We start from the raw sequence: 72,089 nt of genomic DNA, 5'->3' as shown, positions 1-72,089 counted from the left end.
TTTCTGATGAAAAACGATAACCCGTGACCTGTCGAAATTTCTCCAGATGGTCAGAAATGGTAATTTTTTAATGTTTTATTTTTTGACTGTAAATGACTATTGCAAGTGAATTATCACTTGTGGAACTAAAATAAGTGTGTTTAGAGTCATTTTAATGCCTGAAATTGGTCGAAATAGAAGCTTCTAGTAGGAGAAAAAGTCTGTAAAAATGGCAATTTTGGTCACATTGAGGTTTTAAAAAGTAGTTATTCAACATGAGGCACAATCCAAATGACATTTTGAATCAATTTTTTCTAAAGTCCAAAAAATCCATTTTCTGATGAAAAACGATGACCCGCGACTTGTCGAAATTTCTCCAGATGGTCAGAAATGGTAATTTTTTAATGTTTTATTTTTTGACTGTAAATGACTATTGCATATGAATTATAACTTTTGGAACTAAAAAAAGTGTGTTTAGAGTCATTTTAATGCCTGAAATTGGTCGAAATAGAAGCTTCTAGTAGGAGAAAAAGTCTGTAAAAATGGCAATTTTGGTCACATTGAGGCTTTAAAAAGTAGTTATTCAACATGAGGCACAATCCAAATGACATTTTGAATCAATTTTTCTAAAGTCCAAAAAATCCATTTTCTGATGAAAAACGATGACCCGCGACCTGTCGAAATTTCTCCAGATGGTCAGGAACTAAAATAAGTGTGTTTAGAGTCATTTAAATGCCTGAAATTGGTCGAAATAGAAGCTTCTAGTAGGAGAAAAAGTCTGTAAAAATGGCAATTTTGGTCACATTGAGGCTTTAAAAAGTAGTTATTCAACATGAGGCACAATCCAAATGATATTTTGAATCAATTTTTCTAAAGTCCAAAAAATCCATTTTCTGATGAAAAACGATAACCCGTGACCTGTCGAAATTTCTCCAGATGGTCAGAAATGGAAATTTTGTAATGTTTAATTTTTTGACTGTAAATGACTATTGCAAGTGAATTATCACTTGTGGAACTAAAATAAGTGTGTTTAGAGTCATTTTAATGCCTGAAGTTGGTCGAAATAGAAGCTTCTAGTAGGAGAAAAAGTCTGTAAAAATGGCAATTTTGGTCACATTGAGGCTTTAAAAAGTAGTTATTCAACATGAGGAACAATCCAAATGACATTTTGAATCAATTTTTCTAAAGTCCAAAAAATCCATTTTCTGATGAAAAACGATGACCCGCGACCTGTCGAAATTTCTCCAGATGGTCAGAAATGGTAATTTTTGAATGTTTTATTTTTTGACTGTAAATGACTATTGCATGTGAATTATCACTTTTGGAACTAAAATAAGTGTGTTTAGAGTCATTTTAATGCCTGAAATTGGTCGAAATAGAAGCTTCTAGTAGGAGAAAAAGTCTGTAAAAATGGCAATTTTGGTCACATTGAGGCTTTAAAAAGTAGTTATTCAACATGAGGCACAATCCAAATGACATTTTGAATCAATTTTTCTAAAGTCCAAAAAATCCATTTTCTGATGAAAAACGATGACCCGCGACCTGTCGAAATTTCTCCAGATGGTCAGAAATGGTAATTTTTGAATGTTTTATTTTTTGACTGCAAATGACTATTGCATGTGAATTATCACTTTTGGAACTAAAATAAGTGTGTTTAGAGTCATTTTAATGCCTGAAATTGTTCGAAATAGAAGCTTCTAGTAGGAGAAAAAGTCTGTAAAAATGGCAATTTTGGTTACATTGAGGCTTTAAAAAGTAGTTATTCAACATGAGGCACAATCCAAATGATATTTTGAATCAATTTTTCTAAAGTCCAAAAAAATCAATTTTCTGATGAAAAACGATGACCCGTGACCTGTCGAAATTTCTCCAGATGGTCAGAAATGGTAATTTTTTAATGTTTTATTTTTTGACTGTAAATGACTATTGCATGTGAATTATCACTTTTGGAACTAAAATAAGTGTGTTTAGGGTCATTTTAATGCCTGAAATTGTTCGAAATAGAAGCTTCTAGTAGGAGAAAAAGTCTGTACAAATGGCAATTTTGGTCACATTGAGGCTTTAAAAAGTAGTTATTCAACATGAGGCACAATCCAAATGATATTTTGAATCAATTTTTCTAAAGTCCAAAAAATCCATTTTCTGATGAAAAACGATGACCCGCGACCTGTCGAAATTTCTCCAGATGGTCAGAAATGGTAATTTTTGAATGTTTTATTTTTTGACTGTAAATGACTATTGCATGTGAATTATCACTTTTGGAACTAAAATAAGTGTGTTTAGAGTCATTTAAATGCCTGAAATTGTTCGAAATAGAAGCTTCTAGTAGGAGAAAAAGTCTGTAAAAATGGCAATTTTGGTCACATTGAGGCTTTAAAAAGTAGTTATTCAACATGAGGCACAATCCAAATGATATTTTGAATCAATTTTTCTAAAGTCCAAAAAATCAATTTTCTGATGAAAAACGATGACCCGTGCGTGACCTGTCGAAATTTCTCCAGATGGTCAGAAATGGTAATTTTTTAATGTTTTATTTTTTGACTGTAAATGACTATTGCATGTGAATTATCACTTTTGGAACTAAAATAAGTGTGTTTAGAGTCATTTTAATGCCTGAAGTTGGTCGAAATAGAAGCTTCTAGTAGGAGAAAAAGTCTGTAAAAATGGCAATTTTGGTCACATTGAGGCTTTAAAAAGTAGTTATTCAACATGAGGCACAATCCAAATGATATTTTGAATCAATTTTTCTAAAGTCCAAAAAATCCATTTTCTGATGAAAAACGATAACCCGTGACCTGTCGAAATTTCTCCAGATGGTCAGAAATGGAAATTTTGTAATGTTTAATTTTTTGACTGTAAATGACTATTGCAAGTGAATTATCACTTGTGGAACTAAAATAAGTGTGTTTAGAGTCATTTTAATGCCTGAAGTTGGTCGAAATAGAAGCTTCTAGTAGGAGAAAAAGTCTGTAAAAATGGCAATTTTGGTCACATTGAGGCTTTAAAAAGTAGTTATTCAACATGAGGAACAATCCAAATGACATTTTGAATCAATTTTTCTAAAGTCCAAAAAATCCATTTTCTGATGAAAAACGATGACCCGCGACCTGTCGAAATTTCTCCAGATGGTCAGAAATGGTAATTTTTGAATGTTTTATTTTTTGACTGTAAATGACTATTGCATGTGAATTATCACTTTTGGAACTAAAATAAGTGTGTTTAGAGTCATTTTAATGCCTGAAATTGGTCGAAATAGAAGCTTCTAGTAGGAGAAAAAGTCTGTAAAAATGGCAATTTTGGTCACATTGAGGCTTTAAAAAGTAGTTATTCAACATGAGGCACAATCCAAATGACATTTTGAATCAATTTTTCTAAAGTCCAAAAAATCCATTTTCTGATGAAAAACGATGACCCGCGACCTGTCGAAATTTCTCCAGATGGTCAGAAATGGTAATTTTTGAATGTTTTATTTTTTGACTGCAAATGACTATTGCATGTGAATTATCACTTTTGGAACTAAAATAAGTGTGTTTAGAGTCATTTTAATGCCTGAAATTGTTCGAAATAGAAGCTTCTAGTAGGAGAAAAAGTCTGTAAAAATGGCAATTTTGGTCACATTGAGGCTTTAAAAAGTAGTTATTCAACATGAGGCACAATCCAAATGATATTTTGAATCAATTTTTCTAAAGTCCAAAAAATCAATTTTCTGATGAAAAACGATGACCCGTGACCTGTCGAAATTTCTCCAGATGGTCAGAAATGGTAATTTTTTAATGTTTTATTTTTTGACTGTAAATGACTATTGCATGTGAATTATCACTTTTGGAACTAAAATAAGTGTGTTTAGGGTCATTTTAATGCCTGAAATTGTTCGAAATAGAAGCTTCTAGTAGGAGAAAAAGTCTGTACAAATGGCAATTTTGGTCACATTGAGGCTTTAAAAAGTAGTTATTCAACATGAGGCACAATCCAAATGATATTTTGAATCAATTTTTCTAAAGTCCAAAAAATCCATTTTCTGATGAAAAACGATGACCCGCGACCTGTCGAAATTTCTCCAGATGGTCAGAAATGGTAATTTTTGAATGTTTTATTTTTTGACTGTAAATGACTATTGCATGTGAATTATCACTTTTGGAACTAAAATAAGTGTGTTTAGAGTCATTTAAATGCCTGAAATTGTTCGAAATAGAAGCTTCTAGTAGGAGAAAAAGTCTGTAAAAATGGCAATTTTGGTCACATTGAGGCTTTAAAAAGTAGTTATTCAACATGAGGCACAATCCAAATGATATTTTGAATCAATTTTTCTAAAGTCCAAAAAATCAATTTTCTGATGAAAAACGATGACCCGTGCGTGACCTGTCAAAATTTCTCCAGATGGTCAGAAATGGTAATTTTTTAATGTTTTATTTTTTGACTGTAAATGACTATTGCATGTGAATTATCACTTTTGGAACTAAAATAAGTGTGTTTAGAGTCATTTTAATGCCTGAAGTTGGTCGAAATAGAAGCTTCTAGTAGGAGAAAAAGTCTGTAAAAATGGCAATTTTGGTCACATCGAGGCTTTAAAAAGTAGTTATTCAACATGAGGCACAATTCAAATGACATTTTGAATCAATTTTTCTAAAGTCCAAAAATCAATTTTCTGATGAAAAACGATGACCCGTGACCTGTTGAACTTTCTCCAGATGGTCAGAAATGGTATTTTTTTAATGTTTAATTTTTTTGACTGTAAATGACTATTGCATATGAATTATCACTTTTGGAACTAAAAGAAGTGTGTTTAGAGTCATTTTAATGCCTGAAATTGGTCAAGATAGAAGCTTCTAGTAGGAGAAAAAGTGTGTAAAAATGGCAATTTTGGTCACATTGAGGCTTTAAAAAGTAGTTATTCAACATGAGGAACAATCCAAATGACATTTTTAATCAATTTTTCTAAAGTCCAAAAAATCCATTTTCTGATGAAAAACGATGACCCGCGACCTGTCGAAATTTCTCCAGATGGTCAGAAATGGTAATTTTTTAATGTTTAATTTTTTGACTGTAAATGACTATCGCATGTGAATTATCACTTTTTGAACTAAAATAAGTGTGTTTAGAGTCATTTTAATGCCTGAAATTGGTCGAAATAGAAGCTTCTAGTAGGAGAAAAAGTCTGTAAAAATGGCAATTTTGTTCACATTGAGGCTTTAAAAAGTAGTTATTCAACATGAGGCACAATCCAAATGACATTTTGAACCAATTTTTCTAAAGTCCAAAAAATCCATTTTCTGATGAAAAACGATGACCCGCGACCTGTCGAAATTTCTCCAGATGGTCAGAAATGGAAATTTTTTAATGTTTAATTTTTTGACTGTAAATGACTATTGCAAGTGAATTATCACTTGTGGAACTAAAATAAGTGTGTTTAGAGTCATTTTAATGCCTGAAGTTGGTCGAAATAGAAGCTTCTAGTAGGAGAAAAAGTCTGTAAAAATGACAATTTTGGTCACATCGAGGCTTTAAAAAGTAGTTATTCAACATGAGGCACAATTCAAATGACATTTTGAATCAATTTTTCTAAAGTCCAAAAATCAATTTTCTGATGAAAAACGATGACCCGTGACCTGTCGAAATTTCTCCAGATGGTCAGAAATGGTAATTTTTTAATGTTTAATTTTTTGACTGTAAATGACTATTGCAAGTGAATTATCACTTGTGGAACTAAAATAAGTGTGTTTAGATTCATTTTAATGCCTGAAGTTGGTCGAAATAGAAGCTTCTAGTAGGAGAAAAAGTCTGTAAAAATGGCAATTTTGGTCACATCGAGGCTTTAAAAAGTAGTTATTCAACATGAGGCACAATTCAAATGACATTTTGAATCAATTTTTCTAAAGTCCAAAAATCAATTTTCTGATGAAAAACGATGACCCGTGACCTGTCGAAATTTCTCCAGATGGTCAGAAATGGTAATTTTTTAATGTTTTATTTTTTGACTGTAAATGACTATTGCATGTGAATTATCACTTCTGGAACTAAAATAAGTGTGTTTAGGGTCATTTTAATGCCTGCAATTGTTCGAAATAGAAGCTTCTAGTAGGAGAAAAAGTCTGTACAAATGGCAATTTTGGTCACATTGAGGCTTTAAAAAGTAGTTATTCAACATGAGGCACAATCCAAATGATATTTTGAATCAATTTTTCTAAAGACCAAAAAATCCATTTTCTGATGAAAAACGATGACCCGTGACCTGTCGAAATTTCTCCAGATCGTCAGAAATGGTAATTTTTGAATGTTTTATTTTTTGACTGTAAATGACTATTGCATGTGAATTATCACTTTTGGAACTAAAATAAGTGTGTTTAGAGTCATTTTAATGCCTGAAGTTGGTCGAAATAGAAGCTTCTAGTAGGAGAAAAAGTCTGTAAAAATGGCAATTTTGGTCACATCGAGGCTTTAAAAAGTAGTTATTCAACATGAGGAACAATCCAAATGTCATTTTTAATCAATTTTTCTAAAGTCCAAAAAATCAATTTTCTTATGAAAAACAATGACCCGCGACCTGTCGAAATTTCTCCAGATGGTCAGAAATGGTAATTTTTTAATGTTTAATTTTTTGACTGTAAATGACTATCGCATGTGAATTATCACTTTTGGAACTAAAATAAGTGTGTTTAGAGTCATTTTAATGCCTGAAATTGGTCGAAATAGAAGCTTCTAGTAGGAGAAAAAGTCTGTAAAAATGGCAATTTTGGTCACATTGAGGTTTTAAAAAGTAGTTATTCAACATGAGGCACAATCCAAATGACATTTTGAATCAATTTTTTCTAAAGTCCAAAAAATCCATTTTCTGATGAAAAACGATGACCCGCGACCTGTCGAAATTTCTCCAGATGGTCAGAAATGGTAATTTTTTAATGTTTTATTTTTTGACTGTAAATGACTATTGCATGTGAATTATCACTTTTGGAACTAAAATAAGTGTGTTTAGAGTCATTTTAATGCCTGAAATTGGTCGAAATAGAAGCTTCTAGTAGGAGAAAAAGTCTGTAAAAATGGCAATTTTGGTCACATTGAGGCTTTAAAAAGTAGTTATTCAACATGAGGCACAATCCAAATGACATTTTGAATCAATTTTTCTAAAGTCCAAAAAATCCATTTTCTGATGAAAAACGATGACCCGTGACCTGTCGAAATTTCTCCAGATGGTCAGAAATGGTAATTTTTTAATGTTTTATTTTTTGACTGTAAATGACTATTGCATGTGAATTATCACTTTTGGAACTAAAATAAGTGTGTTTAGAGTCATTTTAATGCCTGAAATTGGTCGAAATAGAAGCTTCTAGTAGGAGAAAAAGTCTGTAAAAATGGCAATTTTGGTCACATTGAGGTTTTAAAAAGTAGTTATTCAACATGAGGCACAATCCAAATGACATTTTGAATCAATTTTTTCTAAAGTCCAAAAAATCCATTTTCTGATGAAAAACGATGACCCGCGACCTGTCGAAATTTCTCCAGATGGTCAGAAATGGTAATTTTTTAATGTTTTATTTTTTGACTGTAAATGACTATTGCATGTGAATTATCACTTTTGGAACTAAAATAAGTGTGTTTAGAGTCATTTTAATGCCTGAAATTGGTCGAAATAGAAGCTTCTAGTAGGAGAAAAAGTCTGTAAAAATGGCAATTTTGGTCACATTGAGGCTTTAAAAAGTAGTTATTCAACATGAGGCACAATCCAAATGACATTTTGAATCAATTTTTCTAAAGTCCAAAAAATCCATTTTCTGATAAAAAACGATAACCCGTGACCTGTCGAAATTTCTCCAGATGGTCAGAAATGGAAATTTTTTAATGTTAAATTTTTTGACTGTAAATGACTATTGCAAGTGAATTATCACTTGTGGAACTAAAATAAGTGTGTTTAGAGTCATTTTAATGTCTGAAGTTGGTCGAAATAGAAGCTTCTAGTAGGAGAAAAAGTCTGTAAAAATGGCAATTTTGGTCACATCGAGGCTTTAAAAAGTAGTTATTCAACATGAGGCACAATTCAAATGACATTTTGAATCAATTTTTCTAAAGTCCAAAAATCAATTTTCTGATGAAAAACGATGACCCGTGACCTGTTGAACTTTCTCCAGATGGTCAGAAAAGGTAATTTTTGAATGTTTAATTTTTTTGACTGTAAATGACTATTGCATATGAATTATCACTTTTGGAACTAAAAGAAGTGTGTTTAGAGTCATTTTAATGCCTGAAATTGGTCGAAATAGAAGCTTCTAGTAGGAGAAAAAGTGTGTAAAAATGGCAATTTTGGTCACATTGAGGCTTTAAAAAGTAGTTATTCAACATGAGGAACAATCCAAATGATATTTTTAATCAATTTTTCTAAAGTCCAAAAATCAATTTTCTGATGAAAAACGATGACCCGTGACCTGTCGAAATTTCTCCAGATGGTCAGAAATGGTAATTTTTTAATGTTTTATTTTTTGACTGTAAATGACTATTGCATGTGAATTATCACTTTTGGAACTAAAATAAGTGTGTTTAGAGTCATTTTAATGCCTGAAATTGGTCGAAATAGAAGCTTCTAGTAGGAGAAAAAGTCTGTAAAAATGGCAATTTTGGTCACATTGAGGCTTTAAAAAGTAGTTATTCAACATGAGGCACAATCCAAATGACATTTTGAATCAATTTTTCTAAAGTCCAAAAAATCCATTTTCTGATGAAAAACGATAACCCGTGACCTGTCGAAATTTCTCCAGATGGTCAGAAATGGAAATTTTTTAATGTTTAATTTTTTGACTGTAAATGACTATTGCAAGTGAATTATCACTTGTGGAACTAAAAGAAGTGTGTTTAGAGTCATTTTAATGCCTGAAATTGGTCGAAATAGAAGCTTCTAGTAGGAGAAAAAGTGTGTAAAAATGGCAATTTTGGTCACATTGAGGCTTTAAAAAGTAGTTATTCAACATGAGGAACAATCCAAATGATATTTTTAACAATTTTTCTAAAGTCCAAAAATCAATTTTCTGATGAAAAACGATGACCCGTGACCTGTCGAAATTTCTCCAGATGGTCAGAAATGGTAATTTTTTAATGTTTTATTTTTTGACTGTAAATGACTATTGCATGTGAATTATCACTTTTGGAACTAAAATAAGTGTGTTTAGAGTCATTTTAATGCCTGAAATTGGTCGAAATAGAAGCTTCTAGTAGGAGAAAAAGTCTGTAAAAATGGCAATTTTGGTCACATTGAGGTTTTAAAAAGTAGTTATTCAACATGAGGCACAATCCAAATGACATTTTGAATCAATTTTTTCTAAAGTCCAAAAAATCCATTTTCTGATGAAAAACGATGACCCGCGACCTGTCGAAATTTCTCCAGATGGTCAGAAATGGTAATTTTTTAATGTTTTATTTTTTGACTGTAAATGACTATTGCATGTGAATTATCACTTTTGGAACTAAAATAAGTGTGTTTAGAGTCATTTTAATGCCTGAAATTGGTCGAAATAGAAGCTTCTAGTAGGAGAAAAAGTCTGTAAAAATGGCAATTTTGGTCACATTGAGGCTTTAAAAAGTAGTTATTCAACATGAGGCACAATCCAAATGACATTTTGAATCAATTTTTCTAAAGTCCAAAAAATCCATTTTCTGATAAAAAACGATAACCCGTGACCTGTCGAAATTTCTCCAGATGGTCAGAAATGGAAATTTTTTAATGTTAAATTTTTTGACTGTAAATGACTATTGCAAGTGAATTATCACTTGTGGAACTAAAATAAGTGTGTTTAGAGTCATTTTAATGTCTGAAGTTGGTCGAAATAGAAGCTTCTAGTAGGAGAAAAAGTCTGTAAAAATGGCAATTTTGGTCACATCGAGGCTTTAAAAAGTAGTTATTCAACATGAGGCACAATTCAAATGACATTTTGAATCAATTTTTCTAAAGTCCAAAAATCAATTTTCTGATGAAAAACGATGACCCGTGACCTGTTGAACTTTCTCCAGATGGTCAGAAAAGGTAATTTTTGAATGTTTAATTTTTTTGACTGTAAATGACTATTGCATATGAATTATCACTTTTGGAACTAAAAGAAGTGTGTTTAGAGTCATTTTAATGCCTGAAATTGGTCGAAATAGAAGCTTCTAGTAGGAGAAAAAGTGTGTAAAAATGGCAATTTTGGTCACATTGAGGCTTTAAAAAGTAGTTATTCAACATGAGGAACAATCCAAATGATATTTTTAATCAATTTTTCTAAAGTCCAAAAATCAATTTTCTGATGAAAAACGATGACCCGTGACCTGTCGAAATTTCTCCAGATGGTCAGAAATGGTAATTTTTTAATGTTTTATTTTTTGACTGTAAATGACTATTGCATGTGAATTATCACTTTTGGAACTAAAATAAGTGTGTTTAGAGTCATTTTAATGCCTGAAATTGGTCGAAATAGAAGCTTCTAGTAGGAGAAAAAGTCTGTAAAAATGGCAATTTTGGTCACATTGAGGCTTTAAAAAGTAGTTATTCAACATGAGGCACAATCCAAATGACATTTTGAATCAGTTTTTCTAAAGTCCAAAAAATCCATTTTCTGATGAAAAACGATGACCCGTGACCTGTCGAAATTTCTCCAGATGGTCAGAAATGGAAATTTTTTAATGTTTAATTTTTTGACTGTAAATGACTATTGCAAGTGAATTATCACTTGTGGAACTAAAATAAGTGTGTTTAGAGTCATTTTAATGCCTGAAGTTGGTCGAAATAGAAGCTTCTAGTAGGAGAAAAAGTCTGTAAAAATGGCAATTTTGGTCACATCGAGGCTTTAAAAAGTAGTTATTCAACATGAGGCACAATTCAAATGACATTTTGAATCAATTTTTCTAAAGTCCAAAAATCAATTTTCTGATGAAAAACGATGACCCGTGACCTGTTGAACTTTCTCCAGATGGTCAGAAAAGGTAATTTTTGAATGTTTAATTTTTTTGACTGTAAATGACTATTGCATATGAATTATCACTTTTGGAACTAAAAGAAGTGTGTTTAGAGTCATTTTAATGCCTGAAATTGGTCGAAATAGAAGCTTCTAGTAGGAGAAAAAGTGTGTAAAAATGGCAATTTTGGTCACATTGAGGCTTTAAAAAGTAGTTATTCAACATGAGGAACAATCCAAATGATATTTTTAATCAATTTTTCTAAAGTCCAAAAATCAATTTTCTGATGAAAAACGATGACCCGTGACCTGTCGAAATTTCTCCAGATGGTCAGAAATGGTAATTTTTTAATGTTTTATTTTTTGACTGTAAATGACTATTGCATGTGAATTATCACTTTTGGAAATAAAATAAGTGTGTTTAGAGTCATTTTAATGCCTGAAATTGGTCGAAATAGAAGCTTCTAGTAGGAGAAAAAGTCTGTAAAAATGGCAATTTTGGTCACATTGAGGCTTTAAAAAGTAGGTATTCAACATGAGGCACAATCCAAATGATATTTTGAATCAATTTTTCTAAAGTCCAAAAAATCAATTTTCTGATGAAAAACGATAACCCGTGACCTGTCGAAATTTCTCCAGATGGTCAGAAATGGAAATTTTTTAATGTTTAATTTTTTGACTGTAAATGACTATTGCAAGTGAATTATCACTTGTGGAACTAAAATAAGTGTGTTTAGAGTCATTTTAATGCCTGAAGTTGGTTGAAATAGAAGCTTCTAGTAGGAGAAAAAGTCTGTAAAAATGGCAATTTTGGTCACATTGAGGCTTTAAAAAGTAGTTATTCAACATGAGGAACAATCCAAATGACATTTTGAATCAATTTTTCTAAAGTCCAAAAAATCCATTTTCTGATGAAAAACGATGACCCGCGACCTGTCGAAATTTCTCCAGATGGTCAGAAATGGTAATTTTTGAATGTTTTATTTTTTGACTGTAAATGACTATTGCATGTGAATTATCACTTTTGGAACTAAAATAAGTGTGTTTAGAGTCATTTTAATGCCTGAAATTGGTCGAAATAGAAGCTTCTAGTAGGAGAAAAAGTCTGTAAAAATGGCAATTTTGGTCACATTGAGGCTTTAAAAAGTAGTTATTAAACATGAGGCACAACCCAAATGACATTTTGAATCAATTTTTCTAAAGTCCAAAAAATCCATTTTCTGATGAAAAACGATAACCCGTGACCTGTCGAAATTTCTCCAGATGGTCAGAAATGGAAATTTTTTAATGTTTAATTTTTTGACTGTAAATGACTATTGCAAGTGAATTATCACTTGTGGAACTAAAATAAGTGTGTTTAGAGTCATTTTAATGCCGGAAGTTGGTTGAAATAGAAGCTTCTAGTAGGAGAAAAAGTCTGTAAAAATGGCAATTTTGGTCACATTGAGGCTTTAAAAAGTAGTTATTCAACATGAGGAACAATCCAAATGACATTTTTAATCAATTTTTCTAAAGTCCAAAAAATCCATTTTCTGATGAAAAACGATGACCCGCGACCTGTCGAAATTTCTCCAGATGGTCAGAAATGGTAATTTTTTAATGTTTAATTTTTTGACTGTAAATGACTATCGCATGTGAATTATCACTTTTGGAACTAAAATAAGTGTGTTTACAGTCATTTTAATGCCTGAAATTGGTCGAAATAGAAGCTTCTAGTAGGGGAAAAAGTCTGTAAAAATGGCAATTTTGGTCACATTGAGGCTTTAAAAAGTAGTTATTCAACATGAGGCACAATCCAAATGACATTTTGAATCAATTTTTCTAAAGTCCAAAAAATCCATTTTCTGATGAAAAACGATGACCCGCGACCTGTCGAAATTTCTCCAGATGGTCAGAAATGGTAATTTTTGAATGTTTTATTTTTTGACTGTAAATGACTATTGCATGTGAATTATCACTTTTGGAACTAAAATAAGTGTGTTTAGAGTCATTTTAATGCCTGAAATTGGTCGAAATAGAAGCTTCTAGTAGGAGAAAAAGTCTGTAAAAATGGCAATTTTGGTCACATTGAGGCTTTAAAAAGTAGTTATTAAACATGAGGCACAACCCAAATGACATTTTGAATCAATTTTTCTAAAGTCCAAAAAATCCATTTTCTGATGAAAAACGATAACCCGTGACCTGTCGAAATTTCTCCAGATGGTCAGAAATGGAAATTTTTTAATGTTTAATTTTTTGACTGTAAATGACTATTGCAAGTGAATTATCACTTGTGGAACTAAAATAAGTGTGTTTAGAGTCATTTTAATGCCTGAAGTTGGTTGAAATAGAAGCTTCTAGTAGGAGAAAAAGTCTGTAAAAATGGCAATTTTGGTCACATTGAGGCTTTAAAAAGTAGTTATTCAACATGAGGAACAATCCAAATGACATTTTTAATCAATTTTTCTAAAGTCCAAAAAATCCATTTTCTGATGAAAAACGATGACCCGCGACCTGTCGAAATTTCTCCAGATGGTCAGAAATGGTAATTTTTTAATGTTTAATTTTTTGACTGTAAATGACTATCGCATGTGAATTATCACTTTTGGAACTAAAATAAGTGTGTTTACAGTCATTTTAATGCCTGAAATTGGTCGAAATAGAAGCTTCTAGTAGGAGAAAAAGTCTGTAAAAATGGCAATTTTGGTCACATTGAGGTTTTAAAAAGTAGTTATTCAACATGAGGCACAATCCAAATGACATTTTGAATCAATTTTTTCTAAAGTCCAAAAAATCCATTTTCTGATGAAAAACGATGACCCGCGACCTGTCGAAATTTCTCCAGATGGTCAGAAATGGTAATTTTTTCATGTTTTATTTTTTGACTGTAAATGACTATTGCATATGAATTATCACTTTTGGAACTAAAATAAGTGTGTTTAGAGTCATTTTAATGCCTGAAATTGGTCGAAATAGAAGCTTCTAGTAGGAAAAATGTCTGTAAAAATGGCAATTTTGGTCACATTGAGGCTTTAAAAAGTAGTTATTCAACATGAGGCACAATCCAAATGACATTTTGAATCAATTTTTCTAAAGTCCAAAAAATCCATTTTCTGATGAAAAACGATGACCCGCGACCTGTCGAAATTTCTCCAGATGGTCAGAAATGGTAATTTTTTAATGTTTTATTTTTTGACTGTAAATGACTATTGCATGTGAATTATCACTTTTGGAACTAAAATAAGTGTGTTTAGAGTCATTTTAATGCCTGAAATTGTTCGAAATAGAAGCTTCTAGTAGGAGAAAAAGTCTGTAAAAATGGCAATTTTGGTCACATTGAGGCTTTAAAAAGTAGTTATTCAACATGAGGCACAATCCAAATGACATTTTGAATCAATTTTTCTAAAGTCCAAAAAATCCATTTTCTGATGAAAAACGATGACCCGCGACCTGTCGAAATTTCTCCAGATGGTCAGAAATGGTAATTTTTGAATGTTTTATTTTTTGACTGTAAATGACTATTGCATGTGAATTATCACTTTTGGAACTAAAATAAGTGTGTTTAGAGTCATTTTAATGCCTGAAATTGGTCGAAATAGAAGCTTCTAGTAGGAGAAAAAGTCTGTAAAAATGGCAATTTTGGTCACATTGAGGCTTTAAAAAGTAGTTATTAAACATGAGGCACAACCCAAATGACATTTTGAATCAATTTTTCTAAAGTCCAAAAAATCCATTTTCTGATGAAAAACGATAACCCGTGACCTGTCGAAATTTCTCCAGATGGTCAGAAATGGAAATTTTTTAATGTTTAATTTTTTGACTGTAAATGACTATTGCAAGTGAATTATCACTTGTGGAACTAAAATAAGTGTGTTTAGAGTCATTTTAATGCCGGAAGTTGGTTGAAATAGAAGCTTCTAGTAGGAGAAAAAGTCTGTAAAAATGGCAATTTTGGTCACATTGAGGCTTTAAAAAGTAGTTATTCAACATGAGGAACAATCCAAATGACATTTTTAATCAATTTTTCTAAAGTCCAAAAAATCCATTTTCTGATGAAAAACGATGACCCGCGACCTGTCGAAATTTCTCCAGATGGTCAGAAATGGTAATTTTTTAATGTTTAATTTTTTGACTGTAAATGACTATCGCATGTGAATTATCACTTTTGGAACTAAAATAAGTGTGTTTACAGTCATTTTAATGCCTGAAATTGGTCGAAATAGAAGCTTCTAGTAGGAGAAAAAGTCTGTAAAAATTGCAATTTTGGTCACATTGAGGTTTTAAAAAGTAGTTATTCAACATGAGGCACAATCCAAATGACATTTTGAATCAATTTTTTCTAAAGTCCAAAAAATCCATTTTCTGATGAAAAACGATGACCCGCGACCTGTCGAAATTTCTCCAGATGGTCAGAAATGGTAATTTTTTAATGTTTTATTTTTTGACTGTAAATGACTATTGCATATGAATTATCACTTTTGGAACTAAAATAAGTGTGTTTAGAGTCATTTTAATGCCTGAAATTGGTCGAAATAGAAGCTTCTAGTAGGAAAAATGTCTGTAAAAATGGCAATTTTGGTCACATTGAGGCTTTAAAAAGTAGTTATTCAACATGAGGCACAATCCAAATGACATTTTGAATCAATTTTTCTAAAGTCCAAAAAAGCCATTTTCTGATGAAAAACGATGACCCGCGACCTGTCGAAATTTCTCCAGATGGTCAGAAATGGTAATTTTTGAATGTTTTATTTTTTGACTGTAAATGACTATTGCATGTGAATTATCACTTTTGGAACTAAAATAAGTGTGTTTAGAGTCATTTTAATGCCTGAAATTGGTCGAAATAGAAGCTTCTAGTAGGAGAAAAAGTCTGTAAAAATGGCAATTTTGGTCACATTGAGGCTTTAAAAAGTAGTTATTCAACATGAGGCACAATCCAAATGACATTTTGAATCAATTTTTCTAAAGTCCAAAAAATCCATTTTCTGATGAAAAACGATGACCCGCGACCTGTCGAAATTTCTCCAGATGGTCAGAAATGGTAATTTTTGAATGTTTTATTTTTTGACTGCAAATGACTATTGCATGTGAATTATCACTTTTGGAACTAAAATAAGTGTGTTTAGAGTCATTTTAATGCCTGAAATTGTTCGAAATAGAAGCTTCTAGTAGGAGAAAAAGTCTGTAAAAATGGCAATTTTGGTCACATTGAGGCTTTAAAAAGTAGTTATTCAACATGAGGCACAATCCAAATGATATTTTGAATCAATGTTTCTAAAGTCCAAAAAATCAATTTTCTGTTGAAAAACGATGACCCGTGACCTGTCGAAATTTCTCCAGATGGTCAGAAATGGTAATTTTTTAATATTTTATTTTTTGACTGTAAATGACTATTGCATGTGAATTATCACTTTTGGAACTAAAATAAGTGTGTTTAGGGTCATTTTAATGCCTGCAATTGTTCGAAATGGAAGCTTCTAGTAGGAGAAAAAGTCTGTACAAATGGCAATTTTGGTCACATTGAGGCTTTAAAAAGTAGTTATTCAACATGAGGCACAATCCAAATGATATTTTGAATCAATTTTTCTAAAGTCCAAAAAATCCATTTTCTGATGAAAAACGATGACCCGCGACCTGTCGAAATTTCTCCAGATGGTCAGAAATGGTAATTTTTTAATGTTTTAGTTTTTTGAATGTAAATGACTATTGCATGTGAATTATCACTTTTGGAACTAAAATAAGTGTGTTTAGAGTCATTTTAATGCCTGAAATTGTTCGAAATAGAAGCTTCTAGTAGGAGAAAAAGTCTGTACAAATGGCAATTTTGGTCACATTGAGGCTTTAAAAAGTAGTTATTCAACATGAGGCACAATCCAAATGATATTTTGAATCAATTTTTCTAAAGTCCAAAAATCAATTTTCTGATGAAAAACGATGACCCGTGACCTGTTGAACTTTCTCCAGATGGTCAGAAATGGTAATTTTTTAATGTTTAATTTTTTGACTGTAATTGACTATCGCATGTGAATTATCACTTTTGGAACTAAAATAAGTGTGTTTAGAGTCATTTTAATGCCTGAAATTGGTCGAAATAGAAGCTTCTAGTAGGAGAAAAAGTCTGTAAAAATGGCAATTTTGGTCACATTGAGGCTTTAAAAAGTAGTTATTCAACATGAGGCACAATCCAAATGACATTTTGAATCAGTTTTTCTAAAGTCCAAAAAATCCATTTTCTGATGAAAAACGATGACCCGTGACCTGTCGAAATTTCTCCAGATGGTCAGAAATGGAAATTTTTTAATGTTTAATTTTTTGACTGTAAATGACTATTGCAAGTGAATTATCACTTGTGGAACTAAAATAAGTGTGTTTAGAGTCATTTTAATGCCTGAAGTTGGTCGAAATAGAAGCTTCTAGTAGGAGAAAAAGTCTGTAAAAATGGCAATTTTGGTCACATCGAGGCTTTAAAAAGTAGTTATTCAACATGAGGCACAATTCAAATGACATTTTGAATCAATTTTTCTAAAGTCCAAAAATCAATTTTCTGATGAAAAACGATGACCCGTGACCTGTTGAACTTTCTCCAGATGGTCAGAAAAGGTAATTTTTGAATGTTTAATTTTTTTGACTGTAAATGACTATTGCATATGAATTATCACTTTTGGAACTAAAAGAAGTGTGTTTAGAGTCATTTTAATGCCTGAAATTGGTCGAAATAGAAGCTTCTAGTAGGAGAAAAAGTGTGTAAAAATGGCAATTTTGGTCACATTGAGGCTTTAAAAAGTAGTTATTCAACATGAGGAACAATCCAAATGATATTTTTAATCAATTTTTCTAAAGTCCAAAAATCAATTTTCTGATGAAAAACGATGACCCGTGACCTGTCGAAATTTCTCCAGATGGTCAGAAATGGTAATTTTTTAATGTTTTATTTTTTGACTGTAAATGACTATTGCATGTGAATTATCACTTTTGGAAATAAAATAAGTGTGTTTAGAGTCATTTTAATGCCTGAAATTGGTCGAAATAGAAGCTTCTAGTAGGAGAAAAAGTCTGTAAAAATGGCAATTTTGGTCACATTGAGGCTTTAAAAAGTAGTTATTCAACATGAGGCACAATCCAAATGATATTTTGAATCAATTTTTCTAAAGTCCAAAAAATCAATTTTCTGATGAAAAACGATAACCCGTGACCTGTCGAAATTTCTCCAGATGGTCAGAAATGGAAATTTTTTAATGTTTAATTTTTTGACTGTAAATGACTATTGCAAGTGAATTATCACTTGTGGAACTAAAATAAGTGTGTTTAGAGTCATTTTAATGCCTGAAGTTGGTTGAAATAGAAGCTTCTAGTAGGAGAAAAAGTCTGTAAAAATGGCAATTTTGGTCACATTGAGGCTTTAAAAAGTAGTTATTCAACATGAGGAACAATCCAAATGACATTTTGAATCAATTTTTCTAAAGTCCAAAAAATCCATTTTCTGATGAAAAACGATGACCCGCGACCTGTCGAAATTTCTCCAGATGGTCAGAAATGGTAATTTTTGAATGTTTTATTTTTTGACTGTAAATGACTATTGCATGTGAATTATCACTTTTGGAACTAAAATAAGTGTGTTTAGAGTCATTTAAATGCCTGAAATTGTTCGAAATAGAAGCTTCTAGTAGGAGAAAAAGTCTGTAAAAATGGCAATTTTGGTCACATTGAGGCTTTAAAAAGTAGTTATTCAACATGAGGCACAATCCAAATGATATTTTGAATCAGTTTTTCTAAAGTCCAAAAAATCCATTTTCTGATGAAAAACGATGACCCGTGACCTGTCGAAATTTCTCCAGATGGTCAGAAATGGAAATTTTTTAATGTTTAATTTTTTGACTGTAAATGACTATTGCAAGTGAATTATCACTTGTGGAACTAAAATAAGTGTGTTTAGAGTCATTTTAATGCCTGAAGTTGGTCGAAATAGAAGCTTCTAGTAGGAGAAAAAGTCTGTAAAAATGGCAATTTTGGTCACATCGAGGCTTTAAAAAGTAGTTATTCAACATGAGGCACAATTCAAATGACATTTTGAATCAATTTTTCTAAAGTCCAAAAATCAATTTTCTGATGAAAAACGATGACCCGTGACCTGTCGAAATTTCTCCAGATGGTCAGAAATGGTAATTTTTTAATGTTTAATTTTTTGACTGTAAATGACTATCGCATGTGAATTATCACTTTTGGAACTAAAATAAGTGTGTTTAGAGTCATTTTAATGCCTGAAATTGGTCGAAATAGAAGCTTCTAGTAGGAGAAAAAGTCTGTAAAAATGGCAATTTTGGTCACATTGAGGTTTTAAAAAGTAGTTATTCAACATGAGGCACAATCCAAATGACATTTTGAATCAATTTTTTCTAAAGTCCAAAAAATCCATTTTCTGATGAAAAACGATGACCCGCGACCTGTCGAAATTTCTCCAGATGGTCAGAAATGGTAATTTTTTAATGTTTTATTTTTTGACTGTAAATGACTATTGCATATGAATTATCACTTTTGGAACTAAAATAAGTGTGTTTAGAGTCATTTTAATGCCTGAAATTGGTCGAAATAGAAGCTTCTAGTAGGAGAAAAAGTCTGTAAAAATGGCAATTTTGGTCACATTGAGGCTTTAAAAAGTAGTTATTCAACATGAGGCACAATCCAAATGACATTTTGAATCAATTTTTCTAAAGTCCAAAAAATCCATTTTCTGATGAAAAACGATGACCCGCGACCTGTCGAAATTTCTCCAGATGGTCAGAAATGGTAATTTTTGAATGTTTTATTTTTTGACTGTAAATGACTATTGCATGTGAATTATCACTTTTGGAACTAAAATAAGTGTGTTTAGAGTCATTTTAATGCCTGAAATTGGTCGAAATAGAAGCTTCTAGTAGGAGAAAAAGTCTGTAAAAATGGCAATTTTGGTCACATTGAGGCTTTAAAAAGTAGTTATTCAACATGAGGCACAATCCAAATGACATTTTGAATCAATTTTTCTAAAGTCCAAAAAATCCATTTTCTGATGAAAAACGATGACCCGCGACCTGTCGAAATTTCTCCAGATGGTCAGAAATGGTAATTTTTGAATGTTTTATTTTTTGACTGCAAATGACTATTGCATGTGAATTATCACTTTTGGAACTAAAATAAGTGTGTTTAGAGTCATTTTAATGCCTGAAATTGTTCGAAATAGAAGCTTCTAGTAGGAGAAAAAGTCTGTAAAAATGGCAATTTTGGTCACATTGAGGCTTTAAAAAGTAGTTATTCAACATGAGGCACAATCCAAATGATATTTTGAATCAATGTTTCTAAAGTCCAAAAAATCAATTTTCTGTTGAAAAACGATGACCCGTGACCTGTCGAAATTTCTCCAGATGGTCAGAAATGGTAATTTTTTAATGTTTTATTTTTTGACTGTAAATGACTATTGCATGTGAATTATCACTTTTGGAACTAAAATAAGTGTGTTTAGGGTCATTTTAATGCCTGCAATTGTTCGAAATGGAAGCTTCTAGTAGGAGAAAAAGTCTGTACAAATGGCAATTTTGGTCACATTGAGGCTTTAAAAAGTAGTTATTCAACATGAGGCACAATCCAAATGATATTTTGAATCAATTTTTCTAAAGTCCAAAAAATCCATTTTCTGATGAAAAACGATGACCCGCGACCTGTCGAAATTTCTCCAGATGGTCAGAAATGGTAATTTTTTAATGTTTTATTTTTTGACTGTAAATGACTATTGCATGTGAATTATCACTTTTGGAACTAAAATAAGTGTGTTTAGAGTCATTTTAATGCCTGAAATTGTTCGAAATAGAAGCTTCTAGTAGGAGAAAAAGTCTGTACAAATGGCAATTTTGGTCACATTGAGGCTTTAAAAAGTAGTTATTCAACATGAGGCACAATCCAAATGATATTTTGAATCAATTTTTCTAAAGTCCAAAAATCAATTTTCTGATGAAAAACGATGACCCGTGACCTGTTGAACTTTCTCCAGATGGTCAGAAATGGTATTTTTTTAATGTTTAATTTTTTTGACTGTAAATGACTATTGCATATGAATTATCACTTTTGGAACTAAAAGAAGTGTGTTTAGAGTCATTTTAATGCCTGAAATTGGTCAAGATAGAAGCTTCTAGTAGGAGAAAAAGTGTGTAAAAATGGCAATTTTGGTCACATTGAGGCTTTAAAAAGTAGTTATTCAACATGAGGAACAATCCAAATGACATTTTTAATCAATTTTTCTAAAGTCCAAAAAATCAATTTTCTGATGAAAAACGATGACCCGCGACCTGTCAAAATTTCTCCAGATGGTCAGAAATGGTAATTTTTTAATGTTTAATTTTTTGACTGTAAATGACTATCGCATGTGAATTATCACTTTTTGAACTAAAATAAGTGTGTTTAGAGTCATTTTAATGCCTGAAATTGGTCGAAATAGAAGCTTCTAGTAGGAGAAAAAGTCTGTAAAAATGGCAATTTTGGTCACATTGAGGCTTTAAAAAGTAGTTATTCAACATGAGGCACAATCCAAATGACATTTTGAACCAATTTTTCTAAAGTCCAAAAAATCCATTTTCTGATGAAAAACGATGACCCGCGACCTGTCGAAATATCTCCAGATGGTCAGAAATGGTAATTTTTGAATGTTTTATTTTTTGACTGTAAATGACTATTGCATGTGAATTATCACTTTTGGAACTAAAATAAGTGTGTTTAGAGTCATTTAAATGCCTGAAATTGGTCGAAATAGAAGCTTCTAGTAGGAGAAAAAGTCTGTAAAAATGGCAATTTTGGTCACATTGAGGCTTTAAAAAGTAGTTATTCAACATGAGGCACAATCCAAATGACATTTTGAACCAATTTTTCTAAAGTCCAAAAAATCCATTTTCTGATGAAAAACGATGACCCGCGACCTGTCGAAATATCTCCAGATGGTCAGAAATGGTAATTTTTGAATGTTTTATTTTTTGACTGTAAATGACTATTGCATGTGAATTATCACTTTTGGAACTAAAATAAGTGTGTTTAGAGTCATTTAAATGCCTGAAATTGTTCAAAATAGAAGCTTCTAGTAGGAGAAAAAGTCTGTAAAAATGGCAATTTTGGTCACATCGAGGCTTTAAAAAGTAGTTATTCAACATGAGGCACAATTCAAATGACATTTTGAATCAATTTTTCTAAAGTCCAAAAATCAATTTTCTGATGAAAAACGATGACCCGTGACCTGTCGAAATTTCTCCAGATGGTCAGAAATGGTAATTTTTTAATGTTTAATTTTTTGACTGTAAATGACTATCGCATGTGAATTATCACTTTTGGAACTAAAATAAGTGTGTTTAGAGTCATTTTAATGCCTGAAATTGGTCGAAATAGAAGCTTCTAGTAGGAGAAAAAGTCTGTAAAAATGGCAAGTTTGGTCACATTGAGGTTTTAAAAAATAGTTATTCAACATGAGGCACAATCCAAATGACATTTTGAATCAATTTTTTCTAAAGTCCAAAAAATCCATTTTCTGATGAAAAACGATGACCCGCGACCTGTCGAAATATCTCCAGATGGTCAGAAATGGTAATTTTTGAATGTTTTATTTTTTGACTGTAAATGACTATTGCATGTGAATTATCACTTTTGGAACTAAAATAAGTGTGTTTAGAGTCATTTAAATGCCTGAAATTGTTCGAAATAGAAGCTTCTAGTAGGAGAAAAAGTCTGTAAAAATGGCAATTTTGGTCACATTGAGGCTTTAAAAAGTAGTTATTCAACATGAGGCACAATCCAAATGATATTTTGAATCAATTTTTCTAAAGTCCAAAAAATCCATTTTCTGATGAAAAACAATGACCCGCGACCTGTCGAAATTTCTCCAGATGGTCAGAAATGGTAATTTTTGAATGTTTTATTTTTTGACTGTAAATGACTATTGCATGTGAATTATCACTTTTGGAACTAAAATAAGTGTGTTTAGAGTCATTTAAATGCCTGAAATTGTTCGAAATAGAAGCTTCTAGTAGGAGAAAAAGTCTGTAAAAATGGCAATTTTGGACACATCGAGGCTTTAAAAAGTAGTTATTCAACATGAGGCACAATTCAAATGACATTTTGAATCAATTTTTCTAAAGTCCAAAAATCAATTTTCTGATGAAAAACGATGACCCGTGACCTGTCGAAATTTCTCCAGATGGTCAGAAATGGTAATTTTTTAATGTTTAATTTTTTGACTGTAAAAGACTATTGCAAGTGAATTATCACTTGTGGAACTAAAATAAGTGTGTTTAGAGTCATTTTAATGCCTGAAGTTGGTCGAAATAGAAGCTTCTAGTAGGAGAAAAAGTCTGTAAAAATGGCAATTTTGGTCACATCGAGGCTTTAAAAAGTAGTTATTCAACATGAGGCACAATTCAAATGACATTTTGAATCAATTTTTCTAAAGTCCAAAAATCAATTTTCTGATGAAAAACGATGACCCGTGACCTGTCGAAATTTCTCCAGATGGTCAGAAATGGTAATTTTTTAATGTTTAATTTTTTGACTGTAAATGACTATCGCATGTGAATTATCACTTTTGGAACTAAAATAAGTGTGTTTAGAGTCATTTTAATGCCTGAAATTGGTCGAAATAGAAGCTTCTAGTAGGAGAAAAAGTCTGTAAAAATGGCAATTTTGGTCACATTGAGGTTTTAAAAAGTAGTTATTCAACATGAGGCACAATCCAAATGACATTTTGAATCAATTTTTTCTAAAGTCCAAAAAATCCATTTTCTGATGAAAAACGATGACCCGAAATTTTCCATTTTCTGATGAAAAACGATGTCGAAATTTCTCCAGATGGTCAGAAATGGTAATTTTTTAATGTTTTATTTTTTGACTGTAAATGACTATTGCATATGAATTATCACTTTTGGAACTAAAATAAGTGTGTTTAGAGTCATTTTAATGCCTGAAATTGGTCGAAATAGAAGCTTCTAGTAGGAGAAAAAGTCTGTAAAAATGGCAATTTTGGTCTCATTGAGGCTTTAAAAAGTAGTTATTCAACATGAGGCACAATCCAAATGACATTTTGAATCAATTTTTCTAAAGTCCAAAAAATCCATTTTCTGATGAAAAACGATGACCCGCGACCTGTCGAAATTTCTCCAGAAGGTCAGAAATGGTAATTTTTGAATGTTTTATTTTTTGACTGTAAATGACTATTGCATGTGAATTATCACTTTTGGAACTAAAATAAGTGTGTTTAGAGTCATTTTAATGCCTGAAATTGGTCGAAATAGAAGCTTCTAGTAGGAGAAAAAGTCTGTAAAAATGGCAATTTTGGTCACATTGAGGCTTTAAAAAGTAGTTATTCAACATGAGGCACAATCCAAATGATATTTTGAATCAATTTTTCTAAAGTCCAAAAAATCAATTTTCTGATGAAAAACGATGACCCGTGACCTGTCGAAATTTCTCCAGATGGTCAGAAATGGTAATTTTTTAATGTTTTTTTTTTTGACTGTAAATGACTATTGCATGTGAATTATCACTTTTGGAACTAAAATAAGTGTGTTTAGGGTCATTTTAATGCCTGCAATTGTTCGAAATAGAAGCTTCTAGTAGGAGAAAAAGTCTGTACAAATGGCAATTTTGGTCACATTGAGGCTTTAAAAAGTAGTTATTCAACATGAGGCACAATCCAAATGATATTTTGAATCAATTTTTCTAAAGACCAAAAAATCCATTTTCTGATGAAAAACAATGACCCGCGACCTGTCGAAATTTCTCCAGATGGTCAGAAATGGTAATTTTTGAATGTTTTATTTTTTGACTGTAAATGACTATTGCATGTGAATTATCACTTTTGGAACTAAAATAAGTGTGTTTAGAGTTATTTAAATGCCTGAAATTGTTCGAAATAGAAGCTTCTAGTAGGAGAAAAAGTCTGTAAAAATGGCAATTTTGGACACATCGAGGCTTTAAAAAGTAGTTATTCAACATGAGGCACAATTCAAATGACATTTTGAATCAATTTTTCTAAAGTCCAAAAATCAATTTTCTGATGAAAAACGATGACCCGTGACCTGTCGAAATTTCTCCAGATGGTCAGAAATGGTAATTTTTTAATGTTTAATTTTTTGACTGTAAATGACTATCGCATGTGAATTATCACTTTTGGAACTAAAATAAGTGTGTTTAGAGTCATTTTAATGCCTGAAATTGGTCGAAATAGAAGCTTCTAGTAGGAGAAAAAGTCTGTAAAAATGGCAATTTTGGACACATCGAGGCTTTAAAAAGTAGTTATTCAACATGAGGCACAATTCAAATGACATTTTGAATCAATTTTTCTAAAGTCCAAAAATCAATTTTCTGATGAAAAACGATGACCCGTGACCTGTCGAAATTTCTCCAGATGGTCAGAAATGGTAATTTTTTAATGTTTAATTTTTTGACTGTAAATGACTATCGCATGTGAATTATCACTTTTGGAACTAAAATAAGTGTGTTTAGAGTCATTTTAATGCCTGAAATTGGTCGAAATAGAAGCTTCTAGTAGGAGAAAAAGTCTGTAAAAATGGCAATTTTGGTCACATTGAGGTTTTAAAAAGTAGTTATTCAACATGAGGCACAATCCAAATGACATTTTGAATCAATTTTTTCTAAAGTCCAAAAAATCCATTTTCTGATGAAAAACGATGACCCGCGACCTGTCGAAATTTCTCCAGATGGTCAGAAATGGTAATTTTTTAATGTTTTATTTTTTGACTGTAAATGACTATTGCATATGAATTATCACTTTTGGAACTAAATTAAGTGTGTTTAGAGTCATTTTAATGCCTGAAATTGGTCGAAATAGAAGCTTCTAGTAGGAGAAAAAGTCTGTAAAAATGGCAATTTTGGTCACATTGAGGCTTTAAAACGTAGTTATTCAACATGAGGCACAATCCAAATGACATTTTGAATCAATTTTTCTAAAGTCCAAAAAATCCATTTTCTGATGAAAAACGATGACCCGCGACCTGTCGAAATTTCTCCAGATGGTCAGAAATGGTAATTTTTGAATGTTTTATTTTTTGACTGTAAATGACTATTGCATGTGAATTATCACTTTTGGAACTAAAATAAGTGTGTTTAGAGTCATTTTAATGCCTGAAATTGGTCGAAATAGAAGCTTCTAGTAGGAGAAAAAGTCTGCAAAAATGGCAATTTTGGTCACATTGAGGCTTTAAAAAGTAGTTATTCAACATGAGGCACAATCCAAATGACATTTTGAATCAATTTTTCTAAAGTCCAAAAAATCCATTTTCTGATGAAAAACGATGACCCGTGACCTGTCGAAATTTCTCCAGATGGTCAGAAATGGTAATTTTTTAATGTTTAATTTTTTGACTGTAAATGACTATCGCATGTGAATTATCACTTTTGGAACTAAAATAAGTGTGTTTAGAGTCATTTTAATGCCTGAAATTGGTCGAAATAGAAGCTTCTAGTAGGAGAAAAAGTCTGTAAAAATGGCAAGTTTGGTCACATTGAGGTTTTAAAAAATAGTTATTCAACATGAGGCACAATCCAAATGACATTTTGAATCAATTTTTTCTAAAGTCCAAAAAATCCATTTTCTGATGAAAAACGATGACCCGCGACCTGTCGAAATTTCTCCAGATGGTCAGAAATGGTAATTTTTTAATGTTTTATTTTTTGACTGTAAATGACTATTGCATATGAATTATCACTTTTGGAACTAAAATAAGTGTGTTTAGAGTCATTTTAATGCCTGAAATTGGTCCAAATAGAAGCTTCTAGTAGGAGAAAAAGTCTGTAAAAATGGCAATTTTGGTCACATTGAGGCTTTAAAAAGTAGTTATTCAACATGAGGCACAATCCAAATGACATTTTGAATCAATTTTTCTAAAGTCCAAAAAATCCATTTTCTGATGAAAAACGATGACCCGCGACCTGTCGAAATTTCTCCAGATGGTCAGAAATGGTAATTTTTCAATGTTTTATTTTTTGACTGTAAATGACTATTGCATGTGAATTATCACTTTTGGAACTAAAATAAGTGTGTTTAGAGTCATTTTAATGCCTGAAATTGGTCGAAATAGAAGCTTCTAGTAGGAGAAAAAGTCTGTAAAAATGGCAAGTTTGGTCACATTGAGGTTTTAAAAAATAGTTATTCAACATGAGGCACAATCCAAATGACATTTTGAATCAATTTTTTCTAAAGTCCAAAAAATCCATTTTCTGATGAAAAACGATGACCCGCGACCTGTCGAAATTTCTCCAGATGGTCAGAAATGGTAATTTTTCAATGTTTTATTTTTTGACTGTAAATGACTATTGCATGTGAATTATCACTTTTGGAACTAAAATAAGTGTGTTTAGAGTCATTTTAATGCCTGAAATTGGTCGAAATAGAAGCTTCTAGTAGGAGAAAAAGTCTGTAAAAATGGCAATTTTGGTCACATTGAGGCTTTAAAAAGTAGTTATTCAACATGAGGCACAATCCAAATGACATTTTGAATCAATTTTTCTAAAGTCCAAAAAATCCATTTTCTGATGAAAAACGATGACCCGCGACCTGTCGAAATTTCTCCAGATGGTCAGAAATGGTAATTTTTGAATGTTTTATTTTTTGACTGTAAATGACTATTGCATGTGAATTATCACTTTTGGAACTAAAATAAGTGTGTTTAGAGTCATTTTAATGCCTGAAATTGTTCGAAATAGAAGCTTCTAGTAGGAGAAAAAGTCTGTAAAAATGGCAATTTTGGTCACATTGAGGCTTTAAAAAGTAGTTATTCAACATGAGGCACAATCCAAATGATATTTTGAATCAATTTTTCTAAAGTCCAAAAAATCAATTTTCTGATGAAAAACGATGACCCGTGACCTGTCGAAATTTCTCCAGATGGTCAGAAATGGTAATTTTTTAATGTTTTATTTTTTGACTGTAAATGACTATTGCATGTGAATTATCACTTTTGGAACTAAAATAAGTGTGTTTAGGGTCATTTTAATGCCTGCAATTGTTCGAAATAGAAGCTTCTAGTAGGAGAAAAAGTCTGTACAAATGGCAATTTTGGTCACATTGAGGCTTTAAAAAGTAGTTATTCAACATGAGGCACAATCCAAATGATATTTTGAATCAATTTTTCTAAAGACCAAAAAATCCATTTTCTGATGAAAAACGATGACCCGCACCCTGTCGAAATTTCTCCAGATGGTCAGAAATGGTAATTTTTTAATGTTTTATTTTTTGACTGTAAATGACTATTGCATGTGAATTATCACTTTTGGAACTAAAATAAGTGTGTTTAGAGTCATTTAAATGCCTGAAATTGTTCGAAATAGAAGCTTCTAGTAGGAGAAAAAGTCTGTAAAAATGGCAATTTTGGTCACATCGAGGCTTTAAAAAGTAGTTATTCAACATGAGGCACAATTCAAATGACATTTTGAATCAATTTTTCTAAAGTCCAAAAATCAATTTTCTGATGAAAAACGATGACCCGTGACCTGTCGAAATTTCTCCAGATGGTCAGAAATGGTAATTTTTTAATGTTTAATTTTTTGACTGTAAATGACTATCGCATGTGAATTATCACTTTTGGAACTAAAATAAGTGTGTTTAGAGTCATTTTAATGCCTGAAATTGGTCGAAATAGAAGCTTCTAGTAGGAGAAAAAGTCTGTAAAAATGGCAATTTTGGTCACATTGAGGTTTTAAAAAGTAGTTATTCAACATGAGGCACAATCCAAATGACATTTTGAATCAATTTTTTCAAAGTCCAAAAAATCCATTTTCTGATGAAAAACGATGACCCGCGACCTGTCGAAATTTCTCCAGATGGTCAGAAATGGTAATTTTTGAATGTTTTATTTTTTGACTGTAAATGACTATTGCATGTGAATTATCACTTTTGGAACTAAAATAAGTGTGTTTAGAGTCATTTTAATGCCTGAAATTGGTCGAAATAGAAGCTTCTAGTAGGAGAAAAAGTCTGTAAAAATGGCAATTTTGGTCACATTGAGGCTTTAAAAAGTAGTTATTCAACATGAGGCACAATCCAAATGACATTTTGAATCAATTTTTCTAAAGTCCAAAAAATCCATTTTCTGATGAAAAACGATGACCCGCGACCTGTCGAAATTTCTCCAGATGGTCAGAAATGGTAATTTTTGAATGTTTTATTTTTTGACTGCAAATGACTATTGCATGTGAATTATCACTTTTGGAACTAAAATAAGTGTGTTTAGAGTCATTTTAATGCCTGAAATTGTTCGAAATAGAAGCTTCTAGTAGGAGAAAAAGTCTGTAAAAATGGCAATTTTGGTCACATTGAGGCTTTAAAAAGTAGTTATTCAACATGAGGCACAATCCAAATGATATTTTGAATCAATGTTTCTAAAGTCCAAAAAATCAATTTTCTGTTGAAAAACGATGACCCGTGACCTGTCGAAATTTCTCCAGATGGTCAGAAATGGTAATTTTTTAATGTTTTATTTTTTGACTGTAAATGACTATTGCATGTGAATTATCACTTTTGGAACTAAAATAAGTGTGTTTAGGGTCATTTTAATGCCTGCAATTGTTCGAAATGGAAGCTTCTAGTAGGAGAAAAAGTCTGTACAAATGGCAATTTTGGTCACATTGAGGCTTTAAAAAGTAGTTATTCAACATGAGGCACAATCCAAATGATATTTTGAATCAATTTTTCTAAAGTCCAAAAAATCCATTTTCTGATGAAAAACGATGACCCGTGACCTGTTGAACTTTCTCCAGATGGTCAGAAATGGTATTTTTTTAATGTTTAATTTTTTTGACTGTAAATGACTATTGCATATGAATTATCACTTTTGGAACTAAAAGAAGTGTGTTTAGAGTCATTTTAATGCCTGAAATTGGTCGAAATAGAAGCTTCTAGTAGGAGAAAAAGTCTGTAAAAATGGCAATTTTGGTCACATTGAGGCTTTAAAAAGTAGTTATTCAACATGAGGCACAATCCAAATGACATTTTGAACCAATTTTTCTAAAGTCCAAAAAATCCATTTTCTGATGAAAAACGATGACCCGCGACCTGTCGAAATATCTCCAGATGGTCAGAAATGGTAATTTTTGAATGTTTTATTTTTTGACTGTAAATGACTATTGCATGTGAATTATCACTTTTGGAACTAAAATAAGTGTGTTTAGAGTCATTTAAATGCCTGAAATTGTTCGAAATAGAAGCTTCTAGTAGGAGAAAAAGTCTGTAAAAATGGCAATTTTGGTCACATTGAGGCTTTAAAAAGTAGTTATTCAACATGAGGCACAATCCAAATGATATTTTGAATCAATTTTTCTAAAGTCCAAAAAATCCATTTTCTGATGAAAAACAATGACCCGCGACCTGTCGAAATTTCTCCAGATGGTCAGAAATGGTAATTTTTGAATGTTTTATTTTTTGACTGTAAATGACTATTGCATGTGAATTATCACTTTTGGAACTAAAATAAGTGTGTTTAGAGTCATTTAAATGCCTGAAATTGTTCGAAATAGAAGCTTCTAGTAGGAGAAAAAGTCTGTAAAAATGGCAATTTTGGACACATCGAGGCTTTAAAAAGTAGTTATTCAACATGAGGCACAATTCAAATGACATTTTGAATCAATTTTTCTAAAGTCCAAAAATCAATTTTCTGATGAAAAACGATGACCCGTGACCTGTCGAAATTTCTCCAGATGGTCAGAAATGGTAATTTTTTAATGTTTAATTTTTTGACTGTAAATGACTATCGCATGTGAATTATCACTTTTGGAACTAAAATAAGTGTGTTTAGAGTCATTTTAATGCCTGAAATTGGTCGAAATAGAAGCTTCTAGTAGGAGAAAAAGTCTGTAAAAATGGCAATTTTGGACACATCGAGGCTTTAAAAAGTAGTTATTCAACATGAGGCACAATTCAAATGACATTTTGAATCAATTTTTCTAAAGTCCAAAAATCAATTTTCTGATGAAAAACGATGACCCGTGACCTGTCGAAATTTCTCCAGATGGTCAGAAATGGTAATTTTTTAATGTTTAATTTTTTGACTGTAAATGACTATCGCATGTGAATTATCACTTTTGGAACTAAAATAAGTGTGTTTAGAGTCATTTTAATGCCTGAAATTGGTCGAAATAGAAGCTTCTAGTAGGAGAAAAAGTCTGTAAAAATGGCAATTTTGGTCACATTGAGGTTTTAAAAAGTAGTTATTCAACATGAGGCACAATCCAAATGACATTTTGAATCAATTTTTTCTAAAGTCCAAAAAATCCATTTTCTGATGAAAAACGATGACCCGCGACCTGTCGAAATTTCTCCAGATGGTCAGAAATGGTAATTTTTTAATGTTTTATTTTTTGACTGTAAATGACTATTGCATGTGAATTATCACTTTTGGAACTAAAATAAGTGTGTTTAGGGTCATTTTAATGCCTGCAATTGTTCGAAATGGAAGCTTCTACTAGGAGAAAAAGTCTGTACAAATGGCAATTTTGGTCACATTGAGGCTTTAAAAAGTAGTTATTCAACATGAGGCACAATCCAAATGATATTTTGAATCAATTTTTCTAAAGTCCAAAAAATCCATTTTCTGATGAAAAACGATGACCCGTGACCTGTTGAACTTTCTCCAGATGGTCAGAAATGTTATTTTTTTAATGTTTAATTTTTTTGACTGTAAATGACTATTGCATATGAATTATCACTTTTGGAACTAAAAGAAGTGTGTTTAGAGTCATTTTACTGCCTGAAATTGGTCGAAATAGAAGCTTCTAGTAGGAGAAAAAGTCTGTAAAAATGGCAATTTTGGTCACATTGAGGCTTTAAAAAGTAGTTATTCAACATGAGGCACAATCCAAATGACATTTTGAACCAATTTTTCTAAAGTCCAAAAAATCCATTTTCTGATGAAAAACGATGACCCGCGACCTGTCGAAATATCTCCAGATGGTCAGAAATGGTAATTTTTGAATGTTTTATTTTTTGACTGTAAATGACTATTGCATGTGAATTATCACTTTTGGAACTAAAATAAGTGTGTTTAGAGTCATTTAAATGCCTGAAATTGTTCGAAATAGAAGCTTCTAGTAGGAGAAAAAGTCTGTAAAAATGGCAATTTTGGTCACATTGAGGCTTTAAAAAGTAGTTATTCAACATGAGGCACAATCCAAATGATATTTTGAATCAATTTTTCTAAAGTCCAAAAAATCCATTTTCTGATGAAAAACGATAACCCGTGACCTGTCGAAATTTCTCCATATGGTCAGAAATGGAAATTTTTTAATGTTTAATTTTTTGACTGTAAATGACTATTGCAAGTGAATTATCACTTGTGGAACTAAAATAAGTGTGTTTAGAGTCATTTTAATGCCTGAAGTTGGTCGAAATAGAAGCTTCTAGTAGGAGAAAAAGTCTGTAAAAATGGCAATTTTGGTCACATCGAGGCTTTAAAAAGTAGTTATTCAACATGAGGCACAATTCAAATGACATTTTGAATCAATTTTTCTAAAGTCCAAAAATCAATTTTCTGATGAAAAACGATGACCCGTGACCTGTCGAAATTTCTCCAGATGGTCAGAAATGGTAATTTTTTAATGTTTAATTTTTTGACTGTAAAAGACTATTGCAAGTGAATTATCACTTGTGGAACTAAAATAAGTGTGTTTAGAGTCATTTTAATGCCTGAAGTTGGTCGAAATAGAAGCTTCTAGTAGGAGAAAAAGTCTGTAAAAATGGCAATTTTGGTCACATCGAGGCTTTAAAAAGTAGTTATTCAACATGAGGCACAATTCAAATGACATTTTGAATCAATTTTTCTAAAGTCCAAAAATCAATTTTCTGATGAAAAACGATGACCCGTGACCTGTCGAAATTTCTCCAGATGGTCAGAAATGGTAATTTTTTAATGTTTAATTTTTTGACTGTAAATGACTATCGCATGTGAATTATCACTTTTGGAACTAAAATAAGTGTGTTTAGAGTCATTTTAATGCCTGAAATTGGTCGAAATAGAAGCTTCTAGTAGGAGAAAAAGTCTGTAAAAATGGCAATTTTGGTCACATTGAGGTTTTAAAAAGTAGTTATTCAACATGAGGCACAATCCAAATGACATTTTGAATCAATTTTTTCTAAAGTCCAAAAAATCCATTTTCTGATGAAAAACGATGACCCGAAATTTTCCATTTTCTGATGAAAAACGATGTCGAAATTTCTCCAGATGGTCAGAAATGGTAATTTTTTAATGTTTTATTTTTTGACTGTAAATGACTATTGCATATGAATTATCACTTTTGGAACTAAAATAAGTGTGTTTAGAGTCATTTTAATGCCTGAAATTGGTCCAAATAGAAGCTTCTAGTAGGAGAAAAAGTCTGTAAAAATGGCAATTTTGGTCACATTGAGGCTTTAAAAAGTAGTTATTCAACATGAGGCACAATCCAAATGACATTTTGAATCAATTTTTCTAAAGTCCAAAAAATCCATTTTCTGATGAAAAACGATGACCCGCGACCTGTCGAAATTTCTCCAGATGGTCAGAAATGGTAATTTTTCAATGTTTTATTTTTTGACTGTAAATGACTATTGCATGTGAATTATCACTTTTGGAACTAAAATAAGTGTGTTTAGAGTCATTTTAATGCCTGAAATTGGTCGAAATAGAAGCTTCTAGTAGGAGAAAAAGTCTGTAAAAATGGCAATTTTGGTCACATTGAGGCTTTAAAAAGTAGTTATTCAACATGAGGCACAATCCAAATGATATTTTGAATCAATTTTTCTAAAGTCCAAAAAATCAATTTTCTGATGAAAAACGATGACCCGTGACCTGTCGAAATTTCTCCAGATGGTCAGAAATGGTAATTTTTTAATGTTTTTTTTTTTGACTGTAAATGACTATTGCATGTGAATTATCACTTTTGGAACTAAAATAAGTGTGTTTAGGGTCATTTTAATGCCTGCAATTGTTCGAAATAGAAGCTTCTAGTAGGAGAAAAAGTCTGTACAAATGGCAATTTTGGTCACATTGAGGCTTTAAAAAGGAGTTATTCAACATGAGGCACAATCCAAATGATATTTTGAATCAATTTTTCTAAAGACCAAAAAATCCATTTTCTGATGAAAAACAATGACCCGCGACCTGTCGAAATTTCTCCAGATGGTCAGAAATGGTAATTTTTGAATGTTTTATTTTTTGACTGTAAATGACTATTGCATGTGAATTATCACTTTTGGAACTAAAATAAGTGTGTTTAGAGTCATTTAAATGCCTGAAATTGTTCGAAATAGAAGCTTCTAGTAGGAGAAAAAGTCTGTAAAAATGGCAATTTTGGACACATCGAGGCTTTAAAAAGTAGTTATTCAACATGAGGCACAATTCAAATGACATTTTGAATCAATTTTTCTAAAGTCCAAAAATCAATTTTCTGATGAAAAACGATGACCCGTGACCTGTCGAAATTTCTCCAGATGGTCAGAAATGGTAATTTTTTAATGTTTAATTTTTTGACTGTAAATGACTATCGCATGTGAATTATCACTTTTGGAACTAAAATAAGTGTGTTTAGAGTCATTTTAATGCCTGAAATTGGTCGAAATAGAAGCTTCTAGTAGGAGAAAAAGTCTGAAAAAATGGCAATTTTGGACACATCGAGGCTTTAAAAAGTAGTTATTCAACATGAGGCACAATTCAAATGACATTTTGAATCAATTTTTCTAAAGTCCAAAAATCAATTTTCTGATGAAAAACGATGACCCGTGACCTGTCGAAATTTCTCCAGATGGTCAGAAATGGTAATTTTTTAATGTTTAATTTTTTGACTGTAAATGACTATCGCATGTGAATTATCACTTTTGGAACTAAAATAAGTGTGTTTAGAGTCATTTTAATGCCTGAAATTGGTCGAAATAGAAGCTTCTAGTAGGAGAAAAAGTCTGTAAAAATGGCAATTTTGGTCACATTGAGGTTTTAAAAAGTAGTTATTCAACATGAGGCACAATCCAAATGACATTTTGAATCAATTTTTTCTAAAGTCCAAAAAATCCATTTTCTGATGAAAAACGATGACCCGCGACCTGTCGAAATTTCTCCAGATGGTCAGAAATGGTAATTTTTTAATGTTTTATTTTTTGACTGTAAATGACTATTGCATATGAATTATCACTTTTGGAACTAAATTAAGTGTGTTTAGAGTCATTTTAATGCCTGAAATTGGTCGAAATAGAAGCTTCTAGTAGGAGAAAAAGTCTGTAAAAATGGCAATTTTGGTCACATTGAGGCTTTAAAACGTAGTTATTCAACATGAGGCACAATCCAAATGACATTTTGAATCAATTTTTCTAAAGTCCAAAAAATCCATTTTCTGATGAAAAACGATGACCCGCGACCTGTCGAAATTTCTCCAGATGGTCAGAAATGGTAATTTTTGAATGTTTTATTTTTTGACTGTAAATGACTATTGCATGTGAATTATCACTTTTGGAACTAAAATAAGTGTGTTTAGAGTCATTTTAATGCCTGAAATTGGTCGAAATAGAAGCTTCTAGTAGGAGAAAAAGTCTGTAAAAATGGCAATTTTGGTCACATTGAGGCTTTAAAAAGTAGTTATTCAACATGAGGCACAATCCAAATGACATTTTGAATCAATTTTTCTAAAGTCCAAAAAATCCATTTTCTGATGAAAAACGATGACCCGCGACCTGTCGAAATTTCTCCAGATGGTCAGAAATGGTAATTTTTGAATGTTTTATTTTTTGACTGTAAATGACTATTGCATGTGAATTATCACTTTTGGAACTAAAATAAGTGTGTTTAGAGTCATTTTAATGCCTGAAATTGTTCGAAATAGAAGCTTCTAGTAGGAGAAAAAGTCTGTAAAAATGGCAATTTTGGTCACATTGAGGCTTTAAAAAGTAGTTATTCAACATGAGGCACAATCCAAATGATATTTTGAATCAATTTTTCTAAAGTCCAAAAAATCAATTTTCTGATGAAAAACGATGACCCGTGACCTGTCGAAATTTCTCCAGATGGTCAGAAATGGTAATTTTTTAATGTTTTATTTTTTGACTGTAAATGACTATTGCATGTGAATTATCACTTTTGGAACTAAAATAAGTGTGTTTAGGGTCATTTTAATGCCTGCAATTGTTCGAAATAGAAGCTTCTAGTAGGAGAAAAAGTCTGTACAAATGGCGATTTTGGTCACATTGAGGCTTTAAAAAGTAGTTATTCAACATGAGGCACAATCCAAATGATATTTTGAATCAATTTTTCTAAAGACCAAAAAATCCATTTTCTGATGAAAAACGATGACCCGCACCCTGTCGAAATTTCTCCAGATGGTCAGAAATGGTAATTTTTTAATGTTTTATTTTTTGACTGTAAATGACTATTGCATGTGAATTATCACTTTTGGAACTAAAATAAGTGTGTTTAGAGTCATTTAAATGCCTGAAATTGTTCGAAATAGAAGCTTCTAGTAGGAGAAAAAGTCTGTAAAAATGGCAATTTTGGTCACATCGAGGCTTTAAAAAGTAGTTATTCAACATGAGGCACAATTCAAATGACATTTTGAATCAATTTTTCTAAAGTCCAAAAATCAATTTTCTGATGAAAAACGATGACCCGTGACCTGTCGAAATTTCTCCAGATGGTCAGAAATGGTAATTTTTTAATGTTTAATTTTTTGACTGTAAATGACTATCGCATGTGAATTATCACTTTTGGAACTAAAATAAGTGTGTTTAGAGTCATTTTAATGCCTGAAATTGGTCGAAATAGAAGCTTCTAGTAGGAGAAAAAGTCTGTAAAAATGGCAATTTTGGTCACATTGAGGTTTTAAAAAGTAGTTATTCAACATGAGGCACAATCCAAATGACATTTTGAATCAATTTTTTCAAAGTCCAAAAAATCCATTTTCTGATGAAAAACGATGACCCGCGACCTGTCGAAATTTCTCCAGATGGTCAGAAATGGTAATTTTTGAATGTTTTATTTTTTGACTGTAAATGACTATTGCATGTGAATTATCACTTTTGGAACTAAAATAAGTGTGTTTAGAGTCATTTTAATGCCTGAAATTGGTCGAAATAGAAGCTTCTAGTAGGAGAAAAAGTCTGTAAAAATGGCAATTTTGGTCACATTGAGGCTTTAAAAAGTAGTTATTCAACATGAGGCACAATCCAAATGACATTTTGAATCAATTTTTCTAAAGTCCAAAAAATCCATTTTCTGATGAAAAACGATGACCCGCGACCTGTCGAAATTTCTCCAGATGGTCAGAAATGGTAATTTTTGAATGTTTTATTTTTTGACTGCAAATGACTATTGCATGTGAATTATCACTTTTGGAACTAAAATAAGTGTGTTTAGAGTCATTTTAATGCCTGAAATTGTTCGAAATAGAAGCTTCTAGTAGGAGAAAAAGTCTGTAAAAATGGCAATTTTGGTCACATTGAGGCTTTAAAAAGTAGTTATTCAACATGAGGCACAATCCAAATGATATTTTGAATCAATGTTTCTAAAGTCCAAAAAATCAATTTTCTGTTGAAAAACGATGACCCGTGACCTGTCGAAATTTCTCCAGATGGTCAGAAATGGTAATTTTTTAATGTTTTATTTTTTGACTGTAAATGACTATTGCATGTGAATTATCACTTTTGGAACTAAAATAAGTGTGTTTAGGGTCATTTTAATGCCTGCAATTGTTCGAAATGGAAGCTTCTAGTAGGAGAAAAAGTCTGTACAAATGGCAATTTTGGTCACATTGAGGCTTTAAAAAGTAGTTATTCAACATGAGGCACAATCCAAATGATATTTTGAATCAATTTTTCTAAAGTCCAAAAAATCCATTTTCTGATGAAAAACGATGACCCGTGACCTGTTGAACTTTCTCCAGATGGTCAGAAATGGTATTTTTTTAATGTTTAATTTTTTTGACTGTAAATGACTATTGCATATGAATTATCACTTTTGGAACTAAAAGAAGTGTGTTTAGAGTCATTTTAATGCCTGAAATTGGTCGAAATAGAAGCTTCTAGTAGGAGAAAAAGTCTGTAAAAATGGCAATTTTGGTCACATTGAGGCTTTAAAAAGTAGTTATTCAACATGAGGCACAATCCAAATGACATTTTGAACCAATTTTTCTAAAGTCCAAAAAATCCATTTTCTGATGAAAAACGATGACCCGCGACCTGTCGAAATATCTCCAGATGGTCAGAAATGGTAATTTTTGAATGTTTTATTTTTTGACTGTAAATGACTATTGCATGTGAATTATCACTTTTGGAACTAAAATAAGTGTGTTTAGAGTCATTTAAATGCCTGAAATTGTTCGAAATAGAAGCTTCTAGTAGGAGAAAAAGTCTGTAAAAATGGCAATTTTGGTCACATTGAGGCTTTAAAAAGTAGTTATTCAACATGAGGCACAATCCAAATGATATTTTGAATCAATTTTTCTAAAGTCCAAAAAATCCATTTTCTGATGAAAAACAATGACCCGCGACCTGTCGAAATTTCTCCAGATGGTCAGAAATGGTAATTTTTGAATGTTTTATTTTTTGACTGTAAATGACTATTGCATGTGAATTATCACTTTTGGAACTAAAATAAGTGTGTTTAGAGTCATTTAAATGCCTGAAATTGTTCGAAATAGAAGCTTCTAGTAGGAGAAAAAGTCTGTAAAAATGGCAATTTTGGACACATCGAGGCTTTAAAAAGTAGTTATTCAACATGAGGCACAATTCAAATGACATTTTGAATCAATTTTTCTAAAGTCCAAAAATCAATTTTCTGATGAAAAACGATGACCCGTGACCTGTCGAAATTTCTCCAGATGGTCAGAAATGGTAATTTTTTAATGTTTAATTTTTTGACTGTAAATGACTATCGCATGTGAATTATCACTTTTGGAACTAAAATAAGTGTGTTTAGAGTCATTTTAATGCCTGAAATTGGTCGAAATAGAAGCTTCTAGTAGGAGAAAAAGTCTGTAAAAATGGCAATTTTGGACACATCGAGGCTTTAAAAAGTAGTTATTCAACATGAGGCACAATTCAAATGACATTTTGAATCAATTTTTCTAAAGTCCAAAAATCAATTTTCTGATGAAAAACGATGACCCGTGACCTGTCGAAATTTCTCCAGATGGTCAGAAATGGTAATTTTTTAATGTTTAATTTTTTGACTGTAAATGACTATCGCATGTGAATTATCACTTTTGGAACTAAAATAAGTGTGTTTAGAGTCATTTTAATGCCTGAAATTGGTCGAAATAGAAGCTTCTAGTAGGAGAAAAAGTCTGTAAAAATGGCAATTTTGGTCACATTGAGGTTTTAAAAAGTAGTTATTCAACATGAGGCACAATCCAAATGACATTTTGAATCAATTTTTTCTAAAGTCCAAAAAATCCATTTTCTGATGAAAAACGATGACCCGCGACCTGTCGAAATTTCTCCAGATGGTCAGAAATGGTAATTTTTTAATGTTTTATTTTTTGACTGTAAATGACTATTGCATGTGAATTATCACTTTTGGAACTAAAATAAGTGTGTTTAGGGTCATTTTAATGCCTGCAATTGTTCGAAATGGAAGCTTCTAGTAGGAGAAAAAGTCTGTACAAATGGCAATTTTGGTCACATTGAGGCTTTAAAAAGTAGTTATTCAACATGAGGCACAATCCAAATGATATTTTGAATCAATTTTTCTAAAGTCCAAAAAATCCATTTTCTGATGAAAAACGATGACCCGTGACCTGTTGAACTTTCTCCAGATGGTCAGAAATGGTATTTTTTTAATGTTTAATTTTTTTGACTGTAAATGACTATTGCATATGAATTATCACTTTTGGAACTAAAAGAAGTGTGTTTAGAGTCATTTTACTGCCTGAAATTGGTCGAAATAGAAGCTTCTAGTAGGAGAAAAAGTCTGTAAAAATGGCAATTTTGGTCACATTGAGGCTTTAAAAAGTAGTTATTCAACATGAGGCACAATCCAAATGACATTTTGAACCAATTTTTCTAAAGTCCAAAAAATCCATTTTCTGATGAAAAACGATGACCCGCGACCTGTCGAAATATCTCCAGATGGTCAGAAATGGTAATTTTTGAATGTTTTATTTTTTGACTGTAAATGACTATTGCATGTGAATTATCACTTTTGGAACTAAAATAAGTGTGTTTAGAGTCATTTAAATGCCTGAAATTGTTCGAAATAGAAGCTTCTAGTAGGAGAAAAAGTCTGTAAAAATGGCAATTTTGGTCACATTGAGGCTTTAAAAAGTAGTTATTCAACATGAGGCACAATCCAAATGATATTTTGAATCAATTTTTCTAAAGTCCAAAAAATCCATTTTCTGATGAAAAACGATAACCCGTGACCTGTCGAAATTTCTCCATATGGTCAGAAATGGAAATTTTTTAATGTTTAATTTTTTGACTGTAAATGACTATTGCAAGTGAATTATCACTTGTGGAACTAAAATAAGTGTGTTTAGAGTCATTTTAATGCCTGAAGTTGGTCGAAATAGAAGCTTCTAGTAGGAGAAAAAGTCTGTAAAAATGGCAATTTTGGTCACATCGAGGCTTTAAAAAGTAGTTATTCAACATGAGGCACAATTCAAATGACATTTTGAATCAATTTTTCTAAAGTCCAAAAATCAATTTTCTGATGAAAAACGATGACCCGTGACCTGTCGAAATTTCTCCAGATGGTCAGAAATGGTAATTTTTTAATGTTTAATTTTTTGACTGTAAAAGACTATTGCAAGTGAATTATCACTTGTGGAACTAAAATAAGTGTGTTTAGAGTCATTTTAATGCCTGAAGTTGGTCGAAATAGAAGCTTCTAGTAGGAGAAAAAGTCTGTAAAAATGGCAATTTTGGTCACATCGAGGCTTTAAAAAGTAGTTATTCAACATGAGGCACAATTCAAATGACATTTTGAATCAATTTTTCTAAAGTCCAAAAATCAATTTTCTGATGAAAAACGATGACCCGTGACCTGTCGAAATTTCTCCAGATGGTCAGAAATGGTAATTTTTTAATGTTTAATTTTTTGACTGTAAATGACTATCGCATGTGAATTATCACTTTTGGAACTAAAATAAGTGTGTTTAGAGTCATTTTAATGCCTGAAATTGGTCGAAATAGAAGCTTCTAGTAGGAGAAAAAGTCTGTAAAAATGGCAATTTTGGTCACATTGAGGTTTTAAAAAGTAGTTATTCAACATGAGGCACAATCCAAATGACATTTTGAATCAATTTTTTCTAAAGTCCAAAAAATCCATTTTCTGATGAAAAACGATGACCCGAAATTTTCCATTTTCTGATGAAAAACGATGTCGAAATTTCTCCAGATGGTCAGAAATGGTAATTTTTTAATGTTTTATTTTTTGACTGTAAATGACTATTGCATATGAATTATCACTTTTGGAACTAAAATAAGTGTGTTTAGAGTCATTTTAATGCCTGAAATTGGTCCAAATAGAAGCTTCTAGTAGGAGAAAAAGTCTGTAAAAATGGCAATTTTGGTCACATTGAGGCTTTAAAAAGTAGTTATTCAACATGAGGCACAATCCAAATGACATTTTGAATCAATTTTTCTAAAGTCCAAAAAATCCATTTTCTGATGAAAAACGATGACCCGCGACCTGTCGAAATTTCTCCAGATGGTCAGAAATGGTAATTTTTCAATGTTTTATTTTTTGACTGTAAATGACTATTGCATGTGAATTATCACTTTTGGAACTAAAATAAGTGTGTTTAGAGTCATTTTAATGCCTGAAATTGGTCGAAATAGAAGCTTCTAGTAGGAGAAAAAGTCTGTAAAAATGGCAATTTTGGTCACATTGAGGCTTTAAAAAGTAGTTATTCAACATGAGGCACAATCCAAATGATATTTTGAATCAATTTTTCTAAAGTCCAAAAAATCAATTTTCTGATGAAAAACGATGACCCGTGACCTGTCGAAATTTCTCCAGATGGTCAGAAATGGTAATTTTTTAATGTTTTTTTTTTTGACTGTAAATGACTATTGCATGTGAATTATCACTTTTGGAACTAAAATAAGTGTGTTTAGGGTCATTTTAATGCCTGCAATTGTTCGAAATAGAAGCTTCTAGTAGGAGAAAAAGTCTGTACAAATGGCAATTTTGGTCACATTGAGGCTTTAAAAAGTAGTTATTCAACATGAGGCACAATCCAAATGATATTTTGAATCAATTTTTCTAAAGACCAAAAAATCCATTTTCTGATGAAAAACAATGACCCGCGACCTGTCGAAATTTCTCCAGATGGTCAGAAATGGTAATTTTTGAATGTTTTATTTTTTGACTGTAAATGACTATTGCATGTGAATTATCACTTTTGGAACTAAAATAAGTGTGTTTAGAGTCATTTAAATGCCTGAAATTGTTCGAAATAGAAGCTTCTAGTAGGAGAAAAAGTCTGTAAAAATGGCAATTTTGGACACATCGAGGCTTTAAAAAGTAGTTATTCAACATGAGGCACAATTCAAATGACATTTTGAATCAATTTTTCTAAAGTCCAAAAATCAATTTTCTGATGAAAAACGATGACCCGTGACCTGTCGAAATTTCTCCAGATGGTCAGAAATGGTAATTTTTTAATGTTTAATTTTTTGACTGTAAATGACTATCGCATGTGAATTATCACTTTTGGAACTAAAATAAGTGTGTTTAGAGTCATTTTAATGCCTGAAATTGGTCGAAATAGAAGCTTCTAGTAGGAGAAAAAGTCTGAAAAAATGGCAATTTTGGACACATCGAGGCTTTAAAAAGTAGTTATTCAACATGAGGCACAATTCAAATGACATTTTGAATCAATTTTTCTAAAGTCCAAAAATCAATTTTCTGATGAAAAACGATGACCCGTGACCTGTCGAAATTTCTCCAGATGGTCAGAAATGGTAATTTTTTAATGTTTAATTTTTTGACTGTAAATGACTATCGCATGTGAATTATCACTTTTGGAACTAAAATAAGTGTGTTTAGAGTCATTTTAATGCCTGAAATTGGTCGAAATAGAAGCTTCTAGTAGGAGAAAAAGTCTGTAAAAATGGCAATTTTGGTCACATTGAGGTTTTAAAAAGTAGTTATTCAACATGAGGCACAATCCAAATGACATTTTGAATCAATTTTTTCTAAAGTCCAAAAAATCCATTTTCTGATGAAAAACGATGACCCGCGACCTGTCGAAATTTCTCCAGATGGTCAGAAATGGTAATTTTTTAATGTTTTATTTTTTGACTGTAAATGACTATTGCATATGAATTATCACTTTTGGAACTAAATTAAGTGTGTTTAGAGTCATTTTAATGCCTGAAATTGGTCGAAATAGAAGCTTCTAGTAGGAGAAAAAGTCTGTAAAAATGGCAATTTTGGTCACATTGAGGCTTTAAAACGTAGTTATTCAACATGAGGCACAATCCAAATGACATTTTGAATCAATTTTTCTAAAGTCCAAAAAATCCATTTTCTGATGAAAAACGATGACCCGCGACCTGTCGAAATTTCTCCAGATGGTCAGAAATGGTAATTTTTGAATGTTTTATTTTTTGACTGTAAATGACTATTGCATGTGAATTATCACTTTTGGAACTAAAATAAGTGTGTTTAGAGTCATTTTAATGCCTGAAATTGGTCGAAATAGAAGCTTCTAGTAGGAGAAAAAGTCTGTAAAAATGGCAATTTTGGTCACATTGAGGCTTTAAAAAGTAGTTATTCAACATGAGGCACAATCCAAATGACATTTTGAATCAATTTTTCTAAAGTCCAAAAAATCCATTTTCTGATGAAAAACGATGACCCGCGACCTGTCGAAATTTCTCCAGATGGTCAGAAATGGTAATTTTTGAATGTTTTATTTTTTGACTGTAAATGACTATTGCATGTGAATTATCACTTTTGGAACTAAAATAAGTGTGTTTAGAGTCATTTTAATGCCTGAAATTGTTCGAAATATAAGCTTCTAGTAGGAGAAAAAGTCTGTACAAATGGCAATTTTGGTCACATTGAGGCTTTAAAAAGTAGTTATTCAACATGAGGCACAATCCAAATGATATTTTGAATCAATTTTTCTAAAGTCCAAAAATCAATTTTCTGATGAAAAACGATGACCCGTGACCTGTTGAACTTTCTCCAGATGGTCAGAAATGGTATTTTTTTAATGTTTAATTTTTGTGACTGTAAATGACTATTGCATATGAATTATCACTTTTGGAACTAAAAGAAGTGTGTTTAGAGTCATTTTAATGCCTGAAATTGGTCAAAATAGAAGCTTCTAGTAGGAGAAAAAGTCTGTAAAAATGGCAATTTTGGTCACATTGAGGCTTTAAAAAGTAGTTATTCAACATGAGGCACAATCCAAATGACATTTTGAACCAATTTTTCTAAAGTCCAAAAAATCCATTTTCTGATGAAAAACGATGACCCGCGACCTGTCGAAATATCTCCAGATGGTCAGAAATGGTAATTTTTGAATGTTTTATTTTTTGACTGTAAATGACTATTGCATGTGAATTATCACTTTTGGAACTAAAATAAGTGTGTTTAGAGTCATTTAAATGCCTGAAATTGTTCGAAATAGAAGCTTCTAGTAGGAGAAAAAGTCTGTAAAAATGGCAATTTTGGTCACATTGAGGCTTTAAAAAGTAGTTATTCAACATGAGGCACAATCCAAATGATATTTTGAATCAATTTTTCTAAAGTCCAAAAAATCCATTTTCTGATGAAAAACGATAACCCGTGACCTGTCGAAATTTCTCCATATAATCAGAAATGGAAATTTTTTAATGTTTAATTTTTTGACTGTAAATGACTATTGCAAGTGAATTATCACTTGTGGAACTAAAATAAGTGTGTTTAGAGTCATTTTAATGCCTGAAGTTGGTCGAAATAGAAGCTTCTAGTAGGAGAAAAAGTCTGTAAAAATGGCAATTTTGGTCACATCGAGGCTTTAAAAAGTAGTTATTCAACATGAGGCACAATTCAAATGACATTTTGAATCAATTTTTCTAAAGTCCAAAAATCAATTTTCTGATGAAAAACGATGACCCGTGACCTGTCGAAATTTCTCCAGATGGTCAGAAATGGTAATTTTTTAATGTTTAATTTTTTGACTGTAAATGACTATCGCATGTGAATTATCACTTTTGGAACTAAAATAAGTGTGTTTAGAGTCATTTTAATGCCTGAAATTGGTCGAAATAGAAGCTTCTAGTAGGAGAAAAAGTCTGTAAAAATGGCAAGTTTGGTCACATTGAGGTTTTAAAAAATAGTTATTCAACATGAGGCACAATCCAAATGACATTTTGAATCAATTTTTTCTAAAGTCCAAAAAATCCATTTTCTGATGAAAAACGATGACCCGCGACCTGTCGAAATTTCTCCAGATGGTCAGAAATGGTAATTTTTTAATGTTTTATTTTTTGACTGTAAATGACTATTGCATATGAATTATCACTTTTGGAACTAAAATAAGTGTGTTTAGAGTCATTTTAATGCCTGAAATTGGTCGAAATAGAAGCTTCTAGTAGGAGAAAAAGTCTGTAAAAATGGCAATTTTGGTCACATTGAGGCTTTAAAAAGTAGTTATTCAACATGAGGCACAATCCAAATGACATTTTGAATCAATTTTTCTAAAGTCCAAAAAATCCATTTTCTGATGAAAAACGATGACCCGCGACCTGTCGAAATTTCTCCAGATGGTCAGAAATGGTAATTTTTTAATGTTTTATTTTTTGACTGTAAATGACTATTGCATGTGAATTATCACTTTTGGAACTAAAATAAGTGTGTTTAGAGTCATTTTAATGCCTGAAATTGTTCGAAATAGAAGCTTCTAGTAGGAGAAAAAGTCTGTAAAAATGGCAATTTTGGTCACATTGAGGCTTTAAAAAGTAGTTATTCAACATGAGGCACAATCCAAATGATATTTTGAATCAATTTTTCTAAAGTCCAAAAAATCAATTTTCTGATGAAAAACGATGACCCGTGACCTGTCGAAATTTCTCCAGATGGTCAGAAATGGTAATTTTTTAATGTTTTATTTTTTGACTGTAAATGACTATTGCATGTGAATTATCACTTTTGGAACTAAAATAAGTGTGTTTAGGGTCATTTTAATGCCTGCAATTGTTCGAAATAGAAGCTTCTAGTAGGAGAAAAAGTCTGTACAAATGGCAATTTTGGTCACATTGAGGCTTTAAAAAGTAGTTATTCAACATGAGGCACAATCCAAATGATATTTTGAATCAATTTTTCTAAAGACCAAAAAATCCATTTTCTGATGAAAAACGATGACCCGCACCCTGTCGAAATTTCTCCAGATGGTCAGAAATGGTAATTTTTGAATGTTTTATTTTTTGACTGTAAATGACTATTGCATGTGAATTATCACTTTTGGAACTAAAATAAGTGTGTTTAGAGTCATTTAAATGCCTGAAATTGTTCGAAATAGAAGCTTCTAGTAGGAGAAAAAGTCTGTAAAAATGGCAATTTTGGTCACATCGAGGCTTTAAAAAGTAGTTATTCAACATGAGGCACAATTCAAATGACATTTTGAATCAATTTTTCTAAAGTCCAAAAATCAATTTTCTGATGAAAAACGATGACCCGTGACCTGTCGAAATTTCTCCAGATGGTCAGAAATGGTAATTTTTTAATGTTTAATTTTTTGACTGTAAATGACTATCGCATGTGAATTATCACTTTTGGAACTAAAATAAGTGTGTTTAGAGTCATTTTAATGCCTGAAATTGGTCGAAATAGAAGCTTCTAGTAGGAGAAAAAGTCTGTAAAAATGGCAATTTTGGTCACATTGAGGTTTTAAAAAGTAGTTATTCAACATGAGGCACAATCCAAATGACATTTTGAATCAATTTTTTCTAAAGTCCAAAAAATCCATTTTCTGATGAAAAACGATGACCCGCGACCTGTCGAAATTTCTCCAGATGGTCAGAAATGGTAATTTTTGAATGTTTTATTTTTTGACTGTAAATGACTATTGCATGTGAATTATCACTTTTGGAACTAAAATAAGTGTGTTTAGAGTCATTTTAATGCCTGAAATTGGTCGAAATAGAAGCTTCTAGTAGGAGAAAAAGTCTGTAAAAATGGCAATTTTGGTCACATTGAGGCTTTAAAAAGTAGTTATTCAACATGAGGCACAATCCAAATGACATTTTGAATCAATTTTTCTAAAGTCCAAAAAATCCATTTTCTGATGAAAAACGATGACCCGCGACCTGTCGAAATTTCTCCAGATGGTCAGAAATGGTAATTTTTGAATGTTTTATTTTTTGACTGCAAATGACTATTGCATGTGAATTATCACTTTTGGAACTAAAATAAGTGTGTTTAGAGTCATTTTAATGCCTGAAATTGTTCGAAATAGAAGCTTCTAGTAGGAGAAAAAGTCTGTAAAAATGGCAATTTTGGTCACATTGAGGCTTTAAAAAGTAGTTATTCAACATGAGGCACAATCCAAATGATATTTTGAATCAATGTTTCTAAAGTCCAAAAAATCAATTTTCTGTTGAAAAACGATGACCCGTGACCTGTCGAAATTTCTCCAGATGGTCAGAAATGGTAATTTTTTAATGTTTTATTTTTTGACTGTAAATGACTATTGCATGTGAATTATCACTTTTGGAACTAAAATAAGTGTGTTTAGGGTCATTTTAATGCCTGCAATTGTTCGAAATGGAAGCTTCTAGTAGGAGAAAAAGTCTGTACAAATGGCAATTTTGGTCACATTGAGGCTTTAAAAAGTAGTTATTCAACATGAGGCACAATCCAAATGATATTTTGAATCAATTTTTCTAAAGTCCAAAAAATCCATTTTCTGATGAAAAACGATGACCCGTGACCTGTTGAACTTTCTCCAGATGGTCAGAAATGGTATTTTTTTAATGTTTAATTTTTTTGACTGTAAATGACTATTGCATATGAATTATCACTTTTGGAACTAAAAGAAGTGTGTTTAGAGTCATTTTAATGCCTGAAATTGGTCGAAATAGAAGCTTCTAGTAGGAGAAAAAGTCTGTAAAAATGGCAATTTTGGTCACATTGAGGCTTTAAAAAGTAGTTATTCAACATGAGGCACAATCCAAATGACATTTTGAACCAATTTTTCTAAAGTCCAAAAAATCCATTTTCTGATGAAAAACGATGACCCGCGACCTGTCGAAATATCTCCAGATGGTCAGAAATGGTAATTTTTGAATGTTTTATTTTTTGACTGTAAATGACTATTGCATGTGAATTATCACTTTTGGAACTAAAATAAGTGTGTTTAGAGTCATTTAAATGCCTGAAATTGTTCGAAATAGAAGCTTCTAGTAGGAGAAAAAGTCTGTAAAAATGGCAATTTTGGTCACATTGAGGCTTTAAAAAGTAGTTATTCAACATGAGGCACAATCCAAATGATATTTTGAATCAATTTTTCTAAAGTCCAAAAAATCCATTTTCTGATGAAAAACGATAACCCGTGACCTGTCGAAATTTCTCCATATGGTCAGAAATGGAAATTTTTTATGTTTAATTTTTTGACTGTAAATGACTATTGCAAGTGAATTATCACTTGTGGAACTAAAATAAGTGTGTTTAGAGTCATTTTAATGCCTGAAGTTGGTCGAAATAGAAGTTTCTAGTAGGAGAAAAAGTCTGTAAAAATGGCAATTTTGGTCACATCGAGGCTTTAAAAAGTAGTTATTCAACATGAGGCACAATTCAAATGACATTTTGAATCAATTTTTCTAAAGTCCAAAAATCAATTTTCTGATGAAAAACGATGACCCGTGACCTGTCGAAATTTCTCCAGATGGTCAGAAATGGTAATTTTTTAATGTTTAATTTTTTGACTGTAAAAGACTATTGCAAGTGAATTATCACTTGTGGAACTAAAATAAGTGTGTTTAGAGTCATTTTAATGCCTGAAGTTGGTCGAAATAGAAGCTTCTAGTAGGAGAAAAAGTCTGTAAAAATGGCAATTTTGGTCACATCGAGGCTTTAAAAAGTAGTTATTCAACATGAGGCACAATTCAAATGACATTTTGAATCAATTTTTCTACAGTCCAAAAATCAATTTTCTGATGAAAAACGATGACCCGTGACCTGTCGAAATTTCTCCAGATGGTCAGAAATGGTAATTTTTTAATGTTTAATTTTTTGACTGTAAATGACTATCGCATGTGAATTATCACTTTTGGAACTAAAATAAGTGTGTTTAGAGTCATTTTAATGCCTGAAATTGGTCGAAATAGAAGCTTCTAGTAGGAGAAAAAGTCTGTAAAAATGGCAATTTTGGTCACATTGAGGTTTTAAAAAGTAGTTATTCAACATGAGGCACAATCCAAATGACATTTTGAATCAATTTTTTCTAAAGTCCAAAAAATCCATTTTCTGATGAAAAACGATGACCCGAAATTTTCCATTTTCTGATGAAAAACGATGTCGAAATTTCTCCAGATGGTCAGAAATGGTAATTTTTTAATGTTTTATTTTTTGACTGTAAATGACTATTGCATATGAATTATCACTTTTGGAACTAAAATAAGTGTGTTTAGAGTCATTTTAATGCCTGAAATTGGTCCAAATAGAAGCTTCTAGTAGGAGAAAAAGTCTGTAAAAATGGCAATTTTGGTCACATTGAGGCTTTAAAAAGTAGTTATTCAACATGAGGCACAATCCAAATGACATTTTGAATCAATTTTTCTAAAGTCCAAAAAATCCATTTTCTGATGAAAAACGATGACCCGCGACCTGTCGAAATTTCTCCAGATGGTCAGAAATGGTAATTTTTCAATGTTTTATTTTTTTACTGTAAATGACTATTGCATGTGAATTATCACTTTTGGAACTAAAATAAGTGTGTTTAGAGTCATTTTAATGCCTGAAATTGGTCGAAATAGAAGCTTCTAGTAGGAGAAAAAGTCTGTAAAAATGGCAATTTTGGTCACATTGAGGCTTTAAAAAGTAGTTATTCAACATGAGGCACAATCCAAATGACATTTTGAATCAATTTTTCTAAAGTCCAAAAAATCCATTTTCTGATGAAAAACGATGACCCGCGACCTGTCGAAATTTCTCCAGATGGTCAGAAATGGTAATTTTTGAATGTTTTATTTTTTGACTGTAAATGACTATTGCATGTGAATTATCACTTTTGGAACTAAAATAAGTGTGTTTAGAGTCATTTTAATGCCTGAAATTGGTCGAAATAGAAGCTTCTAGTAGGAGAAAAAGTCTGTAAAAATGGCAATTTTGGTCACATTGAGGCTTTAAAAAGTAGTTATTCAACATGAGGCACAATCCAAATGATATTTTGAATCAATTTTTCTAAAGTCCAAAAAATCAATTTTCTGATGAAAAACGATGACCCGTGACCTGTCGAAATTTCTCCAGATGGTCAGAAATGGTAATTTTTTAATGTTTTATTTTTTTGACTGTAAATGACTATTGCATGTGAATTATCACTTTTGGAACTAAAATAAGTGTGTTTAGGGTCATTTTAATGCCTGCAATTGTTCGAAATAGAAGCTTCTAGTAGGAGAAAAAGTCTGTACAAATGGCAATTTTGGTCACATTGAGGCTTTAAAAAGTAGTTATTCAACATGAGGCACAATCCAAATGATATTTTGAATCAATTTTTCTAAAGACCAAAAAATCCATTTTCTGATGAAAAACAATGACCCGCGACCTGTCGAAATTTCTCCAGATGGTCAGAAATGGTAATTTTTGAATGTTTTATTTTTTGACTGTAAATGACTATTGCATGTGAATTATCACTTTTGGAACTAAAATAAGTGTGTTTAGAGTCATTTAAATGCCTGAAATTGTTCGAAATAGAAGCTTCTAGTAGGAGAAAAAGTCTGTAAAAATGGCAATTTTGGACACATCGAGGCTTTAAAAAGTAGTTATTCAACATGAGGCACAATTCAAATGACATTTTGAATCAATTTTTCTAAAGTCCAAAAATCAATTTTCTGATGAAAAACGATGACCCGTGACCTGTCGAAATTTCTCCAGATGGTCAGAAATGGTAATTTTTTAATGTTTAATTTTTTGACTGTAAATGACTATCGCATGTGAATTATCACTTTTGGAACTAAAATAAGTGTGTTTAGAGTCATTTTAATGCCTGAAATTGGTCGAAATAGAAGCTTCTAGTAGGAGAAAAAGTCTGTAAAAATGGCAATTTTGGACACATCGAGGCTTTAAAAAGTAGTTATTCAACATGAGGCACAATTCAAATGACATTTTGAATCAATTTTTCTAAAGTCCAAAAATCAATTTTCTGATGAAAAACGATGACCCGTGACCTGTCGAAATTTCTCCAGATGGTCAGAAATGGTAATTTTTTAATGTTTAATTTTTTGACTGTAAATGACTATCGCATGTGAATTATCACTTTTGGAACTAAAATAAGTGTGTTTAGAGTCATTTTAATGCCTGAAATTGGTCGAAATAGAAGCTTCTAGTAGGAGAAAAAGTCTGTAAAAATGGCAATTTTGGTCACATTGAGGTTTTAAAAAGTAGTTATTCAACATGAGGCACAATCCAAATGACATTTTGAATCAATTTTTTCTAAAGTCCAAAAAATCCATTTTCTGATGAAAAACGATGACCCGCGACCTGTCGAAATTTCTCCAGATGGTCAGAAATGGTAATTTTTTAATGTTTTATTTTTTGACTGTAAATGACTATTGCATATGAATTATCACTTTTGGAACTAAATTAAGTGTGTTTAGAGTCATTTTAATGCCTGAAATTGGTCGAAATAGAAGCTTCTAGTAGGAGAAAAAGTCTGTAAAAATGGCAATTTTGGTCACATTGAGGCTTTAAAACGTAGTTATTCAACATGAGGCACAATCCAAATGACATTTTGAATCAATTTTTCTAAAGTCCAAAAAATCCATTTTCTGATGAAAAACGATGACCCGCGACCTGTCGAAATTTCTCCAGATGGTCAGAAATGGTAATTTTTGAATGTTTTATTTTTTGACTGTAAATGACTATTGCATGTGAATTATCACTTTTGGAACTAAAATAAGTGTGTTTAGAGTCATTTTAATGCCTGAAATTGGTCGAAATAGAAGCTTCTAGTAGGAGAAAAAGTCTGTAAAAATGGCAATTTTGGTCACATTGAGGCTTTAAAAAGTAGTTATTCAACATGAGGCACAATCCAAATGACATTTTGAATCAATTTTTCTAAAGTCCAAAAAATCCATTTTCTGATGAAAAACGATGACCCGCGACCTGTCGAAATTTCTCCAGATGGTCAGAAATGGTAATTTTTGAATGTTTTATTTTTTGACTGTAAATGACTATTGCATGTGAATTATCACTTTTGGAACTAAAATAAGTGTGTTTAGAGTCATTTTAATGCCTGAAATTGTTCGAAATAGAAGCTTCTAGTAGGAGAAAAAGTCTGTACAAATGGCAATTTTGGTCACATTGAGGCTTTAAAAAGTAGTTATTCAACATGAGGCACAATCCAAATGATATTTTGAATCAATTTTTCTAAAGTCCAAAAATCAATTTTCTGATGAAAAACGATGACCCGTGACCTGTTGAACTTTCTCCAGATGGTCAGAAATGGTATTTTTTTAATGTTTAATTTTTTTGACTGTAAATGACTATTGCATATGAATTATCACTTTTGGAACTAAAAGAAGTGTGTTTAGAGTCATTTTAATGCCTGAAATTGGTCAAAATAGAAGCTTCTAGTAGGAGAAAAAGTCTGTAAAAATGGCAATTTTGGTCACATTGAGGCTTTAAAAAGTAGTTATTCAACATGAGGCACAATCCAAATGACATTTTGAACCAATTTTTCTAAAGTCCAAAAAATCCATTTTCTGATGAAAAACGATGACCCGCGACCTGTCGAAATATCTCCAGATGGTCAGAAATGGTAATTTTTGAATGTTTTATTTTTTGACTGTAAATGACTATTGCATGTGAATTATCACTTTTGGAACTAAAATAAGTGTGTTTAGAGTCATTTAAATGCCTGAAATTGTTCGAAATAGAAGCTTCTAGTAGGAGAAAAAGTCTGTAAAAATGGCAATTTTGGTCACATTGAGGCTTTAAAAAGTAGTTATTCAACATGAGGCACAATCCAAATGATATTTTGAATCAATTTTTCTAAAGTCCAAAAAATCCATTTTCTGATGAAAAACGATAACCCGTGACCTGTCGAAATTTCTCCATATGGTCAGAAATGGAAATTTTTTAATGTTTAATTTTTTGACTGTAAATGACTATTGCAAGTGAATTATCACTTGTGGAACTAAAATAAGTGTGTTTAGAGTCATTTTAATGCCTGAAGTTGGTCGAAATAGAAGCTTCTAGTAGGAGAAAAAGTCTGTAAAAATGGCAATTTTGGTCACATCGAGGCTTTAAAAAGTAGTTATTCAACATGAGGCACAATTCAAATGACATTTTGAATCAATTTTTCTAAAGTCCAAAAATCAATTTTCTGATGAAAAACGATGACCCGTGACCTGTCGAAATTTCTCCAGATGGTCAGAAATGGTAATTTTTTAATGTTTAATTTTTTGACTGTAAATGACTATCGCATGTGAATTATCACTTTTGGAACTAAAATAAGTGTGTTTAGAGTCATTTTAATGCCTGAAATTGGTCGAAATAGAAGCTTCTAGTAGGAGAAAAAGTCTGTAAAAATGGCAATTTTGGTCACATTGAGGTTTTAAAAAGTAGTTATTCAACATGAGGCACAATCCAAATGACATTTTGAATCAATTTTTTCTAAAGTCCAAAAAATCCATTTTCTGATGAAAAACGCTGACCCGAAATTTTCCATTTTCTGATGAAAAACGATGTCGAAATTTCTCAGGATGGTCAGAAATGGTAATTTTTTAATGTTTTATTTTTTGACTGTAAATGACTATTGCATGTGAATTATCACTTTTGGAACTAAAATAAGTGTGTTTAGAGTCATTTTAATGCCTGAAATTGGTCCAAATAGAAGCTTCTAGTAGGAGAAAAAGTCTGTAAAAATGGCAATTTTGGTCACATTGAGGCTTTAAAAAGTAGTTATTCAACATGAGGCACAATCCAAATGACATTTTGAATCAATTTTTCTAAAGTCCAAAAAATCCATTTTCTGATGAAAAACGATGACCCGCGACCTGTCGAAATTTCTCCAGATGGTCAGAAATGGTAATTTTTCAATGTTTTATTTTTTGACTGTAAATGACTATTGCATGTGAATTATCACTTTTGGAACTAAAATAAGTGTGTTTAGAGTCATTTTAATGCCTGAAATTGGTCGAAATAGAAGCTTCTAGTAGGAGAAAAAGTCTGTAAAAATGGCAATTTTGGTCACATTGAGGCTTTAAAAAGTAGTTATTCAACATGAGGCACAATCCAAATGACATTTTGAATCAATTTTTCTAAAGTCCAAAAAATCCATTTTCTGATGAAAAACGATGACCCGCGACCTGTCGAAATTTCTCCAGATGGTCAGAAATGGTAATTTTTGAATGTTTTATTTTTTGACTGTAAATGACTATTGCATGTGAATTATCACTTTTGGAACTAAAATAAGTGTGTTTAGAGTCATTTTAATGCCTGAAATTGGTCGAAATAGAAGCTTCTAGTAGGAGAAAAAGTCTGTAAAAATGGCAATTTTGGTCACATTGAGGCTTTAAAAAGTAGTTATTCAACATGAGGCACAATCCAAATGATATTTTGAATCAATTTTTCTAAAGTCCAAATAATCAATTTTCTGATGAAAAACGATGACCCGTGACCTGTCGAAATTTCTCCAGATGGTCAGAAATGGTAATTTTTTAATGTTTTTTTTTTTGACTGTAAATGACTATTGCATGTGAATTATCACTTTTGGAACTAAAATAAGTGTGTTTAGGGTCATTTTAATGCCTGCAATTGTTCGAAATAGAAGCTTCTAGTAGGAGAAAAAGTCTGTACAAATGGCAATTTTGGTCACATTGAGGCTTTAAAAAGTAGTTATTCAACATGAGGCACAATCCAAATGATATTTTGAATCAATTTTTCTAAAGACCAAAAAATCCATTTTCTGATGAAAAACAATGACCCGCGACCTGTCGAAATTTCTCCAGATGGTCAGAAATGGTAATTTTTGAATGTTTTATTTTTTGACTGTAAATGACTATTGCATGTGAATTATCACTTTTGGAACTAAAATAAGTGTGTTTAGAGTCATTTAAATGCCTGAAATTGTTCGAAATAGAAGCTTCTAGTAGGAGAAAAAGTCTGTAAAAATGGCAATTTTGGACACATCGAGGCTTTAAAAAGTAGTTATTCAACATGAGGCACAATTCAAATGACATTTTGAATCAATTTTTCTAAAGTCCAAAAATCAATTTTCTGATGAAAAACGATGACCCGTGACCTGTCGAAATTTCTCCAGATGGTCAGAAATGGTAATTTTTTAATGTTTAATTTTTTGACTGTAAATGACTATCGCATGTGAATTATCACTTTTGGAACTAAAATAAGTGTGTTTAGAGTCATTTTAATGCCTGAAATTGGTCGAAATAGAAGCTTCTAGTAGGAGAAAAAGTCTGTAAAAATGGCAATTTTGGTCACATTGAGGTTTTAAAAAGTAGTTATTCAACATGAGGCACAATCCAAATGACATTTTGAATCAATTTTTTCTAAAGTCCAAAAAATCAATTTTCTGATGAAAAACGATGACCCGCGACCTGTCGAAATTTCTCCAGATGGTCAGAAATGGTAATTTTTTAATGTTTTATTTTTTGACTGTAAATGACTATTGCATATGAATTATCACTTTTGGAACTAAAATAAGTGTGTTTAGAGTCATTTTAATGCCTGAAATTGGTCGAAATAGAAGCTTCTAGTAGGAGAAAAAGTCTGTAAAAATTGCAATTTTGGTCACATTGAGGCTTTAAAACGTAGTTATTCAACATGAGGCACAATCCAAATGACATTTTGAATCAATTTTTCTAAAGTCCAAAAAATCCATTTTCTGATGAAAAACGATGACCCGCGACCTGTCGAAATTTCTCCAGATGGTCAGAAATGGTAATTTTTGAATGTTTTATTTTTTGACTGTAAATGACTATTGCATGTGAATTATCACTTTTGGAACTAAAATAAGTGTGTTTAGAGTCATTTTTATGCCTGAAATTGGTCGAAATAGAAGCTTCTAGTAGGAGAAAAAGTCTGTAAAAATGGCAATTTTGGTCACATTGAGGCTTTAAAAAGTAGTTATTCAACATGAGGCACAATCCAAATGACATTTTGAATCAATTTTTCTAAAGTCCAAAAAATCCATTTTCTGATGAAAAACGATGACCCGCGACCTGTCGAAATTTCTCCAGATGGTCAGAAATGGTAATTTTTGAATGTTTTATTTTTTGACTGTAAATGACTATTGCATGTGAATTATCACTTTTGGAACTAAAATAAGTGTGTTTAGAGTCATTTTAATGCCTGAAATTGTTCGAAATAGAAGCTTCTAGTAGGAGAAAAAGTCTGTAAAAATGGCAATTTTGGTCACATTGAGGCTTTAAAAAGTAGTTATTCAACATGAGGCACAATCCAAATGATATTTTGAATCAATTTTTCTAAAGTCCAAAAAATCAATTTTCTGATGAAAAACGATGACCCGTGACCTGTCGAAATTTCTCCAGATGGTCAGAAATGGTAATTTTTGAATGTTTTATTTTTTGACTGTAAATGACTATTGCATGTGAATTATCACTTTTGGAACTAAAATAAGTGTGTTTAGGGTCATTTTAATGCCTGCAATTGTTCGAAATAGAAGCTTCTAGTAGGAGAAAAAGTCTGTACAAATGGCAATTTTGGTCACATTGAGGCTTTAAAAAGTAGTTATTCAACATGAGGCACAATCCAAATGATATTTTGAATCAATTTTTCTAAAGACCAAAAAATCCATTTTCTGATGAAAAACGATGACCCGCGACCTGTTGAAATTTCTCCAGATGGTCAGAAATGGTAATTTTTGAATGTTTTATTTTTTGACTGTAAATGACTATTGCATGTGAATTATCACTTTTGGAACTAAAATAAGTGTGTTTAGAGTCATTTAAATGCCTGAAATTGTTCGAAATAGAAGCTTCTAGTAGGAGAAAAAGTCTGTAAAAATGGCAATTTTGGTCACATTGAGGCTTTAAAAAGTAGTTATTCAACATGAGGCACAATCCAAATGATATTTTGAATCAATTTTTCTAAAGTCCAAAAAATCCATTTTCTGATGAAAAACGATAACCCGTGACCTGTCGAAATTTCTCCATATGGTCAGAAATGGAAATTTTTTAATGTTTAATTTTTTGACTGTAAATGACTATTGCAAGTGAATTATCACTTGTGGAACTAAAATAAGTGTGTTTAGAGTCATTTTAATGCCTGAAGTTGGTCGAAATAGAAGCTTCTAGTAGGAGAAAAAGTCTGTAAAAATGGCAATTTTGGTCACATCGAGGCTTTAAAAAGTAGTTATTCAACATGAGGCACAATTCAAATGACATTTTGAATCAATTTTTCTAAAGTCCAAAAATCAATTTTCTGATGAAAAACGATGACCCGTGACCTGTCGAAATTTCTCCAGATGGTCAGAAATGGTAATTTTTTAATGTTTAATTTTTTGACTGTAAAAGACTATTGCAAGTGAATTATCACTTGTGGAACTAAAATAAGTGTGTTTAGAGTCATTTTAATGCCTGAAGTTGGTCGAAATAGAAGCTTCTAGTAGGAGAAAAAGTCTGTAAAAATGGCAATTTTGGTCACATCGAGGCTTTAAAAAGTAGTTATTCAACATGAGGCACAATTCAAATGACATTTTGAATCAATTTTTCTAAAGTCCAAAAATCAATTTTCTGATGAAAAACGATGACCCGTGACCTGTCGAAATTTCTCCAGATGGTCAGAAATGGTAATTTTTTAATGTTTAATTTTTTGACTGTAAATGACTATCGCATGTGAATTATCACTTTTGGAACTAAAATAAGTGTGTTTAGAGTCATTTTAATGCCTGAAATTGGTCGAAATAGAAGCTTCTAGTAGGAGAAAAAGTCTGTAAAAATGGCAATTTTGGTCACATTGAGGTTTTAAAAAGTAGTTATTCAACATGAGGCACAATCCAAATGACATTTTGAATCAATTTTTTCTAAAGTCCAAAAAATCCATTTTCTGATGAAAAACGCTGACCCGAAATTTTCCATTTTCTGATGAAAAACGATGTCGAAATTTCTCAGGATGGTCAGAAATGGTAATTTTTTAATGTTTTATTTTTTGACTGTAAATGACTATTGCATATGAATTATCACTTTTGGAACTAAAATAAGTGTGTTTAGAGTCATTTTAATGCCTGAAATTGGTCCAAATAGAAGCTTCTAGTAGGAGAAAAAGTCTGTAAAAATGGCAATTTTGGTCACATTGAGGCTTTAAAAAGTAGTTATTCAACATGAGGCACAATCCAAATGACATTTTGAATCAATTTTTCTAAAGTCCAAAAAATCCATTTTCTGATGAAAAACGATGACCCGCGACCTGTCGAAATTTCTCCAGATGGTCAGAAATGGTAATTTTTCAATGTTTTATTTTTTGACTGTAAATGACTATTGCATGTGAATTATCACTTTTGGAACTAAAATAAGTGTGTTTAGAGTCATTTTAATGCCTGAAATTGGTCGAAATAGAAGCTTCTAGTAGGAGAAAAAGTCTGTAAAAATGGCAATTTTGGTCACATTGAGGCTTTAAAAAGTAGTTATTCAACATGAGGCACAATCCAAATGACATTTTGAATCAATTTTTCTAAAGTCCAAAAAATCCATTTTCTGATGAAAAACGATGACCCGCGACCTGTCGAAATTTCTCCAGATGGTCAGAAATGGTAATTTTTGAATGTTTTATTTTTTGACTGTAAATGACTATTGCATGTGAATTATCACTTTTGGAACTAAAATAAGTGTGTTTAGAGTCATTTTAATGCCTGAAATTGGTCGAAATAGAAGCTTCTAGTAGGAGAAAAAGTCTGTAAAAATGGCAATTTTGGTCACATTGAGGCTTTAAAAAGTAGTTATTCAACATGAGGCACAATCCAAATGATATTTTGAATCAATTTTTCTAAAGTCCAAAAAATCAATTTTCTGATGAAAAACGATGACCCGTGACCTGTCGAAATTTCTCCAGATGGTCAGAAATGGTAATTTTTTAATGTTTTTTTTTTTGACTGTAAATGACTATTGCATGTGAATTATCACTTTTGGAACTAAAATAAGTGTGTTTAGGGTCATTTTAATGCCTGCAATTGTTCGAAATAGAAGCTTCTAGTAGGAGAAAAAGTCTGTACAAATGGCAATTTTGGTCACATTGAGGCTTTAAAAAGTAGTTATTCAACATGAGGCACAATCCAAATGATATTTTGAATCAATTTTTCTAAAGACCAAAAAATCCATTTTCTGATGAAAAACAATGACCCGCGACCTGTCGAAATTTCTCCAGATGGTCAGAAATGGTAATTTTTGAATGTTTTATTTTTTGACTGTAAATGACTATTGCATGTGAATTATCACTTTTGGAACTAAAATAAGTGTGTTTAGAGTCATTTAAATGCCTGAAATTGTTCGAAATAGAAGCTTCTAGTAGGAGAAAAAGTCTGTAAAAATGGCAATTTTGGACACATCGAGGCTTTAAAAAGTAGTTATTCAACATGAGGCACAATTCAAATGACATTTTGAATCAATTTTTCTAAAGTCCAAAAATCAATTTTCTGATGAAAAACGATGACCCGTGACCTGTCGAAATTTCTCCAGATGGTCAGAAATGGTAATTTTTTAATGTTTAATTTTTTGACTGTAAATGACTATCGCATGTGAATTATCTCTTTTGGAACTAAAATAAGTGTGTTTAGAGTCATTTTAATGCCTGAAATTGGTCGAAATAGAAGCTTCTAGTAGGAGAAAAAGTCTGTAAAAATGGCAATTTTGGTCACATTGAGGTTTTAAAAAGTAGTTATTCAACATGAGGCACAATCCAAATGACATTTTGAATCAATTTTTTCTAAAGTCCAAAAAATCCATTTTCTGATGAAAAACGATGACCCGCGACCTGTCGAAATTTCTCCAGATGGTCAGAAATGGTAATTTTTTAATGTTTTATTTTTTGACTGTAAATGACTATTGCATATGAATTATCACTTTTGGAACTAAAATAAGTGTGTTTAGAGTCATTTTAATGCCTGAAATTGGTCGAAATAGAAGCTTCTAGTAGGAGAAAAAGTCTGTAAAAATTGCAATTTTGGTCACATTGAGGCTTTAAAACGTAGTTATTCAACATGAGGCACAATCCAAATGACATTTTGAATCAATTTTTCTAAAGTCCAAAAAATCCATTTTCTGATGAAAAACGATGACCCGCGACCTGTCGAAATTTCTCCAGATGGTCAGAAATGGTAATTTTTGAATGTTTTATTTTTTGACTGTAAATGACTATTGCATGTGAATTATCACTTTTGGAACTAAAATAAGTGTGTTTAGAGTCATTTTAATGCCTGAAATTGGTCGAAATAGAAGCTTCTAGTAGGAGAAAAAGTCTGTAAAAATGGCAATTTTGGTCACATTGAGGCTTTAAAAAGTAGTTATTCAACATGAGGCACAATCCAAATGACATTTTGAATCAATTTTTCTAAAGTCCAAAAAATCCATTTTCTGATGAAAAACGATGACCCGCGACCTGTCGAAATTTCTCCAGATGGTCAGAAATGGTAATTTTTGAATGTTTTATTTTTTGACTGTAAATGACTATTGCATGTGAATTATCACTTTTGGAACTAAAATAAGTGTGTTTAGAGTCATTTTAATGCCTGAAATTGTTCGAAATAGAAGCTTCTAGTAGGAGAAAAAGTCTGTAAAAATGGCAATTTTGGTCACATTGAGGCTTTAAAAAGTAGTTATTCAACATGAGGCACAATCCAAATGATATTTTGAATCAATTTTTCTAAAGTCCAAAAAATCAATTTTCTGATGAAAAACGATGACCCGTGACCTGTCGAAATTTCTCCAGATGGTCAGAAATGGTAATTTTTGAATGTTTTATTTTTTGACTGTAAATGACTATTGCATGTGAATTATCACTTTTGGAACTAAAATAAGTGTGTTTAGGGTCATTTTAATGCCTGCAATTGTTCGAAATAGAAGCTTCTAGTAGGAGAAAAAGTCTGTACAAATGGCAATTTTGGTCACATTGAGGCTTTAAAAAGTAGTTATTCAACATGAGGCACAATCCAAATGATATTTTGAATCAATTTTTCTAAAGACCAAAAAATCCATTTTCTGATGAAAAACGATGACCCGCGACCTGTCGAAATTTCTCCAGATGGTCAGAAATGGTAATTTTTGAATGTTTTATTTTTTGACTGTAAATGACTATTGCATGTGAATTATCACTTTTGGAACTAAAATAAGTGTGTTTAGAGTCATTTAAATGCCTGAAATTGTTCGAAATAGAAGCTTCTAGTAGGAGAAAAAGTCTGTAAAAATGGCAATTTTGGTCACATTGAGGCTTTAAAAAGTAGTTATTCACCATGAGGCACAATCCAAATGATATTTTGAATCAATTTTTCTAAAGTCCAAAAAATCAATTTTATGATGAAAAACGATGACCCGTGACCTGTCGAAATTTCTCCAGATGGTCAGAAATGGTAATTTTTTAATGTTTTATTTTTTGACTGTAAATGACTATTGCAAGTGAATTATCACTTGTGGAACTAAAATAAGTGTGTTTAGAGTCATTTTAATGCCTGAAGTTGGTCGAAATAGAAGCTTCTAGTAGGAGAAAAAGTCTGTAAAAATGGCAATTTTGGTCACATCGAGGCTTTAAAAAGTAGTTATTCAACATGAGGCACAATTCAAATGACATTTTGAATCAATTTTTCTAAAGTCCAAAAATCAATTTTCTGATGAAAAACGATGACCCGTGACCTGTTGAACTTTCTCCAGATGGTCAGAAATGGTATTTTTTTAATGTTTAATTTTTTTGACTGTAAATGACTATTGCATATGAATTATCACTTTTGGAACTAAAAGAAGTGTGTTTAGAGTCATTTTAATGCCTGAAATTGGTCGAAATAGAAGCTTCTAGTAGGAGAAAAAGTCTGTAAAAATGGCAATTTTGGTCACATTGAGGCTTTAAAAAGTAGTTATTCAACATGAGGCACAATCCAAATGACATTTTGAATCAATTTTTCTAAAGTCCAAAAAATCAATTTTCTGATGAAAAACGATGACCCGCGACCTGTCGAAATTTCTCCAGATGGTCAGAAATGGTAATTTTTGAATGTTTTATTTTTTGACTGTAAATGACTATTGCATGTGAATTATCACTTTTGGAACTAAAATAAGTGTGTTTAGAGTCATTTTAATGCCTGAAATTGTTCGAAATAGAAGCTTCTAGTAGGAGAAAAAGTCTCTAAAAATAGCAATTTTGGTCACATTGAGGCTTTAAAAAGTAGTTATTCAACATGAGGCACAATCCAAATGATATTTTGAATCAATTTTTCTAAAGTCCAAAAAATCAATTTTCTGATGAAAAACGATGACCCGTGACCTGTCGAAATTTCTCCAGATGGTCAGAAATGGTAATTTTTTAATGTTTTATTTTTTGACTGTAAATGACTATTGCATGTGAATTATCACTTTTGGAACTAAAATAAGTGTGTTTAGGGTCATTTTAATGCCTGCAATTATTCGAAATAGAAGCTTCTAGTAGGAGAAAAAGTCTGTACAAATGGCAATTTTGGTCACATTGAGGCTTTAAAAAGTAGTTATTCAACATGAGGCACAATCCAAATGATATTTTGAATCAATTTTTCTAAAGACCAAAAAATCCATTTTCTGATGAAAAACGATGACCCGCGACCTGTCGAAATTTCTCCAGATGGTCAGAAATGGTAATTTTTGAATGTTTTATTTTTTGACTGTAAATGACTATTGCATGTGAATTATCACTTTTGGAACTAAAATAAGTGTGTTTAGAGTCATTTAAATGCCTGAAATTGTTCGAAATAGAAGCTTCTAGTAGGAGAAAAAGTCTGTAAAAATGGCAATTTTGGTCACATCGAGGCTTTAAAAAGTAGTTATTCAACATGAGGCACAATTCAAATGACATTTTGAATCAATTTTTCTAAAGTCCAAAAATCAATTTTCTGATGAAAAACGATGACCCGTGACCTGTCGAAATTTCTCCAGATGGTCAGAAATGGTAATTTTTTAATGTTTAATTTTTTGACTGTAAATGACTATCGCATGTGAATTATCACTTTTGGAACTAAAATAAGTGTGTTTAAAGTCATTTTAATGCCTGAAATTGGTCGAAATAGAAGCTTCTAGTAGGAGAAAAAGTCTGTAAAAATGGCAATTTTGGTCACATTGAGGTTTTAAAAAGTAGTTATTCAACATGAGGCACAATCCAAATGACATTTTGAATCAATTTTTTCTAAAGTCCAAAAAATCCATTTTCTGATGAAAAACGATGACTCGCGACCTGTCGAAATTTCTCCAGATGGTCAGAAATGGTAATTTTTTAATGTTTTATTTTTTGACTGTAAATGACTATTGCATATGAATTATCACTTTTGGAACTAAAATAAGTGTGTTTAGAGTCATTTTAATGCCTGAAATTGGTCGAAATAGAAGCTTCTAGTAGGAGAAAAAGTCTGTAAAAATGGCAATTTTGGTCACATTGAGGCTTTAAAACGTAGTTATTCAACATGAGGCACAATCCAAATGACATTTTGAATCAATTTTTCTAAAGTCCAAAAAATCCATTTTCTGATGAAAAACGATGACCCGCGACCTGTCGAAATTTCTCCAGATGGTCAGAAATGGTAATTTTTTAATGTTTTATTTTTTGACTGTAAATAACTATTGCATGTGAATTATCACTTTTGGAAATAAAATAAGTGTGTTTAGAGTCATTTTAATGCCTGAAATTGGTCGAAATAGAAGCTTCTAGTAGGAGAAAAAGTCTGTAAAAATGGCAATTTTGGTCACATTGAGGCTTTAAAAAGTAGTTATTCAACATGAGGCACAATCCAAATGACATTTTGAATCAATTTTTCTAAAGTCCAAAAAATCCATTTTCTGATGAAAAACGATGACCCGCGACCTGTCGAAATTTCTCCAGATGGTCAGAAATGGTAATTTTTGAATGTTTTATTTTTTGACTGTAAATGACTATTGCATGTGAATTATCACTTTTGGAACTAAAATAAGTGTGTTTAGGGTCATTTTAATGCCTGCAATTGTTCGAAATAGAAGCTTCTAGTAGGAGAAAAAGTCTGTACAAATGGCAATTTTGGTCACATTGAGGCTTTAAAAAGTAGTTATTCAACATGAGGCACAATCCAAATGATATTTTGAATCAATTTTTCTAAAGACCAAAAAATCCATTTTCTGATGAAAAACGATGACCCGCGACCTGTCGAAATTTCTCCAGATGGTCAGAAATGGTAATTTTTGAATGTTTTATTTTTTGACTGTAAATGACTATTGCATGTGAATTATCACTTTTGGAACTAAAATAAGTGTGTTTAGAGTCATTTAAATGCCTGCAATTGTTCGAAATAGAAGCTTCTAGTAGGAGAAAAAGTCTGTAAAAATGGCAATTTTGGTCACATTGAGGCTTTAAAAAGTAGTTATTCAACATGAGGCACAATCCAAATGATATTATGAATCAATTTTTCTAAAGTCCAAAAAATCAATTTTCTGATGAAAAACGATGACCCGTGACCTGTCGAAATTTCTCCAGATGGTCAGAAATGGTAATTTTTTAATGTTTTATTTTTTGACTGTAAATGACTATTGCATGTGAATTATCACTTTTGGAACTAAAATAAGTGTGTTTAGAATCATTTTAATGCCTGAAGTTGGTCGAAATAGAAGCTTCTAGTAGGAGAAAAAGTCTGTAAAAATGGCAATTTTGGTCACATCGAGGCTTTAAAAAGTAGTTATTCAACATGAGGCACAATTCAAATGACATTTTGAATCAATTTTTCTAAAGTCCAAAAATCAATTTTCTGATGAAAAACGATGACCCGTGACCTGTTGAACTTTCTCCAGATGGTCAGAAATGGTATTTTTTTAATGTTTAATTTTTTTGACTGTAAATGACTATTGCATATGAATTATCACTTTTGGAACTAAAAGAAGTGTGTTTAGAGTCATTTTAATGCCTGAAATTGGTCAAGATAGAAGCTTCTAGTAGGAGAAAAAGTGTGTAAAAATGGCAATTTTGGTCACATTGAGGCTTTAAAAAGTAGTTATTCAACATGAGGAACAATCCAAATGACATTTTTAATCAATTTTTCTAAAGTCCAAAAAATCCATTTTCTGATGAAAAACGATGACCCGCGACCTGTCGAAATTTCTCCAGATGGTCAGAAATGGTAATTTTTGAATGTTTAATTTTTTGACAGTAAATGACTATCGCATGTGAATTATCACTTTTGGAACTAAAATAAGTGTGTTTAGAGTCATTTAAATGCCTGAAATTGTTCGAAATAGAAGCTTCTAGTAGGAGAAAAAGTCTGTAAAAATGGCAATTTTGGTCACATTGAGGCTTTAAAAAGTAGTTATTCAACATGAGGCACAATCCAAATGATATTATGAATCAATTTTTCTAAAGTCCAAAAAATCAATTTTCTGATGAAAAACGATGACCCGTGACCTGTCGAAATTTCTCCAGATGGTCAGAAATGGTAATTTTTTAATGTTTTATTTTTTGACTGTAAATGACTATTGCATGTGAATTATCACTTTTGGAACTAAAATAAGTGTGTTTAGAATCATTTTAATGCCTGAAGTTGGTCGAAATAGAAGCTTCTAGTAGGAGAAAAAGTCTGTAAAAATGGCAATTTTGGTCACATCGAGGCTTTAAAAAGTAGTTATTCAACATGAGGAACAATCCAAATGACATTTTTAATCAATTTTTCTAAAGTTCAAAAAATCCATTTTCTGATGAAAAACGATGACCCGCGACCTGTCGAAATTTCTCCAGATGGTCAGGAATGGTAATTTTTTAATGTTTAATTTTTTGACTGTAAATGACTATCGCATGTGAATTATCACTTTTGGAACTAAAATAAGTGTGTTTAGAGTCATTTTAATGCCTGAAATTGGTCGAAATAGAAGCTTCTAGTAGGAGAAAAAGTCTGTACAAATGGCAATTTTGGTCACATTGAGGCTTTAAAAAGTAGTTATTCAACATGAGGCACAATCCAAATGATATTATGAATCAATTTTTCTAAAGTCCAAAAAATCAATTTTCTGATGAAAAACGATGACCCGTGACCTGTCGAAATTTCTCCAGATGGTCAGAAATGGTAATTTTTTAATGTTTTATTTTTTGACTGTAAATGACTATTGCATGTGAATTATCACTTTTGGAACTAAAATAAGTGTGTTTAGAATCATTTTAATGCCTGAAGTTGGTCGAAATAGAAGCTTCTAGTAGGAGAAAAAGTCTGTAAAAATGGCAATTTTGGTCACATCGAGGCTTTAAAAAGTAGTTATTCAACATGAGGCACAATTCAAATGACATTTTGAATCAATTTTTCTAAAGTCCAAAAATCAATTTTCTGATGAAAAACGATGACCCGTGACCTGTTGAACTTTCTCCAGATGGTCAGAAATGGTATTTTTTTAATGTTTAATTTTTTTGACTGTAAATGACTATTGCATATGAATTATCACTTTTGGAACTAAAAGAAGTGTGTTTAGAGTCATTTTAATGCCTGAAATTGGTCAAGATAGAAGCTTCTAGTAGGAGAAAAAGTGTGTAAAAATGGCAATTTTGGTCACATTGAGGCTTTAAAAAGTAGTTATTCAACATGAGGAACAATCCAAATGACATTTTTAATCAATTTTTCTAAAGTCCAAAAAATCCATTTTCTGATGAAAAACGATGACCCGCGACCTGTCGAAATTTCTCCAGATGGTCAGAAATGGTAATTTTTGAATGTTTAATTTTTTGACAGTAAATGACTATCGCATGTGAATTATCACTTTTGGAACTAAAATAAGTGTGTTTAGAGTCATTTAAATGCCTGAAATTGTTCGAAATAGAAGCTTCTAGTAGGAGAAAAAGTCTGTAAAAATGGCAATTTTGGTCACATTGAGGCTTTAAAAAGTAGTTATTCAACATGAGGCACAATCCAAATGATATTATGAATCAATTTTTCTAAAGTCCAAAAAATCAATTTTCTGATGAAAAACGATGACCCGTGACCTGTCGAAATTTCTCCAGATGGTCAGAAATGGTAATTTTTTAATGTTTTATTTTTTGACTGTAAATGACTATTGCATGTGAATTATCACTTTTGGAACTAAAATAAGTGTGTTTAGAATCATTTTAATGCCTGAAGTTGGTCGAAATAGAAGCTTCTAGTAGGAGAAAAAGTCTGTAAAAATGGCAATTTTGGTCACATCGAGGCTTTAAAAAGTAGTTATTCAACATGAGGCACAATTCAAATGACATTTTGAATCAATTTTTCTAAAGTCCAAAAATCAATTTTCTGATGAAAAACGATGACCCGTGACCTGTTGAACTTTCTCCAGATGGTCAGAAATGGTATTTTTTTAATGTTTAATTTTTTTGACTGTAAATGACTATTGCATATGAATTATCACTTTTGGAACTAAAAGAAGTGTGTTTAGAGTCATTTTAATGCCTGAAATTGGTCAAGATAGAAGCATCTAGTAGGAGAAAAAGTGTGTAAAAATGGCAATTTTGGTCACATTGAGGCTTTAAAAAGTAGTTATTCAACATGAGGAACAATCCAAATGACATTTTTAATCAATTTTTCTAAAGTCCAAAAAATCCATTTTCTTATGAAAAACGATGACCCGCGACCTGTCGAAATTTCTCCAGATGGTCAGAAATGGTAATTTTTTAATGTTTAATTTTTTGACTGTAAATGACTATCGCATGTGAATTATCACTTTTGGAACTAAAATAAGTGTGTTTAGAGTCATTTTAATGCCTGAAATTGGTCGAAATAGAAGCTTCTAGTAGGAGAAAAAGTCTGTAAAAATGGCAATTTTGGTCACATTGAGGCTTTAAAAAGTAGTTATTCAACATGAGGCACAATCCAAATGACATTTTGAATCAATTTTTCTAAAGTCCAAAAAATCCATTTTCTGATGAAAAACGATGACCCGCGACCTGTCGAAATTTCTCCAGATGGTCAGAAATGGTAATTTTTTAATGTTTTATTTTTTGACTGTAAATGACTATTGCATGTGAATTATCACTTTTGGAACTAAAATAAGTGTGTTTAGAGTCATTTTAATGCCTGAAATTGTTCGAAATAGAAGCTTCTAGTAGGAGAAAAAGTCTGTAAAAATGGCAATTTTGGTCACATTGAGGCTTTAAAAAGTAGTTATTCAACATGAGGCACAATCCAAATGATATTTTGAATCAATTTTTCTAAAGTCCAAAAAATCAATTTTCTGATGAAAAACGATGACCCGTGACCTGTCGAAATTTCTCCAGATGGTCAGAAATGGTAATTTTTGAATGTTTTATTTTTTGACTGTAAATGACTATTGCATGTGAATTATCACTTTTGGAACTAAAATAAGTGTGTTTAGGGTCATTTTAATGCCTGCAATTGTTCGAAATAGAAGCTTCTAGTAGGAGAAAAAGTCTGTACAAATGGCAATTTTGGTCACATTGAGGCTTTAAAAAGTAGTTATTCAACATGAGGCACAATCCAAATGATATTTTGAATCAATTTTTCTAAAGACCAAAAAATCCATTTTCTGATGAAAAACGATGACCCGCGACCTGTCGAAATTTCTCCAGATGGTCAGAAATGGTAATTTTTGAATGTTTTATTTTTTGACTGTAAATGACTATTGCATGTGAATTATCACTTTTGGAACTAAAATAAGTGTGTTTAGAGTCATTTAAATGCCTGAAATTGTTCGAAATAGAAGCTTCTAGTAGGAGAAAAAGTCTGTAAAAATGGCAATTTTGGTCACATTGAGGCTTTAAAAAGTAGTTATTCAACATGAGGCACAATCCAAATGATATTTTGAATCAATTTTTCTAAAGTCCAAAAAATCAATTTTCTGATGAAAAACGATGACCCGTGACCTGTCGAAATTTCTCCAGATGGTCAGAAATGGTAATTTTTTAATGTTTTATTTTTTGACTGTAAATGACTATTGCATGTGAATTATCACTTTTGGAACTAAAATAAGTGTGTTTAGAATCATTTTAATGCCTGAAGTTGGTCGAAATAGAAGCTTCTAGTAGGAGAAAAAGTCTGTAAAAATGGCAATTTTGGTCACATCGAGGCTTTAAAAAGTAGTTATTCAACATGAGGCACAATTCAAATGACATTTTGAATCAATTTTTCTAAAGTCCAAAAATCAATTTTCTGATGAAAAACGATGACCCGTGACCTGTTGAACTTTCTCCAGATGGTCAGAAATGGTATTTTTTTAATGTTTAATTTTTTTGACTGTAAATGACTATTGCATATGAATTATCACTTTTGGAACTAAAAGAAGTGTGTTTAGAGTCATTTTAATGCCTGAAATTGGTCAAGATAGAAGCTTCTAGTAGGAGAAAAAGTGTGTAAAAATGGCAATTTTGGTCACATTGAGGCTTTAAAAAGTAGTTATTCAACATGAGGAACAATCCAAATGACATTTTTAATCAATTTTTCTAAAGTCCAAAAAATCCATTTTCTTATGAAAAACGATGACCCGCGACCTGTCGAAATTTCTCCAGATGGTCAGAAATGGTAATTTTTTAATGTTTAATTTTTTGACTGTAAATGACTATCGCATGTGAATTATCACTTTTGGAACTAAAATAAGTGTGTTTAGAGTCATTTTAATGCCTGAAATTGGTCGAAATAGAAGCTTCTAGTAGGAGAAAAAGTCTGTAAAAATGGCAATTTTGGTCACATTGAGGCTTTAAAAAGTAGTTATTCAACATGAGGCACAATCCAAATGACATTTTGAATCAATTTTTCTAAAGTCCAAAAAATCCATTTTCTGATGAAAAACGATGACCCGCGACCTGTCGAAATTTCTCCAGATGGTCAGAAATGGTAATTTTTTAATGTTTTATTTTTTGACTGTAAATGACTATTGCATGTGAATTATCACTTTTGGAACTAAAATAAGTGTGTTTAGAGTCATTTTAATGCCTGAAATTGGTCGAAATAGAAGCTTCTAGTAGGAGAAAAAGTCTGTAAAAATGGCAATTTTGGTCACATTGAGGCTTTAAAAAGTAGTTATTCAACATGAGGCACAATCCAAATGATATTTTGAATCAATTTTTCTAAAGTCCAAAAAATCAATTTTCTGATGAAAAACGATGACCCGTGACCTGTCGAAATTTCTCCAGATGGTCAGAAATGGTAATTTTTTAATGTTTTATTTTTTGACTGTAAATGACTATTGCATGTGAATTATCACTTTTGGAACTAAAATAAGTGTGTTTAGGGTCATTTTAATGCCTGCAATTGTTCGAAATAGAACCTTCTAGTAGGAGAAAAAGTCTGTACAAATGGCAATTTTGGTCACATTGAGGCTTTAAAAAGTAGTTATTCAACATGAGGCACAATCCAAATGATATTTTGAATCAATTTTTCTAAAGACCAAAAAATCCATTTTCTGATGAAAAACGATGACCCGCGACCTGTCGAAATTTCTCCAGATGGTCAGAAATGGTAATTTTTGAATGTTTTATTTTTTGACTGTAAATGACTATTGCATGTGAATTATCACTTTTGGAACTAAAATAAGTGTGTTTAGAGTCATTTAAATGCCTGAAATTGTTCGAAATAGAAGCTTCTAGTAGGAGAAAAAGTCTGTAAAAATGGCAATTTTGGTCACATCGAGGCTTTAAAAAGTAGTTATTCAACATGAGGCACAATTCAAATGACATTTTGAATCAATTTTTCTAAAGTCCAAAAATCAATTTTCTGATGAAAAACGATGACCCGTGACCTGTCGAAATTTCTCCAGATGGTCAGAAATGGTAATTTTTTAATGTTTAATTTTTTGACTGTAAATGACTATCGCATGTGAATTATCACTTTTGGAACTAAAATAAGTGTGTTTAGAGTCATTTTAATGCCTGAAATTGGTCGAAATAGAAGCTTCTAGTAGGAGAAAAAGTCTGTAAAAATGGCAATTTTGGTCACATTGAGGTTTTAAAAAGTAGTTATTCAACATGAGGCACAATCCAAATGACATTTTGAATCAATTTTTTCTAAAGTCCAAAAAATCCATTTTCTGATGAAAAACGATGACCCGCGACCTGTCGAAATTTCTCCAGATGGTCAGAAATGGTAATTTTTTAATGTTTTATTTTTTGACTGTAAATGACTATTGCATATGAATTATCACTTTTGGAACTAAAATAAGTGTGTTTAGAGTCATTTTAATGCCTGAAATTGGTCGAAATAGAAGCTTCTAGTAGGAGAAAAAGTCTGTAAAAATGGCAATTTTGGTCACATTGAGGCTTTAAAAAGTAGTTATTCAACATGAGGCACAATCCAAATGACATTTTGAATCAATTTTTCTAAAGTCCAAAAAATCCATTTTCTGATGAAAAACGATGACCCGCGACCTGTCGAAATTTCTCCAGATGGTCAGAAATGGTAATTTTTGAATGTTTTATTTTTTGACTGTAAATGACTATTGCATGTGAATTATCACTTTTGGAACTAAAATAAGTGTGTTTAGAGTCATTTTAATGCCTGAAATTGGTCGAAATAGAAGCTTCTAGTAGGAGAAAAAGTCTGTAAAAATGGCAATTTTGGTCACATTGAGGCTTTAAAAAGTAGTTATTCAACATGAGGCACAATCCAAATGACATTTTGAATCAATTTTTCTAAAGTCCAAAAAATCCATTTTCTGATGAAAAACGATGACCCGCGACCTGTCGAAATTTCTCCAGATGGTCAGAAATGGTAATTTTTGAATGTTTTATTTTTTGACTGTAAATGACTATTGCATGTGAATTATCACTTTTGGAACTAAAATAAGTGTGTTTAGAGTCATTTTAATGCCTGAAATTGTTCGAAATAGAAGCTTCTAGTAGGAGAAAAAGTCTGTAAAAATGGCAATTTTGGTCACATTGAGGCTTTAAAAAGTAGTTATTCAACATGAGG

Source organism: Triturus cristatus, chromosome 5_2, assembly GCF_964204655.1.
Source record: "Triturus cristatus chromosome 5_2, aTriCri1.1, whole genome shotgun sequence".
Classification (NCBI taxonomy): Eukaryota; Metazoa; Chordata; class Amphibia; order Caudata; family Salamandridae; genus Triturus; species Triturus cristatus.
This window is presented reverse-complemented; position numbering follows the sequence as displayed.